Raw genomic sequence first — 60,948 nt, forward strand, 5'->3', positions numbered from 1 at the left:
TTATAAGCTTGTTAGCATCCTCAGAAAATGGAATTTATAGACTAAAACTTGGCTTATTCTCTCTAGAATTTTCTAGCCAAGAACCTAACTATTAATACTCATATTATTCTTGTTTTACACCTTATAAATCTTTCCCAAAAACTTACAACATGCCATGCATGAAAAACTCTTTCATTCTTATGCAATTCATGTCAATCCAGCACAAGATTTCCAAGATTTAATTTCTTTTACATGTGTTGAACAAATTATATAGAATTTTAGCTTGCAAAAATCCATTACAACTGTCTATAAAACCCACCACACTCAACTTAACACATGTAAGATATATTCAATCAACATTCAAGGATTCAAGACTACTAATCTTGAGCAAACCGGAAACTCTCTAAGAATCCAACTGCAAGAACCATTAAAATAGCCAAGAATTTATGCAAGAATTCACCAATTGCATCAAGGATGTTAGGCTAACAATTACAAGATTCCAAACATCCAAAAATTCTAGACAAGAACAAAAAATTTAAGAGAAGAAGTTCAACATACTTATCGAAATTTTCAACCACATTTCAACATACATAATAGGTTACTTGAGAATCAAAACACAATCTCCATCATTCAAAATAAAGGACAATGAATCTTCTACCAGCAATCTGAAAATCAAAGCGATCCGACATGAAATTGAGAGAACATGAAATCTACAATGGATACGCATTGAAAATCCAAGCACAACGTTTTTCTCTCATTTCTTCTTTCTAACTATCTTGGCTGTCAAATCTTCTCTCAAGGCTACCGGATTTCTCTTCATTTTAGTGGTTTTCTATCTCCTTAAATTCTCTTTTTTCTCATCTTTAATCAAGATGGAGGAAAAGGTCTTAATTCTTAGGTGGAAAAAGTCTTATATAGGTAACCTAGCTAACGTAACCTAATCCTAATTTAACTTGGACTCTTAATTTAGGTGAAGTCTTTAATAAATTTAAATAATTAAACCTTCATACTATGGATGGACTAATTATTAAGCCCAAACATGGTTTGATCCAAAAATAAAATTTTCTTAAAAAAACAATAATACCCCCAAAAGGTACTTACAATTATTACATTTCTCTCCCTCATTCTTAAATAAATTTCCTCTTTGAAATTCACTCAGAGAGTTATGAGAATCACTGACTCATGTCTTGCTCAACCTCTTATATGTCCTTCTCCATTCTATGTTTCCTTTAGAAGGTCTTGACTAGGAGAATCTACTTTTTTCTGAACTTTTTTACCTGTCTATCAAAAATCTATATCGGTTATTCCTTATAAGCTAAACTATCTTCAAGCTTAACATTCTCTAATCTTAACACATGGATCAAGTCACTTATGTACTTGTAAAACAATGACATATGGAACATGTTGAGAATACGATCAATGCTCACTAATAATGTAAGTTGGTAGACAACCTTACCCAATCGTTTCAAAACCTCAAATGGTCTCATCAACCTTGAGGCTAACTTTCCTTTTCTGCTAAACCTTATAACAATTCTTTAGGAGGCTACTTTCCCAAAGACCTTATTACTTACCTCAAACTTAAGATCTTGTCATATCTAATATGCATAACTCTTCTGATGGTCTTATACTTGTTTTACCTTTTCTCTAATTTATTTTACATCCACTATCATCCTTTAGGTCATCTCTAGCCCTAACACTTGAGTTAGGATATCTCTCTTGCCTACTGTATCCTAATGTAAATATGATTTGCAATTTCTACCATCAATGCCTTACTTGGAGCCATCTTAATGATTGTTTAATAACTGTTATTGTACATGAATCCCATTAGTGGTAATAACTCTATCCAGTTTGTTCCTTTATCTAGGCAACATGTCTTTAACATGCCCTCAATACTTGGTTGACCCTTTTAGTTTATCAATTTTTTTGGGGATGATAAGTCATACTGAAGGTTAAATTTGTACCTAAATGACTATGCAAACTCTACCAAAATACTGAGATGAACTTGGTGTCTTGATATAATATTACTGTCTAAGGTACTCCATGGAGTTTAACTATCTCTTTAGCATATATTTGGCCTAACTGATTTATGCCTATAGTGTCCTTCACTACTATGTAGTGTGTCAATTTGGTCAATTAATCAGCTATAACCCATAATGCATTATAGCCTTCTGTGACCTTTGATAAACCTACCACAAAGTCCATCGAGATGTGTTCCAATTTTAACTCTAGAATACTGAAAAGTTATAATAGACCTGATGGTCTCTTATGCTCCACCTTAACATGTTGGCAGACTAGACACTTAACCATAAATTCTGTTACATCTTTCTTCATACTTGACCACTAAAATGACTTCCTCAAGTCCTAATACATCTTTACATTCCTATTATGGCCAGTGTAAAGGGAATTGTACACCTTTACAAGGATCATATCTTTTAAACATTAGTCTTAGAAGGCACATACTCAACCTCTAAACCTCATAATCTTCTCTATTGCACTGTAATTTGCCTCAATAACCTAGGCAACTTTTTACGTCATCTGAATACATCAATTATCTAATGCTTGGGCCACACAAATATCATCCAAAAAAGTCAACTATAGTTATAAACTTGCCAACTTCCCTGAAATCATCTCAATTTGCTCTTTAACTATAACACCCACAAGTATGCCTATGATTATTTTTTTCATTTGACTTCTAATTATGTTTGAGTATGCTTGTTTAATTGAGTATATGTGATTTGGAGTGTGTACAGTCGCATAAAGAGATTACACGCTCGTGTGTGTGTTGGCAAGGGCAAAATGGTTTTTTCAGTAAAGTGCATGAAAAATGAAGAGTGCATGAAAATGGCTAAGTTTGGATGTGATGCCTTCTAATTTTGCATATGTATGGAGGATATACGACTATGTATCATGTGTAACTGCTAAAAATAAAAAAATTTCAAGAGCGTTTGGCTCATTTTTCTCTTGGAATTTTCCAAATCAAATAAAGTAAAAAGGATTTGAAGGTTTGGAAGCATAGGAACATAAGGTAATTTCTAAAGATCATTCTTTGTCATGCAAAGACTTGTTTTATCGACAGAAGTGAGGTAAGTAGTGTGACCTTCTTCTTCATAATTATGGTTTAATCAATGATGCAGATTTGTATGGTGATTTCAATTTATGGCATGTATTTTGAGCACTGAATCAATTGAATTATGATGATGGATATAGTAATAATTCATGAGGTTTGTAAATTAGAGATTTTGTATATACATATATTCATTAGTAAAGTTTTGGCTTGTGATATGAGTTGATTTTTGTTCTGAAGTATACTCATATGTTAGTTATGAAGTCGTATGTTCTCCTATTGATCCAAATATATATTTACATTATAATTTGATTAGGCTTTTAATTCATCTAGTTGTTAGGTTGTGCTAATTGATTTGTTTTATGCACTACGTTTTGTATTTGAGGCTATGAATTGTTATTGGTCACAATTACGGTGGTTGAAATATTGAAGAAACAAGTTAAAGTATTTGGAGACAAGGAAAGTTTAGTTTAATTGCATGGAGTTTGGTACTAAGGTTGAAAACAACATATATAGGTGAGGACAAAACTTGCAAATTAAGCAGTACACACCCGTGTAGGTTGGAAGCAAGGTCATGTATAATTAAGATTAAATCATTCCTGTGTTTAAAGAATTCACAGGTGTATAAATTTAGAGTTAAACACATACCAGTGTGGTATGGGGCATATAGTCATGTGTGCTACCCTAAGTTTCATGCTCATGTAAATAGGTTGCATGCTTATGTAGGTTGAAGGAATACACCCCCCTGTATAAAGGATACACCCTCATGTATATTTGGAGAAACTTGGAAGTAAACATACATGAAGTTAGTGATGCTTGTATGAAGTTGCAATGCTTGTATATTGTTATGAAAATAACTAGTTTACCCCTATGAGGGACGACTATAAGAAATAATAAGACCCTAACGATTCAAATATGGATACTAAGACCTTAACAAAGGCATATATGAATATTAAAGCCCTAACGAAGGTGAAATAAGATAGAAATCATTTTAATGTGTTAAAGTATGTGTTTGACAACACAAGGATATTTGGGAGTGTATGACTATTTAATGACACGGACCTTGACTAAAGTAATTTCAAGTCAAAAATTAAAAACGATGTAGTATTTTATTTTAGCTATCGAGTTATGTGTAGTGTGACTATAAAAGCATTAGGGCTAGTATGTGTAACTTTGATACCTTTTTTATGATTATACACCAACACTGGGTGTCTTAGCATTTGAGATGCTTGTGAATGAATTAACGTTAAGTGTCTTAGTATTTGGGATACTTGTGTGATATTGGGAGAGGTCTCTTCTTGTGATATGGTATCCGTAACCCAAAACTTGATTGACAAATGTATTTGGTGCACTATATTTATGACATCTAGGATATCTCATGCTTTTACCATGCATCAAAGATGTCGATATATATCGTTTGACATTAGTCATCTAGGAAGACAACACCATTGGAGATTGGGCACTGGACATCAAAATAATTCGGATGGACATTTAGAATGTTGGAAAAACATCTAAAATTATCATAATAAGATTGGATATAGAACACTATTATGATTATGGTTATATTTGAGGTTGTGTGTATGGTGTTGAGAAGTCATCTATTTGATGAGTGTGTACCACTCACCGTCTTCCTTTCATGGTTTTACAAATAGGTTTATGCATTAACAAGTCGATGGGGGAGCCAGCTAGTCAGCCTAGAATGGAGGAAAATTAGTAATTACAATGCATTTTTTATTTGTTACCTAAGAATAGAGGAAAAAGTTTTAAGTTGACATGTTTATTCGGGTATATAATCTGGGTAGGGTTATGTATTTAGAAAGGATATTACAATATCAAAGCATGGTTTGAGGAACCCAAAAAGGTGTTAAGTGTATGAATATTCATAAGTGTGTTAAGTAGCTTCTTATTCAATGTTGACTACTCTCATGCATCGACCTTTGTAAGTATTATTTAACCTACATTTACATTATGGTTTATCTACCTAAGGTTGAATATTGATTTCAGTATGAGAAGATCTAAAAGGCTAGTGAGTAATGATCAAGATTTCCTTACCTCATGAGGGAATTAAAAAAGACTAGGGGAAAGACCTTTGACACAATTGTAGTGCATAGATTATGAGCTCAATGATAAGGTAGATAGTTCAAGAGGTTCTCTAGAAGAACTATGAGGTGTCTGAAAGTATAAGACAACAAGTTAAAGTCCTTCCTATTGTTGAGTAGTCATTTATGGTCAATCAACCACCCCTACAAGAGAGAGTGGGTCAAAAGGTGTAGATGATTGTTGTTGTGGGTGGTAACAAAGGACAACTTTACCCTATTTATACTTTTACTGGCAGATACCAACTTTTAGAATTCAAAGATGGCTAAAAGGTTGAATTTGTTCTAACTAAGTAATGGCTAAAGTCATTAAGGATGTCGTTTGTTTGAGATTACGGAACCCGAAAAGGTTGAATATGCTAGTTTCTTGCTTAAAGGTGATGCCAAGATTTGGTGGCAGACATTGTGTTTTACCTGCCAAGCTAATAAGATGACATGGGTGGATTTTTTATGGGGTTTTGAGAAAGAAAATATGCTTACTGAGGTGCTATATATATGAGCTTAAGAGTATCAATTTGAGATAAAAGCAAATGATTATCAAAGAATACTCCATCAGATTATATGCAATTGCTCATTATGGCCCTGGTATGGCCAATATTGATAAGGGCAAGATAAAGATTTTTATTAATGGGTTGAGGTATGATATTGCTAAGGATGTGATGATGGAAGATAATCCTTCCAAGTTTTATTTAGAAGCTTCAAGTAAAAAACAAATATGGGAATAAAATTGATTACACTAAGAGAAAAGTTTGATTTTATTTGAATAATGGTGACGATTTCACTTTAAAAAAGGTCAAATCCTAAGTATAAGGATTAGGAGCGTGAAAGCGAGAAAATGTTAAATAAAAGATGTATGAGTTATATGGCGCATATGGTGAATAAGATTGATGAATCAATCACGAGTTTATAAAGTGCTCCCATTGTATGTGAGTTTCAAGATATGTTTATTGATAATTTGCAGGGTTGACACCTAAGAGGTATGTTAAGTTTAGTATTAAGTTAACTCTTGGGATGGAGCCTATTTCTAAAGCACTATACAAAATGGCCTTAGCTAAATTTCAAGAATTGAAAAAGTAGTTGTAAGAACTATTGGATAATGGTTTTATCAGGCCAAACCATTCATCTTAAGGCATAACAATCTTTTAAAAGAAAGATAGGTCGATATGCATGTGTATTGATTATAAAAAGTTGAACAAGGTAACAATCTAGAACAAGTACCCACTATCGAAGATTGATGATTTGTTTGATCAATTGAAAGGTGTCTTAGTATTTTATAAAAATTAACTTGAGATCTTACTATCATCAAGTCCAGGTGGCTAAGAAAGATATTCCTATGAATTTATGGTGTATCCTTTAGTTTGAGTAATGCTCCAATAATCTTCATAGATATGATGAATAAAGAGTATTCAAGGATTGCCTCAGCAAGTTCATCATGATGTTTATCAGTGACATATTAGAGTATTCCAAGACTTGAGAAGATCGTAAGCAACACTTGAGGTTTGTGCTAAAAAGATTGAGAGATAGGTAGTTATTTGTCAAGTTGTTCAAATGTGAGTTTCGATTGGATCATGTGGTATTCCTTGGGCATATGATATTAACTAATGGTATCATTTTTTAGTTGAGTAAGGTTGAGATTGTGTTAGAGTGACAATGGCCTAAGATAGCTAAAAAGGTTTACAGTTTTCTAAAATTAGTCTAGTACTATAGACAGTTTGTAAAAGGTTTTACCAAGTTAGCCCGATCATTGACTAAGTTGACCAGGAATAATAGTCCCTTTAGATGGTCTGATTCTTGTGAGATGAGTTTCCAAGAATTAAATAAGAGATTGACATTGGTTTTTGTTTGGGCATTGCCAACTGAAGATGAGAAGTATGATTTCTATGCAGATACTTCTCACCATGGTTTGGGAGTTATTTTTATGTAGAGAGGAAAGGTGATTGCATATATCTCTCGACAGCTCAAGAATTATAAGACTCGATACCCTATTCATGATTTGGAGTTTGCCACGGTTGTGTTTGCTTTGAAAATTTGGCAACACTATCTATAAGTTGTCAAGTGCAATGTGTAAATAGATCATAAGAATTTAAAGTATTTTTTACCTAAAAAGAGTTGAATAGAGACAAAGGAAGTCGTTGGAATTGGTAAAAGATCTTGATTGTGAAATCATATACCACCCAGGAAAGGCTAATGTTATGGCAAAAGTTTTAGGTAGAAAAGTGATTTTGTCTCATCTTACTACTTATTGGGAGTTATAATAGGAGTTAGAGAGGGAGCAAATAGAACTGGTTACTAGACTGATAGTCAGTTTGTAGATTCAATCTATATTATTAAATGAGATATGCGCAAGTTAGGCAATCAATGGTGGCATGTAAAGATAAGGCAAAGAGTTGTCGAGGGTTATAAGGTGGAGTTTAGTGTGACTAATGATGTGTTAAGGTTTCTAGGCCAGATTTGTATTCCCTATGCTAATAGCTTGAGGAATAAGATCCTCACAAATGCTTATAATTTTGTTTATACTGCTTACTTTAGGAGTGTAAAAATGTATCAAGATTAAAAAGGTAATTTTAGTGGTGTAGTATGAAAAAAAATGTAGCCAATTTTAATGCCAAGTGTTTAGTGTGTCAACAAGTTAAAGTTGGGCATCACAGACCATCTAGTTTATTATATCCTCTAAGTGGAAATGGGAACACATCCAGATGGATTTTGTGGTTGGTGTTTCAAAGGTTAAAGGTGGATTTAATGTTTTATAGATCATTATGAATCGTTTGACCAAGTTAGTGCATTCTATTATTGTTAAGGTTAGCACCAGGTTTAATCAATTACATCAAGTGTATGTCAAATAAATTAGGAGACTTTATAAGGTACCCAAGATAATTGTATCGAATAAAGACATGAGATTTGTTTAAACTTTTTAGTAGAGTTTGTAGAGGTCTCTAGGAACAAAGTTAGTATTCAACACTACCTATCATCCTCAAATTGATAGGTAGACTGAGAATGTGAGATAAATTATTAAACACATGTTTGAGGCAAGTTGGATTGGTATGGTGTCATTCATAGAATTTGCTTATATTAATAGTTATCAAACAACCACCCAGATAGCTCTTTTTGAGACACTTTATAAGAGAAAGTACATATCACCTCTTCATTAGGATAAGATAGGTGAAAATGATGCTCTGACACAGGCTTTAAGGCCAAAGATAACATAAAAAATTATTGAAAAGATAAGACTGATCAAGGAAAGAATGAAATAGACAAAGGATCATTAAAAGAATTATGTTAATCAGAGGAGCCAAGGCTTGGAATTTAAGGTGGGTGATAAAGTCTTTGTGAAAGTTGTCTCCTACTATCATGTGATGATGTTTGGATGGAAAGGTAAATTAGCTCTGAGGTTTGTAGGACCTTCAAAATTTTAGGGTGTGTAAGTAAAGTTACCTACCAGTTTGCATTGCTAACGAGCATGGATCTCATTCATAACGTGTTCCATTTATCATTACGTAAGTATATCGGTGATCCAACCAATGTGTTGAGAATAGAGGATATGGAACTTGAGGACAATTTGGTTTATGAGGAGTGTCTGGTTTAGATATTGGATAGACAGGTTATGTAGTTTTTAGTGGTTAAGGTTATTTGGAGGAACCATTAGGTTAAGGAGGCCACTTAGGAAATGGAATAAGATATAAAGCAAGGGTTCCTATAGTTGTTTTAGTAAATTTCAATGATGAAATTCTTTTAAAGGATGAGGAATGTAACACCAACATGTATGCCCAAGGTTATTTTCATCATTTGTCTTCTAAATTATGTTTTAGTATGCTTCTTTAATTGAGTATATGTGATTTGGGGTGTACACAATCATGTGAAGAGGTTGCATGCCCCTGCATGTGTTAGCAAGAGCAAAATGGTTTTTTTTTTTTTTTTTTAGCAAAGTGCATAAAAAATGGCTAAGTTTGGATGAGATACATGCTTATGTATGATGGATACACACCCATGCACGGTTAACAAGTTTAAATTTTAAGTAAGGAGTAGTTTCGTGGAGATTTTGAATAACTGTTATTAATGGATAACGACATATATGCACACCCGTGTATAGAGGATACACGACCATGTATTGTGTGTAACTGTTAAAAATAAAAAGAATTCCAAAAGCGTTTGGCTCATTTTCTCTTGTTATTTTCTAGATCAAACTACATAAAAAGAGAGGAAATTGAAAGGATTTGAAGGTTTGGAAGTCTAGAATGCAAGGAAACGTCTAAACATTCTTTGCCATACAAAGACTTGTTTTATCGAAGGAAGTGAAGTAAGTAGTGTGACCTTCTTCTTCATAATTATGGTTTGATCAATGATGCAAATTTGCGGGATTATTTCAGTTTGTGGCATGTATATTGAGCACTGAATTGATTGAATTATGATAATGGCTATGGTGATAATTCATTAGATTTGGCTTGTGATATCAATTGATTTTCGTTTTGAAGTATACTCATATGTTAGTTATGAAGTTGTGTGGATTCAAATATATATTTACATGATAATTAGACTAGGCTTTTAATTCATTTAGTTGTTACAGTGTGTTAATTGATTTGTTTTATGCACTAAGTTTTGTATTTAAGGCTGCAAATTGTTATTGGTCACAATTATGATGGTTGAAATATTGAAGAAGAAATCTAAAGTATTTGGAGATAAGGAAAGTTAAGTTTAATTGCATAGAGTTTGATATTGTGGCTGAAAACAACAGATATAGGCAAGGACAAAATCTGCAAATCGAGCGGTATACGCCCATATAGGATGGAAGCACGACCATGTATATTTAGGGTCATGATATAAGACACACGATTGTGTGTTCTACCCTAAGCTACATGTCCGTGTAGGTTGAGGGAACACACCCCAATGTATAAAGGATACACCCACATGTAAATTTGGGAAAATTTGGAAATAAACTTTCATGAAGTTAGTGATGCTCATATGAAGTTGCATTGCTGATATATAATTATGAAAATGACTAGTTTACTCCTATGAGGGACGAATATGAACAAAATAAATAATAAGACTTTAACGAAAGCAGATATTAATACTAAAGTAACCAGAAAAACTATAATGTTTCCTTTTCATCCTATAAATTTGAAAAATGCACTATTTAAGATAGTGGATTAGGTAAGAATCATCTTAAGATAGGTGAAGAGACTCTCAAAGAGATACAATTATCTTTCTTAGAGATTCTTTCAAAATTAATCCCTTTTAGGATAAGTCTCTTGTAAACACTCTTTTCAAGGTCTTCCAAAACACTTTTCTAGAGTCTTTAGTAATAAGATCATATACATAGACTTTCAAGCAACAAGCTAAATCACTTTAAAAACTTCCTAGTATCACACTTGTTCACACTTTTGTTCATTCTTTTATAATGGATATTAGGGTTACTTACTTAACTCTAATCACCACAATTCTAACCTATATTTTGTATAAGGCTTAAAATTATATATTTCAATCGGTGATAAGAGATCTCATCAATAAGACTTGACATTTGCAAACCTAACAATGGTAACCATAACTTCATTGAAACTCATTTTCTTGCTTATTTGAGTATTATTTTTCCTATATAAAGTTAAACTATACCATAAATGTTAGATACACCCTAGTAATTGTAAAACTATTTAAGACATATTAGAGATCTATTCATAAACTTTATTGAAAATTCCTTTAGAATCACTCTAATCTCGGCTTCGATAATTTGGTGAATTCAAATAATCTCTCTAGTTATTGAAAGTTTCACTTGTGCATTAGAATTACATTATTTAGCCCCTATTAGGCTATTCAAAAAATAATAAAAAAAAATTTGTCTCTTCTTTGAATTTCTCAAACTATTTCTATAGTAGTTTCCAAAAAAGAAAAGTAATTTGATAAAATTTTCTAGCTAATCTTATTAATATAAGGAATATTTTATCAGTTAAAACAACCATGGTGGCACCTAGAGGGTTAGAGGATGTAATAAGCCTTCTCCTTAAATAAAACTATGTAGATGTAATAAGCCTTGGCCCTCAAACAAGACTAAGTACATATAATAAAATAGAACAATGAAAATGCGTGTGAAGTACAATAATGAAAATAAGAACGTGAATTATATGCACGAAAAAATAAAGAGAAAAACTAAGAATTTGAGAGAAATAATACTATAGAAACCCTAAGCATCATCTATAAACTTTATTTTTTATTTTTGATATTTTACCATGGCAAATCCCACCATATCATTAAAAGTGGTGTAAGTAATTATTCGCTACTTGTTATTGTTGATAGACAACTATCCGTTATCCATTGTTGTTTCTAACGGACACTTATTCACTACTCTTCTTCTACCCAACTATTATTAACAAAATAGTATTTTGTTATTTTGCTATCCGTTGCAACCTACTACCTTGTTATCATCTATAACTTTTGATCATCATCTTCCTCTAAATAAAAAAGCCAATCTAGTAGTTTAGAATCATTAATCTTAATATCAATCTAGTAGTTGAAACCAATCCTTTGAAAGTACAACTTAAATTACTAAAATAATTGCTAAATACTCTAAAGACTTAATTATGAAATGTATAGAAAATGAATGGCTAGGTTACCTATTTCACATATGGGCATCTCTTAGAAACTTGCTTGTATAACATAAAAACCTCATTAGTTACCTTTTTTTTTTGTAACAAGAAATTCTTACTTGAGTCGGATCACTCCTTTGAGGCTAAACCAACCATATTAAAAAAGTAAAATTTTGGATCTAGTAATCAATCTTATAATTATAATACCAATAAGTTAGAAGTTTAATTTTAATATGTTGCCAACAAGTTATGAACCCATAAATCTTTGTTGCTTAGGGACCCTCACTTTTGCCACTCCGGCTATCCTTTAGGAGCACCTAGATACCAATTATCTTTTAATCTAGATGATAAAGTATAAATTTTTTTAATATGATTTTAATTGATCATAGTAATTTAAGTTAGAATGTCAGGTTTTATTTGGGGTTGTTGTAACTCCTTCCTTAATCACTTATGATACAGTTTTGCAAATATATTTTAACTTAATTTTAAGTATATTAAGACCACTTTTAATCATTTATGATTTGTTCTTATTCTTTTTATTTGTAAAGAAGAAAATATTTGTATTGTTGGAAATATTTGAATGTCTATAAATACTTGATTTGATCTAATCTTGTAGTTTAGTCTAAAATTATCGTTATTATTCTTAAGGTTAGATTGTGGCCCTTCTAGGAATATATTCTAGATTAATTATGTTCTCAGTCATTTAATCTCTGGGATTAAATTACTATTTGATCTACAAGGATGTCACCACAAAATATAGAATCCTAAAATATAACGAAGTGAGGCTATGCATGGGAAGACATTTTCTCAAGTAATGATCATCTAAATGCATGAAAAACTCACAATCATCTATTTCAAAAAGATATATATATATATATATATATATATATATATATATATATATATATATATATATATATATATATATACACATACACACACACACATATATACGTATGTATGTATATTATGAGCAAATACTATATGTACCACTTTGAGTACACAAATAAATACATAATTTATGTATCATCATATAATTGAGTATTATTTTATTCTTGATTCAAAATTATTCAATCATATGATTATATATTGAATATATATATGTTTATATACTCAAAATAAATACGTATAATTTTATTATTAAGCTTTCGCCTTCCCTTCTTTTAGTATTTTAGGTGAATGCAATTACCTTGTTATGACGATGTGGAAGTTACATAGCTTGAGTTATGAATTAGAGTGTTTTATATCGTTGTTTCATTTTAATGCAAGCCCTAGGTGACTGTCAAGAAACTAAAATAATGTGGAATGAAAGATAACTACATTGTCTTCCCCGTACTTATAGATAAGGCTAATTAGAAAGACTTAATTAATATTAATGGCAATTAATTCTCTTTCATGTGGTTTGATCTCTGATTTCAGCTTTGAATAAAACACATTAAAAAGGTCAAATCAATGCTGAAGTCGGAACCCAGAAATTAAGGATAAAATTCGTTGTTGTTAATCTTGGTCAAGGATTAATTATCAAATATTGGTACTAAGAAATATGCAAGACTAAGCATAAAAGCACGCAATATACACCAATATGGGATATTTACTTGGTTTGGGGCTAAAATCGAAACCCTATATCCAAAACAGAGAAAACCTCTAGTTTGATCCCCTAAAGAATCAAGATTATTAATTACAATTTACAATACCAAGACACTTCGATCTATACAACAAAAACATAAAAAGGCTTCAATATAGAGAACCATTGATTATACAACCCAAAAACTCAATGAATTTTGCTAAGGACCATTGAAAGACTATTGAGTTTTCTCTTAGCATGGTAAACCCAATAGAGAGCAAAAGAAAAGAAAATAGAAGGGTTGGAAACTAATCCTTGGTTTATATACCAAAGATTATTAAAATATTTATTATACAAAACGACTATTTTACTCATGCATTAGAATGACTCTTCTACCACTAATATTACATTTATAATTCAACCATCAGAAATGCAGTTTAAGACATGTAAACCCATGAACTCCATCTTGACTTAAACTAATATTGAATTTCAACTAGAGACTACCCAACAAACCCCATAATACACTAGACATGACCAACTTTGAGCAAATCTAAGGCTCCCTTATACTTACTCACAAACACCACCTTGGTTAATATATCAACTAGATTCATCTCAGATGAAATCTTCTCTACCTTGACTTGTCTATTGACCAAACTTCCCTTACAAAATAAAGTCTCACATCAATGTGTTTTGTTCTCTCATGGAGAAACATTATTCGTTCACAAATGAATAACACTCTATGAATCACTATAGATCATTGGGGTATTGTCATTGAGCCCCAGTTCAATTGTTATCCCTTTCAAACACAAGGCTTCTTTTACAACTTTTGTCAAGGCAATATACTCTACCTCAATTGTTAACGATGCAACAATGTGTTGTAGACTACTTTTCCAACTTATATCTTTCCAACCAAAGGTGAGAACATGACCTATTAAAGATCTTCTTTTACATAATATATTGCTAAATTAGAGTCACAATTACCTTTAACAAGAAGTTGGTTAGTAACATCAAAACAATATATAAAACAAAAGTCACAAGATCCTTTCAAATATTTTAGGAGCCATATAGTTGCATTCTATTGTTCTTTACAAGGTTACTCATGAATCTACTAACCAAAGTAATTATATATGTTATATCATGTCTAATACCAATCATTGCATAAACTAAATTGTCAACTACAACTAAGTATGAAATTCATTAAAAGAAAAAACATTTATAGTAGACCTTAGTTTGGAATGAGCCCCTATAAGAATGTTCAGAAATTTAAGATTAATTATATTATATAATTCTATGACTTTCTTAACATAACCACATGGTGACAAAATAAGTATGTCTTTACCTCTATTTCTAGTAATGTTCATTCCTAAAATTATCTTTTTTAGGCTTAAATCTTTCATTTCAAACTCAATTTTTAACATATGTTTCAAATCATGCAAAACATTCAAATCTTTAAAAGCAATGAACATGTTATCAACATATATCGATAGATAAACATAACAACCTTATTAAGATCTTTTAAAATACACACAGTGATCAAAATTACACCTGAAAAACCCAATAGATAGAACAATGTCATCAAACTCTTATATCATTGTCTAGAATACTTTTTTAAACCATATAGAGATTTATGCAACAAACAGACCTTACTTTTAGTACATGTTTTAATGATACCCTCAAGTTACTCTATAATGATATGTTCTTCACTTCAAGATTTCATGTAAAAACGCAATTATAACATCCATTTGTTTTAATTTCATATCAAACAAAACAACAAGTAACATAAGTCTAATAGATGAATGTTTTACAATAGGTGAGAACACTTCATGATAACCAATGCCTTTTATTTGTGCAAAACTTTTGGCAACTTTTATTGCTTTAAATCTAACTTGGATACTAGGTTTTTAAATTTTATTGAAAATACATTTACATCACATGAGTCATCATTGTCTATTAAGACTTTTCCACCATTATTATACTTAATGTCTATAAATTAGTCTACTCTAGATTTTATATGAAATATTTAGCCAAAATCCATAACTCATTCCTCACTAGACACTATCTCGGTTAATAGTAAAACTTCTACTATGTCACATCCATTTAAAAATTTATCAATTTCATGGTTTTCATAGTTAGCAGTATCCATTTTCTTTTTATCAAAACAATTCTTCTTCATATGATCCTCTTTATGACAATGCCAACCATTCTTTTTTTTTTTTTTCTAGATTTAGACTTACAGGATGTTTTGTCTTTTTGGTTATTATTTTTGTTGTCCTAACCCTAATAGTTTAGGAAAACACTTTATGGAAACCCTGATCTCTATTGATCATGTTAATTCCAAACTTAAACATCTTAAAAACAAATTAAACTATGTAGGGAAACAACAACTGCAAGATAGAAATGGTCAATATCTGTCTATTTTACACATGTTTTTTTAACAAACTTAGCTTGAATCCAACCCTATTAACTTGACTAATCACAAGCTTCCCATAGTACAAAGCAATTAACTATGAAACACGATTGGTGTATTCTCAATTGTATAATTAATAACTTATATATATTTTCATTCATACATTGCACTTGATGTGGTTCTTATTATTAACTCAAATACATTATGTTCAACATGCACAAAATGCATTCTTTATTCTTCTTAATACAATTATATTGTGACACTCAATTTTTTAGATAAAATTCCAAAACAAAAAAGGCATCTAAAAGAAAAGTCTTCTAAGTAATTTATTTCCATAAACAAGACTTAAAGAAACCCAAAATAATTTTATCAACTTGTGACAAACCAAAAGTCTCATAATGCTTCCAATAAGCTATCCAAATTTGTTACTTCTTTCTTTGTGATAATTTCAAACAGCTTTAAAACATTGGCCTTATTTGCTATAAAGAGAAATATCATAAAACCAATAAGTTGATAATAGATTTGTTTATCAAACTCTTGGCCTTAAAAAGGTAATCTTTCTTATACTTAGTACAAACCTTCTGCTTGCCTTTTGAGAGCTACAAGATTTTAGGTTATAATCTAGACAATATATTATGTCATGAAGTACACTAATCTTAAGAATTTTGCTCCCAATGGATAGTCTAAGTGGTAAAGAGTTGGGGTTCTAAGCATGAGAGTAAGAATTTAAATTTCCTCTAGTGACATTTCAAGATTAAAGTTTTAACTCACCTAATTAAGTAGTTGTGGTGTTCACCTACTTAGTGTAATCAGTTCAACATTAAAGGGCAGTCTGATTCGAGTCAGGTTTATTCGTTACCCATTACATAAGGTGGTATCCAAAGATAGTCTGATCAATGACAACTTAGTATCATTTAGCAATCAGATTTAACATTTGTAGAGGATATTTCAACTATTTTCCATTTTTATATGGTTTATCCATGTAAATCTTTGAGTTATTATTTACATGTAGCTCAACCATCAAGGTATTTGGACCCAATCAACATACTTAAAAATTAATTGGATTTGGTTTATCTAGTCCCTAACTTAGCTATAAAGTCATAGAAGGTACTTTCCTTTTGGAATCAATCAAAAGGCACTTTTCCTTTTGGAATAAATCAAAATTATCCTGAGACAACACACTGTCTTACTTCATGTGTGTGTCAGTTAAAGAAATAAATTTCCACTAAATTTGTGCCCCATCACATCCTTGAAAGAAATTTCTAAGAGAAGCATCAATATGTTTTGCAAACAAGTAGTGCAATGTTCTAACAGAAATATTGCATCCATTGTAGGAAATTCAAGATGAATAAACATTAAATGACAGAAACATAAATATACCGGGATCGTGTAATAAACATAAATAAATGATTTGGACAAAGTGTTGCTCATCCTCATCAGCCGCCTGATCCATGTCTTCTTCAATGTTTGTATTCTCAAAACGCCGCCAAACACCATTTTCAATTTCCTGGCAATCAGGGCATTGCAAAATCCCCAATACATTAAATTCAGAACCAATGCAATCTGGAAATAAAGCACAAGTTATAGAAGAACAATAAAGTTCAATTTAAAAGCTATAATAATTGATGCCATGAAAAAGACATAAAACAGCCGTCAAATTATCTGCATAATGAGCCTCACATGAACAAAACATAGATATAGTTTGACTTCTAATTGGGAATGAAACAACAGATATGTTAGCCCCCAAGTGCCCCCATAGAGGGCAAGGCTTGGCTTATTAGGAAGTCCGTAGATAGAGTTTCACCAATAGATTGTGAATACCCAATAAGCTTTCACTGATGCAGTTTTATATGAATACTACTACCTTCCACTTTCAAAGCACCCCTTTCATCAAATGCTTAGATTCACAAACTGAAAAAAATAGCATCCATTTTATAGTCAAAGTTCAATCACATCCGATCATTTTTCCTCAATATAATCAACAACTTCTTTGCATATACAAATTTTACACTTAATATAATAGTAAAAGATCAAAGTCAAGACAAAAATCCCACCAAGCAACATGGATTGAACATCCAATTAAAAAACATGAACAACAATTCACAAGAATTGATCTTTTCCTCCCCAATAATCTAAAAATCTCCTGGAGCCCAATCATAACTAAGTTTGAAACTAACTGCGGTTTTTCATCAAGTAGATGAGCGGTGGCTCTAAGGAGTGGAAACCTGAATTGTAGTAGCTGACCACAGGCACGAGTCTCGCTCAAAACATTTGACAACAAGCATACCCATAAGCTTTCATATGACTATTGGCAAATTATAATCGACACATTTCATTTTCAAGCCGTCACTTTGGTTCCTCAAGAGGGAGTCCTCAGATTAGCCCATGTTTTAAATCAATAACACAAGTTACAGATGAATCCTCAAACCAAACATGATTTCACTATACACGTGAACATAAATAACAAAAAAAAAAAAAGCAAACTTCAAATTACTGACCCTGATGGAACAATTGAGAGCACTGAAGCCTGACGATATAATTTTGATTTGAAATGGCTCAGGCAACTTCTGCATCAACTGTTTTTTGCTCAATTTGCTGGGATGAGGCATCTCACGCCTGCGGTCGCTCTATCGTTAGACTCCAGTACTCTCACTTGTTCCACCTGCATCAACTTGTTTTGCAGTTTTAATCCTCAGTTTGAGAGAGAGAAAGACATATAATTTTGATTAGAAATGGCTCAGGCACCTGCATCAACTGTTTTTTGCTCAATTTCCTGGAATGAGGAATATGACGCCTGTGGTTGCTCTGGTGAACATAACTAACAAAAATTAAAAATATGCAAACTTCAAATTACTGACCCAGATGGAACAAGTGAGAAACAAAACAATCAGAACAACTGACCACAGGCATCAGATGCCTCATCCCAGCAAACTGAGCAAGAAACAGTTGATGCAGAAGTGCTTTGAGCCATTTCAAATCAAAATTATATTTTTTCGCTCTCATACAGAAAATTGAAACTGTAAAAAAAGACTACAAACTTTTTTTTATTTGATAACGAGAAATTCTATTTAAATTAGATCATCACTTTCAGGACGGCAAGAGTACAAACATATTTTTATGGTGGCCCTGGATCTTAATTGATACATTAAAGGGCAAAATCAAATGCATGTGCATTTGGGTTGGCATTTCTTCCATAACTAGCAAGCTCTTGATTACTAAAAACAAGAATTGCATTTATGGTAGGTGAGTCAAACCAGTTGCGGGCTAGGCCAATACAGGTGCGAGTGAAATAGGTATTGGTAAAGAATGGATCGAGTTATATGGTAATAATTTCTAAAACTCACACCTGACCTAGTGGTTACGAATCGATTGGTGAGTTATCTACTAATATTAATTTTTCACTATTTCTCTTTTATTTTTATTATTTTGATATATTCAATTAGTAATTTTCAATATTTTTTCTATAAGTGGAGGAAGGAAAATTTAGTACAAATTATATAAATATTTTCTATAAATTTGAAGAATTTTAACATTGAACACAGAATGAAATTTATAACAAAGTATTTAGTGCTCATATTCATTAAATTTACTTTCAACACAACAAATTATTTAATTTTAAGGTGGATTTAAGTTCATTTCATGTCAATAGAAGGAAAAATATATGAAATTAGTGTTAAAAGTATTGTAAATTTGATGTTGAAGAGGAAGAAAAAGATGAATAAGAAATAAATAACGGGTGAGCTGCAAGTACCCAGTCTGCCACAAAAATTCATTACCCATAGATGCAAGTCTAAAACGAATACAAATCCAAAAATTTAAAATTTGTACCCATTTTTAAAAGGGTTACCCACAGGTCTTATGGGGGTAAATTGCTCGTTTTGTCAAATTTAATTTATGGTCATTGAGTTGGTTTGGACACATAACGCAAAGTTCCAATAGAGTAAAAAATTTAACCCAATGATATCTAAAAACATGGCTAAGGTGTATTGCTCATTTGACTGTTGAGCTAACTCCTTGAAAAACAAAACGAATCACCCGTGTTTTGTGGGGTATTATAGTAATTTTAAAAATTACTCAATTAAGTAAACACTTATTATAATTTTGATTCAATAATTTATTTTCTATTATTGATATTATCTTACTTGATATGTTATAATGATGTGACAGGTAGTATATTAAAATATTATCAAGATAATATTGATTTTGTTCCAATTCTATACTTATTAATTTGTGGCCAAAAGACTTATTCCCACCCAAGCTTTGGTGTATTTCTAAACTCTCACTCGTAAGATTTCAAAAACTCAAATATCCACATTCTATTAAATTTCTCTATTAAGGTTAATGGTAAAAACGTCATTTAGTTAAAAATATTTTTAAAAACAAATATTTTATCACATTTTCCCCCCTTAGTTTAAAAAACTAACAATTTTTCTCTACTCAAAGTTTGAAAAGTTACCTTTTCTCTTTAGGGTTTTTTCTCCTCCTCCTTGACCATCTTCGTTCCAGTCCTTGTCAGGCCTTCCCACCATCTTTTTCTCCCATCAATCTTCTCTCTTTGGTAGTCGTTTCCAATTGTAACTTTAGAAATTAAACAAAATTTCAGAGGCACATACAACTATAAAGCATAGCATGAGCATGATTAGAAGCCAACCAGGGTGTACGATTGGCACCATGCAAAGGTCACAGCTGGACAACAGATGTCTAGCCATGCACCAACACATAGTGCCATGGAGATGCCACCTGGCACCCACCATGCATGGTTGGGACCAAGTTGTGCATGGTAGTTTTTCCAACACTAATTTTTTGGGTTCTCCCAACAATGGAAAATCTAGAAAACTTCTTACTTTTTGGCAAGCCAATCATTGAGGTGAGGGAATACAACATGTAAATCATACTCACACTAGTGGTAACCCTCGAATCATGCAAACAACACAAGTTGAATGTGATTTTGTGCAACAATACGAAACCTATGGCATTCAACCAAAATTAACCTATATATATCAACAAAACTCAAAAAAAATTCAGGAAGCATCACTTAGTAATTTAACACAGTTTACATTGTACATGATACTCAATAAATTGTGCAATAACATGATTGCAAATTATCTTTACCATTTCAATCCTGATTAATTCCAATTACATGCAACCAACATATAAAATTAATCAAAAAAACTGTAGGTATCATTTTCATGAAAATTATTGTAAACATTGGTTCTAACACCATTGCAAGGTTTTTTAGGGCGTTGATAACCAACAACACTACAAAATTAAAATTTAAAAATCAAACAATCCTGAAAACCCCAACTAGGATACCCATTTTAAACATAAAATTCATGAAACATGCAAAAACACTCGTAGGGTATTTTAGATTATATACATGCATTGACAACTCCTTCAAACTTTATGTGGCTTAAAACAGGATGTTATCCAACCCTCACGAGGTGACATCTTAATATCCACATAGAGCACGAACATGAAAGAGAGAAAATCCAAATGAAAAAGTTGTTAGGGCTTTTTAGTTGGATAAGTGTGTTCATGGAAGAATGAGAGACAACAAAAAGTGGTTAAGGTTTCCATGTTTTTTCTATTGTTTTTAATTGCTAACTCACTCTTTTATTTATATGTGTAGGTGTCTGAGCACAGTTGGAATTTCAACCAAGCACGACACTCATCAACACACATGCAAGACTAGCATGTAAAAATACACAGTCGACATTTCACCAAACCATTTGCATGATTGATATCATATGTGTATACTAGTTAGCATAACCAAAAGCTTGCACAGTTGACAACACATGTGTGTGTCAATTGGCATATCTTTTAATCATGGTATCGGTCAATATCATGCATTTGCATGGTCAACACCATCCTACCAAGTGCATGGTTGGCATAATAAGGTGCATGGTTATACACTTGGTCAAAACATGGTCAATTGGATCCTCTCAACCCTAAACAGCAAACCCAGTTCATTCATAATCTTTCTTGACCCTAAACACAAGGATTGCCAATAAACAATCCTCACCTTTAAGTTTGATTCAATTTTTTTATACGTATGACTCATAACCTCTTTATAAGTTGGTAGTTTTTAGATCCAAATTAAATTTGAATATGGACCAAGATTGGTCTCTAGTAAAACATCATGATCATTTAGACGATAGAGTGTCAGCAGACATTTCTTAAGCTTTTACAATATCATAGTTACGTGCAATTCAATTCTTTCATCAACCAATATCTCTTGAGGTTGTGACATAGAAGTATGTCTATCTCAGTGGTTCCTTGATACAAACTGATACACATCAATGACTAACATGGATTAGGCTACGACTTTATCCCAATGTGGTCACGAATTCAAGCAATCATAGATGTCATTCAATATTCTTATATGAGATATTTTTTCTTGTGCTCAAAAGTGATATATCTTTTATTGATCAATTATAGTTTCCATGTATCCTACAATATGACCAATTACTACCTTTATAATTACCCTAATTACGGTGGCATGTTGGAAAGCATTAGACCATACTGATCCTTACACGAAACAATCTGGTGACCTCAAATCAAAGGATCACATGCACCTATGATATTTAGAGGATTTATTTCATAGATATTGAAGTAACCATACATATAGATATCCTATAGTAAGGTTAGTTTGGTAAACATATTTACAACGTGCACCAATGTATTGCACTATGTTGTCTATAACAGCTTCGATACATGAGAATTGTCACCATTTTTAGTAGGGTCGCTTAATACTATGATAATCCTATCATCGTTACATGTGTCGTCGTTCATTACAATGTCAAGATTATGAAATTTTCTAGAATGGTCACTTAATGAACACATAGGGTTCATATGATCAGTCATATGATCCCCTTATCACAGTTCTATCATTCTAAGGTTATGTTATTCGCACTATCATAAAATTAGTCACCTATAAATAAAATAACAATAAATCTATTTTATAAATGATTAATATAAAATTACATCCACAAATATCAAATGCGACTAGCTCTAAGGCACTTACTCTAATAGATGAATTCTTTATTAATTTACTATAGTCTTTATGTATCTCATGATATGGTCAATACTATCTTTATGGTTATCCTAATCATGGTGGCATATTGGATAATGTCAAAATATACCGATCTTTATACAAGACATTCTGGTGACCTTAAATCGAATGATCACATGCACTCGTGGTGTTAGAGGATATATTCCATAGACATTACAATAAACATTCATATAGAAATCCTCTAGACAAGTCAGTCCAATAAACACGTCTATAATGTGCACTCATGTATTACATCAAACTGTCGATGAACAACTTCAATACATGAGAATTGTCTCCACCTTTTGATAAGGTTGCTTAATATTGTAATAATTCAATCACCATTACAAGTGACATTGGCATAATAATGTTACAATTATGGATATTTCTAGAATTACCATTTAATGTGCACGTACAGCTCCCACTATCAATCGTTTGATCCTTTATCATAGTTTTACCATCCTAAAGGCATATTATTCATTCGATCATATTCAAGTGAAACATATATTAATTGAATAATAATAAATCACTTTTTATTAATAATTAATCATAAAATTACAATTATAAATGTCAAATTTGATGGTTCTAGAGCAGTTACTCTAACAAAGACTAGTGAGCAATCTTATATAGTCACTAGGAAAACATCAATTACACCATATCAAAGTGTACTATACTATATAAACCCTTCTATATTAACTAATAATATTTTAACATATAATTTATTATTAAACTTATATTTTATGTTAAATACGGATGAACCACACTAATAAAAATATTCTTACACATGAGGCTTGATTGTTTTATATTATTAGAATTTGTGAATGAAATTGCTAAAAAAAAAAAACTTTGTATTTGAACAAAAGTAACTAGAAAATATTGTGTGAGAGTTGTTTGTTCTATTTTGAGTTAGATTCACAATATACTAAACCAAATGAAGATTTCAATGAAGGTTGAAATGATATATTAATTGACGAATCTACGAAATTGGGTTTTTGAATGTTGGTTTATAAAAGAGTTGATCACATAACATCTAGTTAATGAAAATTTTCATTGTTTCTTCATATTAAGGTTGGTGAAGTCTTTTATTACCATAAAAGGGTTGATGTTCTCGATATCATCTCGAACAGTTTCCAGAAATGGCAAAACATGGTCTTGATTGAGTTTACATTTAATTGTTTACTTTTAATTTATCAGGATTTTATGTTAAATCTCTAGTAGTATTAGTGAACTTAGATTAAAAGGAACTGATTTTTCCCCATGGGTCAGGTTGCCCCGCAGCCTAGCTTGAAGTAAGGCGAGATAACACGACCCACTATTATAGTAGGTCGTGTCAGATTCATGGGTCTTCTAGGCCATGTCACTGGCCTAGCCTTTAGGCTCGCGAGCCAAGCTAGCCTAGTTTGGCTGGCCCAACACTGTATTTGACCATTAAAAATTTAAAAAAAATTAGAAAAATTATTTACAGTTTAAGTTATAGTTTAGGCGATTTTCAAACCATAAACCGTATTTTTTTTAAAAACATATTTAATAAAAAAAATTCAAGAACCAATTAGATGTATATTCACTTTATCATTTTCTTTACATGCTTATTGTATAAGTATTTTATATTTATTTTACACGTATATTTTATATTTGAAAAAACTATAATTCAAATATAATTTATTAAGTACAATATATTTAACATTGAATAACTTTTTATTGGTTTAACCCAGGTCAAATCATATTTTTTCAGTTTGATTTGATTTAATTTGAAATCTAAAATAATTTAATTTTTTTAATAAAATTTTTAAAATATGTTTTTTAATTTGGTTTGAAAAAATTTATAAACTGCACCAAACCAGACCAAAAATTTATAAATTTATATTAGACTATCACCAAACCAAAAATTAATATCAAAAATTTTATTTGTTTTATCTAAATTGTAAAAAGCATATTATCTCAAATATTTTTATGTGAATTTATTTTTTTCATAATTATTTTAAATTCTAAACCTATCTAATGCATTTTTTTTTATGTATTTATAATTTGTGTCAAAAATTGCAAAAACAATAACTTCTAAATGATTTTCACCACAAGAGGACCAAATGCCATTTAGAATGACCGGGGGGTGGATTCAACTCAGCTTGAACTAGTCAATTTCGCTTGGATTCTAGCTTAACAGTTTAGTTTAACGTTGATTTGATTGTTTATTTGTTAACATTATTCATCCTAATGGCAACATTATTCACCTCTCAAATAACCTTCTAGTGACATAATGCATCAACTCAAATAAGTTCAAGATCAATATTATAATTTTAATCAGAACTTATATCAACCCTAAGTTTGGCTTAGTTTGGCTTAGCTAGATCGAATCCAACCTTAAGAATGAGCAAACTTGGTTCCATAATTAGTAGGATTGATTTCTCTAAGTGATATACTATCAAAGTAAGTTTATTTTTATATTAAAATAATTCAAATTATTTATCTAATGATTAATTATACAAAATTGTTTTCAATAATATTTTTAATATTTATTTAAATAATTAACCGACCAATCACTAGTTAAACCAAACTAATTCTTTCTACAAGTTGATATTTGATCCATTCTAAAAACATAGCCTGTATTATAAAAAAAAAACCAAGTCGAGTTATTTTCTACAACACAATCAATGTCAAGCTTTAAAAATTCAATTGTCTGGGTTTAGCCCAAGTTGCCCAGCCCAGTGTTTGAATTATATAAGTTAATAATAATAAAACTATATATATCTAATTTTCAGTACTTAATTAAGTATTCAAATAATATATATAATTAAGTAATTTTGAATTGAAGTAAATATGATTTATTTTTCTTTTGAAAAATATTATCCATTTGAGTAACAAAATGTTATCCATTCAAGTTATTCACTTTTTCCATATGAAATGTTATTCATGCACTTTTTCCATATGAAATACATTGGAGGAAACTAATATATGAATTTCTTAAACTGAAATATTTGTGGATGATTATGGAGGATGCCAAATGAATTTGAAATTGCCAAGTGGCAAGACTCTTGATTAGCTCTTTAATAAGGTACTCTAACTCGGTCTAATAACTAACGGTTCAGGAATGATCAACCAAAGCCTGATCTGTGTAACTAAATCTCAACAAACCCAGTCAAATGGCCATAAAAACTTCAAGGCAGTTGCGACCTATTCAGCATAAAACCCTTTTTCTTTTTTTAAGTATTTTGGTTTGCTTGTTGCTTTAGTTTTATCAAGGAAGAAGACAGGAGATTGAGAGTTGAAAAGAAAGTTGGGAGTATGGGGGATACAGCGAAACCATTGATGATGGTGGCGGTAGACAACAGCAACCATAGCTTCTATGCATTAGAGTGGGCTCTTGATAATTTCTTTGCTAAAGTTGGTTCCAATCATCTCTTCAGGCTCATTGTTATTCATGCTCGACCCTCTCCCAATGCTCTTTTTGGATTCGGAGGACCCGGAACCAGTAATAAATAATGCATCCATCTTTCTTCAGGCTTTTAGTTCTTGATAATGTATCTCAATGTCACGTACTGTGTATTAAAATTCTGATTTTTCGTGCAAAACGCAGCCTCTACTGATGTTATATCCCTGATGGATGCTGATGCGAAGAAAGCAGCACAAAAGGTCATTGAAAGGGTCAAGGACGCATGCGGCAGGCGATCGGTAAGCTGAACCAAGACTTATATTTCTCAGAATTTGAGAATTATGCGATCAGATCTTTATGTATATCCATTGATTGTTGATAGGTTAGTAATGTGCCAGTACAATCAATGGAGGGTGATCCTAGAGATGTTATCACTGAAGCCGTAGATAAACACCATGCAGATATTTTGGTCCTTGGAAGCCACGGCTATGGCGCTGTCAAAAGGTAAAGATAATCGAAGATAACTTTGTCCACTATTGTTATTTACGTTTATTTATCTGCTCTCTGCCGCAGGGCTGTTCTGGGCAGCGTAAGTGACTACTGTGCTCACCATTGTAGCTGCTCAATAATGATTGTGAAAAAGCCCAAGTCCTAAGCCGAAGCCACTCTGTTTTCGTTTTAATAATGGCTTACTATTTCATTTCAAATTCAATTCAATGTTACTTAGCTCCGTTTTACGTTCCGGGGATGGATCGTTCAGTTACTGAGTTTATAATTTCTAGGTAATCTGATTAGATGAATAATGAAGATTGTTTCTGATTTTTCCCTATTCCACAAATCAATAACACTTAATTATTCATAATCATGCACACTTACGCTTCTTGGTTCGTCCTTATTAAATTTTATATATACACTTTTAATAAATAATTAGATATATAAATAATATATCATTATTTAATAAATAATATTTTGTATATTTATTTTAGATACATAAATATATACATATTTATGTATATTATCATATGATTAAGTGTTATTTTATTTTTAATTCAAAATTATATAATTGTGTAATAACATATATAAATTTATATATATTTATGTACCTAAAGTAGATATATATAATATTATTATTATTTGATTAAATAATTTTAAATTAAGTATAAAATAAAAACTTATATAAATATACTATGCATTATAGTACCCTCAGAGATCTAGAACATAAGATCTCCATATTTCGATAGAACATGAGAACTAAAAGCTTGAAGGAAGATGGAAGCATCATTGCTTAGAGCAAAAAAAAAAGATGGATGTATTATTTATTATTGGTTCCGGGTCCTCCGAATCCAAAAAGTGCATTGGGAGAGGGTCGAGCATGAATAACAATGAGCCTGAAGAGATGATTGGAACCAACTTTAGCAAAGAAATTATCAAGAGCCCACTCTAATGCATAGAAGCTATGGTTGCTATTGTCTACAGCCACCATCATCAATGGTTTCGCCGTATCCCCATACTCCTAACTTTCTTTTCAACTCTCAATCTCCTGCTTTCTTCCTTGATAAAACTAAAGCAACAAGCAAACCAAAATACCTTTTCAAAAAAAAAAAAAAAAATTAGGGATTAGAATATTTCAGTGAATCTGCTTACTATCTGGGGACTGACTGAAATGTGTCGAATGGAGCCATGCCCTGGTGGCAACTGCCGTGAAGTTTTTACAGCCATTTGACTTTCTTTGTGAAACGGACGGTTGAGATTTAGTTGCATAGATCAGGCTATGGTGGATCGTTGCTGAACTGTTAGTTAGTAGACCAAGTTAGATTACTTTAAGGGTGCGTTTGGTTGACGGTTTTTAAGTTTACCTTGGTAATCTATCTTTTATTTCTTTATTTGTTTTATCAGTAATAAAATATTACAATAATCTTCTATTACCAATATTGACGTGATAGGTAATATAAGTGGTAATCTGATTACCACTTTTATCTTAGGTATTTAAAGATTACTAGGGTAATCTTGAGTTTATTATAGAAAAATTATTATTTATTAATTTTTTGAGATAAAAATAAATTTATTTTTAATTAATATGACAAATAATATAAAAAATATTTAAAAATAATTATATTTAAAGGCATCTAAGCAAAATATTTACTAGTAATTTTTTATTACCTTTAACCAAACACAATAATTATTTATACCTATCAAATTTTATCAAACATAGTAATCATTTATACCCAGTAATCTTCTAAGTAATCTATCTTCAAGATAATCTTTTTTATTTTAGTAATCAAATATTACCCAAACCAAACACCCCCTAAGACTAATCAAGAGTGTTGTCATGCCAATTGGCAATTTGAAATTCAATTTGGCTGATAAATTATCAATTTTTTAGCAGTCAGGGCTACTCGGGATTTAACATCTACATTGATTAATATATTTATAATTTTCGAAAATTATTAAAAATTATCCTATTAAAGGATTTTTATTTTTAAGGAATTGTAGAAGGCTATATGAAACAAAATTATAAATAAGAAGAGGAAATTGAGGGATTTTGATTTAAAAAATGAATAGATAACCGTTGGATCTCACCCTCACAGCCTTCAAGTTAAAGCAAGACGTAATACAAGAAAAGTGTACCGAAAGATATGATTGGTTAACTTAGCCACATTGAAAAGTGGCACACTTTCACATCCGCCAACATCATTCTCCCTCACATGGCCCACTGTGACCCCTACATTACAACAACAGAAACACTTTTTTAACCTTAAACTAAGATGCTTTTGGGTTTTTTTTTTTAATATTTTTTTCTTCTGCCGCCAACGAAATTTTTAAACAAATAAATAAGTTTCAATATTTATCCTTAAAAAAATAAAATAAAAGTAATACTTGTTTGAGTTCATTAGAAAGATAGTACTAATAATCCCATCAACACTATTTTTGACATTAAAGATGTTTATTCGGTGATTACAAAAAAAAATATTTAAAAATTTAATTTAATACGAAACTAAAACATTTGTGTATAAAACAATGAATCGACAAATTTAATTTTAGGGAAAAGGAATATATTTCACCCTAATTTTTGTCTAATCTTAAAATCATATTTACGATAGATAAAAAATCTAAACACTCTTTTATAAATTAATTACTATGCAAATTTTTAATTAAAAGCAGAGATAAAATCATCATTTTACCTATAAACCTTAAAACTTTAAAATTTATATCATTTCCTCATTTCCCTCGAAATTTTAAAAACTAATACTTCAACCCATTCTTAAAGTTTGAAAAATTTAGATTTTACTTTTAAGATTTGTTTCTTTCTCTGACCATTATCATTTCAATCGATGATCGATGTTTTCCACCTATCTTCCAGATTTAGCTACGAAAGACAATTGTCCAAATATGACGATGAAGCGTCGTCCTTTGTTATCGAGTCTTCCTAATCTGGATAACACTTTATCGTTCAAATTTAGACGACGAACAGTCATCCTTCATCAAAGAAGACATTCGTTTTTTCTTGATTGTCGATCGGTTTCCTAAGCCACCAGAGATGAAACCTAAAAAGGGAGAAAAGTCAATTTTTCAAAATTTAATTATGGGGATTAAATGTGAGTTTTCTAAACTAAGGAAGAGAAATAATATAAATTTTTTAAGTTTTTCGGTTTATGGGTAAAATGATAAATTTACTCCTGTTTCTAACTGAAAATTTAGACAACAATTAACTCATGAGTGAATATTTGAATTTTTCATCTGTTATAAATATGATTTTGAATTTAGACTAAAACTTAGTTGAAAAATTGTCCTTAATTTTATTAAGAGTATAAAACAATTTTTTCTATTTATTGTAACTGATTATAACTTGCATTTATTCCAACCTTGTCAATGTGCCCACGTGAAGTTTGGAGACCATATAGGTAATTTCCAGTGTAATCAAATTCAAAACAAACATTTTCCACAATTTTGTGTATAAAGACAAGGCTACTTCTGTCATTGAAAATCTTATAGAGTTCAGAATCTGTAACATGGCAAGGACAAAATGGTCATTCTACAAAATCAACATAGCCGTTCAATAATTTTGAAAATACAACATACCGAGTATATTATAAATGAATCTGGCTATCATCATCGTCGTCTCCTACTCTTACAGAGTTTATAAAATAAAATTAAAAAAAATATCAAAATTAGGGTTTTACTTTTGCTTTTAATTTATCTTTTCAGATCTGATCATTACGTTAATGTCGCCCCATTTTTAATCTCAGATCTCATTCTACTGTCTCAATTCGGTAATTTTCTCTCCATTGCACGTCGATCATTGAAATGTTGAAACTGTTTACGAATTTGTTCCGATTTGTGTTTTAGATTGATACAACAATTCGTTGATTTCAACGCTTTCATGCTTGTCTTTGAATTCGGATTCTCTCCTCCTTGTAAGTATTGGTGAAATTGTAACCGTTCAATTTGACAAGGATGATGATCTTGTTGTTGGTGTTTTTTTTTTTTAATTTTCTTTTTTTTGGATATGGATGAAGTGTTGTCGTTTAAAAGATCTTGAAAGTTGGCTCCGCAAAGGCGCTCGCAGCGCCACATGGGTGGCCAGATGCAGCAGAGCAATGCTGCAGCGGCGACGGCGCTGTATGATCACGCAGGTGGCGCGGTCGGTGGGTCCATTCATAATAATGCGGGTTCTACAAGCGATGCTGGTGATGCTGTCATGGCACGGTGGCTTCAGTCGGCAGGACTGCAGCATCTGGCCTCTCCCTTGGCTTCAACGGGCATCGATCAGCGCCTACTCCCCAGTCTCCTCATTCAGGTTCCGACTGTTCTTCACATAGCTATATCTTTGCTTGTTATTATTGCCTGTATCGTTTGATGGGAGTTGAATTTTGGATTTTGGTTGAAATGAGACTTTATTATACTTGGGGTGAATTTAGACGAAGATTTTGTATAATTTATTTAGTTTAGTTTACAGTTTAGAGTGAATCCAGATATGGATTATAACATATATAACGAGAAATCCAGATTGTTAGTTGAACGATGTCTTTAAGTGATTGATTGTTCGTGAGATTGTTAGTCTCATCATTTCACATGTACTGCATTGGAATGTGATTTTTTATGCTTCTTGTGTTTTATATTTTTTAAAGGACTGTTGATAGCTAAGATGCTTTTACAATTGTTGTATATGTATTTGTATGGTTTTGATCTTTGACATGACAAGGTGTTCTGTGTCTAAGGGTTATGGAGCGCAATCTGCTGAAGAGAAACAGAGACTTTTCAAGTTAATGAGAAATCTCAATTTTAAAGGGGAATCTGGGTCTGAGCCTTACACACCAACTGCACAAACTTCAGGAGTAACTGTATCAGATGGATTCTATTCTCCAGAGTTTAGGGGGGATTTTGGAGCTGGACTCTTGGATCTTCATGCTATGGATGATACAGAACTTCTATCTGAGGTAGATTCTTTACAGGGCACTCCATCTAAGCTGCTGAAGTTTTTAGACTGTTTTTTTGTATTAATTGTACTATGATGCTAGAATGGCTGCAGTAGTCAGTTTCTGTCGTGGTGTTACTTCAAATAGAATAAAATGGATTAGTTTTACATGACAATAGGTTATATAAATTTAAATTGCCTTCTCTTCCCTCCATTGTTGCCTTTGAGTAAGATGAGTTGTTTTTGCTCCCATTGCAGCATGTTATTTCAGAACCGTTCAAGCCATCCCCAATTATGCCTGGTGTTAGCAAAGGGTTTGAAAATGACTTCAATCTGACAACAGGCCAGCAGCAAAAGGAGCACATTGATGCATATGTCTCAGCTCCAATTCTCACAAATGAAAAAGAGAACAATGCAAGGGAAACTAATGTTGCTAAGATCAAAGTTGTGGTATGTCAGTTGTATTATCAGTGAGCTTCTGTAAAACACAGTATTTTCCTATGTGTATGTATAGACTCATTCTACTGTGTCTAGGTTCGTAAAAGACCATTAAACAAGAAGGAGCTCTCACGGAAGGAGGATGATATCGTTTCTGTGTCTGACAATGGTCTTACTGTCCATGAACCCAAGCTAAAGGTTTGCTTCCCAACTATATCAGAACCTTCATTTAACATCACTCAGATAAATACGTTGGATTTACTTGATACTAGCCTCATAGGGTCCTTTTTTCTGTTTTCTTTTGTATATCTAGTTAAAGAACTAACTTTGGTTTTAATGTGAAAGGTGGACTTGACTGCATATGTGGAGAAGCATGAGTTTTGTTTTGATGCTGTTCTGGATCAGAATGTCAGTAATGATGAGGTAAACCTTTTTTACCTTTATTTATTTTTTGGTATTTGATAGTGGATTTCTAAATGCCATCCAGATTTAGCATGTCAATAGATTGCTGCCCTGGTATACAAATCTTCAGTGCTTCTCATTTTTTTTAATTTTCAGTTCCCAGGTGTGTCATTTGTTCAGAAGTGTGTAAATGAGACTATCATTTAAGTTATTCTTATTAGCCACTTATTTTATCAATGGCATGATTGCCTTGCATGTTTGCGTAACCAGGTATATCGGGTCACTGTAGAGCCAATTATTCCAGCCATTTTTCAACGAACAAAAGCTACTTGTTTTGCATATGGACAAACAGGTGTGTGCAGATGCTGTTTTTCCTTCCCAACACTAATGATATTAGCATCTTTATAAATGCTTGAAGCTTTATACCACTAAAAGAAAGAAGTGCTTGCTAGTTGTTCCTGAAGCTTGGAGCATATTTATGTTTTGGAAAAATGAAATACTATATTTTTTAATTTCAGGAAGTGGCAAGACTTATACAATGCAACCCTTACCTCTGCGAGCGGCAGAAGACCTTGTTAGATATTTGCATCAGCCTGTGTATCAAAGTCAGCGGTTCAAATTGTGGCTTAGTTATTTCGAGATATATGGTGGAAAACTTTTTGATCTTCTCAGTGATAGAAAGTAAGATCTGCTATTTGATTTACCCTCTCTCTCTTCCTGCATGTGCCTTACAAATAAAATGATTTCTGTTTGATCTTAATAATGGGTGGAGAAAATGACTTTGAAATGTATACATCATGTGTTCTCTGTCTAGCTTGTGTTGTGATTCTTATGAGTACCTAGGTATTCATTTCTATGTCTTACTATGTATGTGCATTTGATGTATTTGCTTGTACAATTACCTGTTTTTGCTTTGCAATGCTGATGGTGGTGCAATCTTTTTTGGCTGTGTTCACCAGACAGATAGAAATTGCTGAATGACTTCATTTATTTTTCTCAAATAGGAAACTTTGTATGAGAGAAGATGGGCGACAACAAGTTTGCATTGTTGGACTACAAGAATTTGAAGTTTCTGATGTGCAAATTGTAAAGGAATACATTGAGAGGGGCAATGCTACAAGAAGTACAGGATCTACTGGTGCCAATGAGGAATCTTCTAGGTCTCATGCTATTTTACAACTCGTTGTCAAGAAGCACAGTGAGGTTAAAGAATCTAAGCGGAACAATGATGCAAATGAATCTAGAGGAGGGAAGGTTGTTGGAAAAATTTCTTTCATTGATCTTGCTGGTAGTGAAAGAGGTGCAGACACCACTGATAATGACCGTCAAACTAGGTGAGCTTTAAGCTTTAAGGTGTTCAGCTATGGTTTTGTGTGGGAGTTATATTCGAGTATTATGTTTGATGATATAAATTGTGTGGAGATCGAACCATTTTCTTTTCTTTGTTTATTCAATGTTTATTGCTTGTTTCTTGAGACTGAAAGTGATAGGGAAACTAGTAAACATTCATTTTTAGCATCTTTAAAGATAAATTTCATCAGATTTACTCTGTATATTGCATGATTGTGAGCAGATGGGACTAATTTCATAATATTTGCTTTTAAGGAGGTCTTTGTTGACAAAATGTGGCATTGTGTGCCTAAGTGTTTGGTAGCTAATACCCTTGGTTGCAAAAGCTAGTGTGAAAATCCTAGGAACAAGAGTGAAATTAATTCAAAGTGAAAAGTTACAATTCAAATCATGTCATTCTGCTAGTCATTGGTTTGGTAGATGTGACAAGGTTAAGACGATCAAACTCAAAATTGTAACTGGCTCGGTTGGCTACTTGGTAGTACTTTTAAATATTTTTGTTTCTCAAGGGTTGTTGACTTATTTCCTTGTTTCAGTAAGGTTGTTATTATTTTTTAAATTATTGTTAATAATATTATTATTAGAAAAACGTTAATTTTAGAACAGTCAAATAGTAGACAGTCTGCTCAAAGCTTGGGAACTAATCAAGCCTTTGTTTTTTAAACCTGGTTGATTTAGATCACACTGATGCTTTATGCATGAGTTGGGTCCCTGTGAATGTTTTAGAAACATCAGCTTCATGTATTTATGGTTGGCACTTTTTTCATGATCCTTTGTCATCACCGTTCGAATTAATGTTGTTATTGGCAGGTGTAATCTAGATATTGTGATTAATGTTGTTTCTTCGGTAGGACTGGTGTTACATTTCCTGATACTAGTGGTATGGCTCATTGTCAGGATTGAGGGTGCAGAAATCAATAAGAGTCTTTTGGCTCTTAAGGAATGCATTCGTGCTCTGGACAACGACCAGACTCATATCCCATTTCGAGGGAGCAAACTTACAGAAGTTCTTCGTGATTCCTTTGTTGGCAACTCAAGAACTGTTATGATCTCTTGCATATCTCCGAATGCTGGATCATGTGAGCATACCCTCAATACATTGAGATACGCAGATAGGTAATGCTTGTTCGTATTTTGACCTTATGCAAAATATATTAGTAGTAGCATTGATTTAATTGTTTATAGTTCTTGACGAAGGACTTTCCACATAAATGAGCAGGGTTAAAAGTCTCTCAAAAAGTGGGAATGTAAAAAAGGATTCAGTCGTAAATTCAATACCAGCACTCAGCAAAGATGCTTCATCAGCAGCTTCTGTGCCAGTTACTGTCGAAATGGAGGATGATTTTGAGCCACAAGAAGTTAAGGTAGTTGATATAGGTAGAAGAGTTGTTGAAAAAGAAACTTTTTCTAATCCTACTGTTGATTTCGACAAACAACAATCAAGCTATTATTCTAATCTTCCCTTCAATGGAAGAGAGGAAAGCGAGGTGGCATCTGGCTCAATGGACAAGGAGAAGTTTGAAGTTAATTCTTATGGAGGTTCTACCAGTCAAAAGATGCACCCATCACATTCCCAAACTAACATTGATACGGAAGAGAAAGTGCAAAAGGTATCACCACCTCGAAGAAAAGCATCTAGGGATACTGAAAAATCAGAAAAGTTGGGGAATTGGCTCAAAAAGGATAGTGGTGGATCAGATTTCTCAACCACTAATGCCAGGCAGCAGAATACAGGAAGTTTCAACACAAATAATGTTGGACCTAGACAATCTGAACCCGAACGTCCAACAGATGGCAATATCAATGCATTACTGGAGGTTGGTGATCTATGTGGAATTGTTCATTACTTGCAACTGTTTAATTATATTAGGATCTTTATACATATGTTGCTTTAAGCATTTGAACTCTTGTAGGAAGAAGCTGCACTAATCACAGCTCATAGAAAAGAAATTGAGGATACTATGGAGATCGTTCGTGAAGTAAGTGACGACTTCATCTTTTTGTACTCTGACCTAGAGAAAGTACATATCAAGTTGAATTGGTTTTGAGTATTGGATTTTCAGTTATTTTGATTGCTTTCCAATGTCTTGTAGTGAAACCTTATTTATGTTCTACAGCATGGAAGTGCATATGGTGTGTTTCTTATATTATGTTTTATGTTTTGGTTTGAATATCAGGAAATGAAACTTCTGGCAGAAGTGGACCAACCAGGCAGCCTCATTGACAACTATGTGACCCAGTTGAGTTTTGTGCTTTCACGCAAAGCAGCAGGTCTAGTTAGCCTTCAAGCTCGACTTGCCAGGTTTCAGCATCGCCTCAAAGAACAGGAAATACTCAGCCGAAAGAGAGTTCCTCGTTAGGGCGACACTTGACTGCCTACTATCTTGTAATTCTTCTCTCTTGTATTATATTACTATATGATTTTCTCATTATTGAACTATTTTTGTTTATTATGCTGTAAATGGCTCCATGGTTGAGGTCAAAATTGTACTTATGCTAAATAATGTCTTTTTTCAAAATTTACGCTGGTTCTAGCAGTGAAAACAGAGGTAGCAGTGTATAAGAATATATTATGTGTGAGGAAAAGAGATATTGCAGGGCCAGGCATAATGTTGGCTATCACATCCAGAATTGTGGGTTTATATGTATGACAGTGGTGAAGCTGTCTGTTTGTTGGTGAGGGGTGGATTGTAAATTGTGTTATTATGTAGATGTATGCTTTCTGAGTTTTTTTTTTTCTTTTTTGGGATTTGTGACCGTGGGATGTTGGTGACGGGGGAATCTTTACTGAAGAATATTTTCTAGGTAACGAAAGAAGGGTGATAATAGATAAAATTCTCTGGATATTCATTTTTGTTAATCTAAAAAGTCACTATTGGCGTTGGTTTACTTTGGAATAGAGGCTTGGCTTGAGCATCGCCAACTTGATTGTTAGAGACCACTGCAAGATCCACCGACCAATATGTACAAAATAATAAGAATATTATTAGTTATTTTATATTTACATCTTTATGAGAACTAGCATTATTTGGATGGCATGACTAATATGAGACAAATGATTGAGTAATATTATATATACCTATTTTAGATATATTTATGTGTGTTATTATGTAATTGAATGTTATTTTATCTTTAATTCAAAATTATTCAATCACATGATAATATATATAAATGGATATATACATTTGTTGCAAATAAGAAGTATAAATTTGTTAATTTAATTATAAATTACTAATTAACCCTTTTTTAACAATTATGTATACATTCATACAGAAAACCAAAATTTGATGGTATGCCATTTAGAAAGCTGATTTTTTTTACTTGTCTCCCCAAAGTTTAGAAACATTACCCCTGCACCCTTGTCTTCCAACATTTTCATAACAAACTCTAGCAACTTCTCCCTCCCTTCATCTCCAATTGATAAAAAAAACCAAAGAACAATGGCTCGATCTTGTTGACTACAAAAAACCGACATTGTCAACAAAAAAACCAAGAAACTGAGCTGACAACAAACCCAAGAATTGAGTCAATGTCTTTATGTGTAAATCTGAAGAGGGAGAGGGTGGAGGAATCAACCCTTTCATTCCTCTTCGGCGCAGCGTCATCAACCATTGAAGAAGAGGGCCCATGATACTACAAAAATAAGGAAGGATCGACTTTCTTTCTCATTTTTAGTTGGAAATCATGATAAAAGCGATAGAAATACCATCAAGAAGAGAAAATGTGTTAACAAGATGATTAACAATGCAACAAAATAAATGCATTTTATGAGAATATAACTGTAATATTTTGAAATTTAAGATTGTAATAATTGATAAAATGATAAAACCCTATAAGGGAGAAGGGGGGGTAAGGGAAAATAAGTTTTTAAAATTAACTTATGAGAAAATTGTTATTTTTTAAAACTAAACTTAAAAAATAGATAAATTTTTTTCAATAAATTTAAATAACAGATAAATATTTGAATTTTCGAAAGTTAACAGGTATAACTTAACAATAGTAATAATATATATATATATTTTTGTACATATACAATTAATATATTATCATAAAATTAAATGATTTTAAATTTAAATATAAAACAATATTCAATCTAATAATATAGCATTGCTCATAATAAATATATTGAACAAGGCATATGGTGAAAATCTATGAATTGTCCTTAAAACCCCATAGATTCCCTTCAGAACTACCAAGTAAATTGCAGATAAATATCAAAACTGATGGCCCTCCCATGGTCGTCAGTAAACACAAGCGAAATCAAACAAATTCCACACTGCCAAGAAAGTAAATTATCCTTAAATTTTCAATTTCGGATCAACTTGGATAGCAAAAGAATGGATCCAAATGCAAAGAAAGAGAAACCAAGATGCAAGTAAAAACTAAACATAAAATCCTAACATTTCGACATCAAAAATCTATGCCACCCCCCATGCTTGCATATACAGATTATATAACACTTACAGCTCCTATGTTATTGACTAAATGGCACTATATCTTACTCATCTTACCAGGATAATCTCAACCAATCTAAAAGCCAAAACTTTTAGTGTAGCCATCACTTAAAACACCACCTCCACAAAAAAGGCGAACGATTCCTAACTCAGAACATCTGCTACTTCATTAAGGGAGAATTCTATGGCATCCCACCTCACGCTCTTAAATCAGCAGAATCCACAACTATCTCCCTGTGCGAAGATCTGCAATCTGCTAAATGGTCAAATAATTATAATAGGGTGCTGCAGTATGTTACAAATAGCAGATTCACACATTCCATCACTCAGCTCTCAATCTCAGGATCTCTTTTGCTGTCCTCACACGAAAATAGGGCATGTGACTCTGCAAGGAGAAAGAAATGCTAGTTAAGAGTTGAAATATGGCATGCAAGCTTTTTTTGACAATGTAATCAGGATAGGCAAATATTTAGCAAATATGTCATTTGGATGCCCACACCAGTAGATTTTTCATTGCACTTAAGACCCAAAAAAAAAGACATTCTTTGACCCTAATAATATATATGGCATTTGGATGCATTTAACAAAAATTCCATATCTACAATGGTGTGGAGTTAAATCCACATGTTTCAACATGAAAAAAGCTATAAAAAATATTAACAAAAAATTACAAAATGCAGAGTTGTGCAGGAGAGCCAAGTTCCTTGCATTTTACCTGGCCAAAACAAAGCCCTAGACCTCTGCTATAAAAGTCAACATATTTGAGCATAAACATACCACAGTCAAACCTGTTGGGATGAAAAATGCAAACAGAAAGCTGTCAATAATTAGACAGAAGCACACAAAAACATTATGAAGCTAGTCTTTGGCACTAGAAGATGTCCAACTCTATGGGGGAAAACAACATTGAAATAGAATAATCTAGAGATGTATGGTTGATCACCTGAACTTAAAGAAGTGAAAAAAAAAGGCTATATTGAGTATGACAAAATTTTCAAAACTATGCTACAATCAAAATATTACATTTAAACTTATTTCCTGACACTCAATTTTTAAGCTCCCTGTGATCATATTAATTTATTTTTAATCCAAAACCAGGTCATGATATCTATAGAAGAATAGCATCTTAGCATGTATGTCTTTCCTATTTGAACAATCTTCAAGTATGTAACTACTGATTACTGCCAAATAGCATAAGTATAAATAATACACACCCATTCTCCTGTTCCGGAAGCTCCTCAACAAATTCTTGCTCCCACGCACTTACATCTATGTCTTTTCCACACTTGTCCTTCACTTCATCCACGTAATATCTAGCCTGGCACACAGAAATTACCATCATCAACAAACTTTGCAACAATTGGACAACCCAAATGCAGATCTTCTCTATAAGGAAACAAACAGTTCAATTTTCCAATATATACAATTTCTATCAGTGATAAACAAGATATGCAATGCAGTAATAAAAAGATGCACATCTAAGCAGTTGAACAAACATGCTGATCTTCATCAGAGAGTAACTTTATAAAAAGACAAAAACTACTGTACAAGCTGTGAATTATGAAATCCTGGAATCAATTAATTGTAAGAATCTTACAGTATGCACTCTAATAATTACAAGAGTAAGATTACTAAAACATGCCAGGGCATTCAGCACTTTCATATCCTTTCCTCTCAGTGAATCAAGATACTGAAATTTCTTATCCTTCTTATTAATAACAGCCAAGCACCAATGTATCTCCTGGTGGATAGGGACAAATATCTGAGCCCAAAAGAAGAACCAAGTCAGAGATAAGTGCATATTCAATAAAGCAAATATAAGAAGTAAAAGAAATGGGTGATGCACAAGAACTTTACTTTGTCACACTCAAGAAGAGTGTATCCCAACTTCTTGATGGATGTCCATCTTTTCACAGCTTTAAAATCATAGCCCTTGTTGCCGCTCACTAACTGAAAATTAGTAAAGTATGAGAAAAGAAGCATAAATACTCACCAAGAGAGGAGAACATTACAAAAGCACTAGAGACATAAAAGAAGAATGTAGATCAGATGTGAAAGCTTAATTAGAGTTGGAAACATAAGAAAGAACTTTCTTTAGGTTCTAGAAACAGACCCTGAGCTTGTCTTAGATAAAGAAAGTAAAATAACAAAAGTGAGCACCACTGAGATAGTTTCTTTTTTCAAGTTTTTTTGGTAATTACCACTCAGTTACTAATAAAGAAATGTGTGGAGTGATTTGTAAAGAAGAAAATCAGCATACCATTCATTATCTTTTATTATCACCAGCATACTAAATCCCATAAATAAAAGTCCATACTTGAGAGGTAGAAGGAGCCATGAAATCAATTGTTTTCTTGCTGATATTAATTTCATACAATGACCAACAGAATGGAAAAACAAAGACAGAGATCTGGCAAATGATGTCTTAGGCTCCTCTGGCAATTAATTACATTGCAACGTGCAAAAACCATAATTGGATTCTTTTCACTTGTCAGAAAAAAATGAAGATTAGAAATGAACAAAGCATGTGTCCGAGGACTATTCAGTGTTCACATAGACTAACTTTTAAGGAGTTTAATGAAATCTTTGAGGGAAAAAAATCACTAACCTTCTTGTAAAAAAATGTGTTGAAGAAATGGCATTTCAGAAACTTCTGTGGATCCCTCCTTTCCCTGTCTTTCAGCAACCCCAGATACACATTTATGACCTACAAATGAGAAAATGCATACACATTAGAAATAAATGACTATCCACTATCATCCAGTAAATCCCTAACAATTATAAGGATGACAACAAACTAAAAACTCTCTTATACAAAAATTAAGCAAAAAAAAACCTTCCAATGATACCTCATCATTCAACCATGCACCTGGTCTAAGGCACTGCAGTATATGTCCAGTAATGTCAATATCTGTCCCTGAATCACTGACTAAGACCTTGCTCCTCCTGAGTAAAAGTCCCAGTTGTTTGTATTAGCATTTGAGCATGTCTCAGTTATGTTGTAGAACAAACAAGGACCATTAACTGCCCAAAAAATACCAATAAGATCATTTGGTGATACCTATTAGAAGCAAATGCACCATCAACCTCAGCTTCTTCCTTCTCTGTCAGAGGGACAAAGGGTTCGCAAGGTAATTCCTGAAATGAATTATCAACAGTTCTCAGTGTCATATAATGAATAGGGCACTCCTAATTTATTAAGGTCCTAAAAATAGTTACCTTAATGTTACAACAATTCTATCACTTAATCTCAAAAGCAAGTATATCATCAACAGTTCCACTAGACTTATAAACATACCTCTACCAGTTTTTCCTCTGGTTGCTTCACGGGCTGCAACTGCCTGAGAGAATCGCGGCGCTTCTCATACAACTCAATCTCAAACCCTATTGACTTCAACTTAGAGCCCCTCCTCTGTGCACTCTCCAACAACTTCTTATACACCTGAACATCCTGCAAACCAATCACCCCTTGATATAAAGACAATGAATCCAATATCTTCTCCGCACTCTCCATCCTCAAGATATCACCATCCACACCACCATTATTCAAATCCGTAGAAACCACCGAAGACGATGATGGCTGGAAATTATTATGATGTCTCTGCTCCACATCTTTCCCGCTAATTTCCTTAATAGGAACCTCATATTTCTCATTCTCGATAACCTCAACTCCTTCAAAACTTGAATCATTAGAAACTATTTCATTCTTATCATCATGTTCATTATCAACTTCAATCACATCTTTATTTTTACAATATCGAGAAGTGCACGAATCCTGTTTTAGCTTGTCGCAGAATCCAAATTTGAGAATTCTATATGGGGCATGAACTTGTCTTTTCAGAGGGGGTTTGGCTTCTGGGTACCTGGAGACTCTCGAAACCGTGTAATTAGATGAAACAAAATCTTGGTTTGGGGTATGCTGCATGAAAGAAAACCTGGGCCGCTTTGAAATATGAGAGTTCTGGTATGGACTTTGAAGATGATTCAATGATAAGTACTCGTCGCCACGTTTACGATTGACCGTTAAAGCACCCATTCGTGTTGAAATTGAATTTTGTAAAACCCTAAAAACTTGGAAACCTATTTAGAAAACCCCATCTCACAGACAAAACAAGAGATAACCCTAGATGCAATAATGCAACCGAACAACTTATCTCTTGAGCAAATACAACTCAATTCAAAAGAAAAAGAAGGAGCTATAAAATCGAGCTCGGACAGGAGAACTGAAACCCTAATATTTCACGGATTAAGGGTATAACTGAAATTAAAAGGAAAGAAAAAGGAGTGAAAATTGGAATTCAAAGCAAAACAAAGACAGATATTGAGATTTTGTACGAGAAAATTTGAGTTCGGTTGAACTGGTTTCAGATCTAAAGAGGTTCATGTGGTATTTATTTTCTATGGTACGGCAAAAAAATTTTCGCGGCACTGGACACAATAAAAATTAAAATAAAAAAAGAATTAAAAAACTATCCAATACGATTAAATGTCATTATAATACTGATAATAGGAAATCTGTCACACGCCACATTCTGTGAAGTTTTAGCCACATTGCATGGCCCACTATATTAGCCACACCATTAAAAGATAAAAAAGCAAAAGGTCAAATGAGCATTTTTCACACAAGGTTTTATGGGTATTCAATTTTTTATTTATTAATTATCAAAAATTTAAATACTCATCTATTTATTAAATTTTATTATTATTATTATTATTAAGAATAAAATTATTATTTAAAAATTATATTTAAACTCATTTTTAGTATTATCTCTAAATTTTCAAATTTTTATTTTTATCTCTCTAAACTCATATTTTTCATATTTGAGTATTGACTCCCCCCCCCCCCCCCTCACCCTAAGTCTAGAATTACAAAACTCTATTTTTTTGCTATTGATAGCATTCGATCTTCCTTTCTCTCTAATAACAATTCATCACCATTGGTTATCGGTCTCTCTCTTCCCTCTCCAATTGTCTTTGTTGAAAACAAAGATAAAGGGTTTTTATTGATAAAGGCTCCTCGTTGGAGTCTTCATCTTCGACAAAGGTAGCCAGAGAGAGATGGAAGATTAACGATAGGTGGCAGCAAATTGTCGCCAAAGAGAAAGAGAAAGGAAGACTAAGGTGTAACTGAAATTTTTTAAAATCTGAAGGGCTGCTATATATAACAAAAAGATAGAGTTTTACAACCCTAAACTTGGAGGGGGGGAAAATCAATTTTTAAATCTGAAAAATATAAATTTAGAGGATGAAAACTTACGTTAATCTTAAAATATAAATTTAAATAGAATTTTTAAATGACGATTTTATTCTTGACAGTCATAATAAAATTTAACAGACGGATGAATATTTAAAATTTTAATTATTAATAAATAAAAAATTGAGTTTACGTCAAACCATGGGTGAAAAATAGTCATTTGGCCTTCAAAAATATTGAAATTTAAAATAATTTTACATTAATAATCAAAAGAGGAAATTTTCCAATGATTTATTATAATAATAAATTTAAATAATATTAATTTTTAAATATTAGTAAGTCATTTATCTATACAATCTAAGGAGCCATAAGAATTACTTCTAAATAGTAATTGCCCCTAGTCCCTTCATATAATATTTAGAAGCCTGTTAAATTCAGAATGGTTTTTACTATTAAAAACGAGAAATTCACCTCAAATTTTATATTATTATTATATTTAATAAAATTTAATATATATAATAATTATTATATCTATTTAATATTAATAAAAAATATTTATGATAGTATTTTATTTAAATATATTTAAAAATTATTAAATATAAATTATTTAATATTATATCTGATATATTAAACATGTTTTATGTTAAATATATATTTTCTATATTTTTAAAATATTTTTTTTCTTTTAATAATATATTAAAATTGTATTCATTATTAAATTATGATATTAATTAATTAAATTAATTTTTTCGTGTTGTTATTTTTTGTCAATATATTTATTAAAAATATTTATTAAATTATTTATTATTTTAATTAAAAATAAGAATATTGTTATTATAAAAATTTGATATTTTGTTTTGTTTATTTATTTAGAAATAACATTAATTAGGAAAATAAATAAATAAATAAATAATCCCACATCATGTTTTTCTGTTATGCGGAATTTACCTCACCGTGTCGTGAGGATTTGAGTTTGGTGGACGGCCAGGGGAAAGCCTGGTCAAAATGTGAACCACAGTCGAGGCAGAACGTCAATATCAATAAGAGGCGTTCAGTCTTGAAACTTGATGAGCTTCGAGGAAAGTGGTCAGGCCGAAACCTGCTAAAATTTATTCCATTTCTGATTTTTTTTTATTTTTTATTTTTTCATAATTAGTAACTCACTCCGCATTCATGTTTCTTTTGTTTGTTAATATTTGGTGGGTGCGAATCGAGTGAATCCAAGAACACGACATTCACGCCGGTGACGGAGTTTTCATCTAACCCACCAATCACGTCCCTCCACCTCACGCCTTCCTTCGCTTTTTTTCCTTACCACGTGTCCCGTCTTTCACCGATCGGTCAACCTTAACCTAAAAACCAATAGCCTCACAATCCGTCTTCACTTTCTTTACTTGTTTTCCTAAATCAGATCTGGTATTATTTTTCCGGTTCACAGGAACCCTAACTGGATCCGATGGAAGAAGACGATGAGATGCACTCACATCCGTCGCCACCGGCCACCGGATCTCCGTCTCCGTTATCTCAGTCACCGCCAAACGAACGGATATCTGTGACAGTTGCGGCGGCTGCACCACCAACTCAGCAGCAGCAACAGCATAACAGTATAATAGTGGCTCCTCCGCCGCCGCAGAGAAACGGCGGTGGTGGAGGGAGGGAAGACTGTTGGAGCGAAGGAGCCACTGCGGTGTTGATAGACGCGTGGGGAGAACGGTACTTGGAGCTAAGTAGAGGGAACTTGAAGCAGAAACATTGGAAAGAAGTTGCTGATATTGTGAGTAGTCGAGAGGACTACACGAAGACTCCAAAGACTGATATTCAGTGCAAGAATCGAATAGATACGGTAAAGAAAAAGTATAAATTAGAAAAAGCTAAAATTATGTCAGGTGGAGGAGCTAGTAAGTGGGTTTTCTTTGACAAACTCGATCAGTTGATCGGACCCACTGCGAAAATTCCGGTACCTTTAGCAGCGTCACCAGCAATAGCACCACCAGCTGCAGGTAGTTCAAGAGTACCAATGGGAATACCTGTTGGAATAAGAACTCCGACGGTGGCTGCGGTCAAGAATCAGCATCAGATACATTTGAGGAAAAGGAGTGGCGGTGGTTCTGGCATGGCGGCAGCTGTGGACACAGAGTCGGATGAATCGGAGGAAGAATCCCGAGATTCAATGGATAGTTTTCCTCCAGCAAAGAGGATAAGAGTGGCGGTCGATTTAGGGAAAGGGAAGAAAGAGAAGGGTGGTTGGGGTGAATCAGTAAGGATGTTGACACAAGCTGTATTGAAGTTTGGGGAAGCTTATGAGCAGGCTGAGAGTGCCAAGTTACAACAGGTTGTGGAGATGGAGAGGCAGAGGATGAAGTTTGCTAAAGAGCTGGAGTTGCAGAGGATGCAGTTTTTTATGAAGACCCAGTTGGAGATTTCACAGTTGAAGCATGGAAGGAGAACTGGGAATGTAAGTAATCATAACAGGAATAATAGCAGCAATAACAATAATGACAACAATAGTGATTGTAGTATCTAATTTATATGAAGACGATTATGTTTGGCTTAAGATGCCTAGTTCTAGATTGAAATTTTTAGATTTAGATTTAGATTTAATTTAGATTTCTTCCTTTCTTGTTGTCTGTTGATGAAGACCTCATTGATGATATAAAATGTTGTACTGGAATTGTTGCCTTAATGTAATGTAAACTGAAACTAATTGAAAGCCTGTGAGATTGTGCCATTGCCATGGTTGTTCATTTCTCATTAATTTCCAAACGAAAAGGAAAAAGAACAAGATGGTAATAACAAATATGTTCAATTTCTCAACTTTGCTTCACATATATTGACAGTTCAAAAAAAGATGAAAGATACACAAGATCACTAAAGATTAGCATAAAAGAGAGGTTGCCCAGTTGTAAGTTCATCGTTGCACTGGCAAAGCACCTTGGCTGGGGCAGATAGAGAAAAATATGGCTGGGTCTACATCTGAAGCAGCCAAAAAGAAGAAACGATTTACGTTTGCATGAATTTTTTTTCATATTTATTTCAAACAGCCACGGCTCAAGGTTCCATTTTGTAGAAGATCGGCTAGCTTATCAAACAACAGAGCTGTACGCCAACCCCAACCCTTCGGAGCTTTTGGCAAAAGAGTGCCCCTTTGTTTGAAGCTTCCAAACACCATGACTTCTCTCCTTGATGGGCATATCAACTAATAACATCGACAAGATATAGTCTAAACAAATACCTTTTTGTGATATTAAGTAGCAATGTAGTTGGTATGAAAACAGACGGCTGCTTGTTCATTTATATTTGCAGAGGAGACGTGGATATCACCTGATATCAAGCAGTAACTTTTTCATGAGAAACCACCTACATATGAATCTGAAAACAGGAAGTTCATACAGGCAGCCATGGAAGAGATGATCAATTACTTAAGAAGCAAAATTGGGTATAAAAAGGACAGCACACCAACAAAGGGACAAATAATTCTGCTTTGATGTACCAAGTTAAGGCTAAACCTTTCTTAGAGAATCAGTAATCTCTGCCTTCCACCAGTGAAGAAACAATCCCAAAATAAACATTAATCTATTGTGATTCTGGGGATCACATGTAAATTGTTTCTAAGGAAAATATTTCTATGATAAACAACATTACCAAGAGCTCGGCATCCTTGAGGATCTTCATCAAGCATGAACACTAACCTGTAAGTTAAATTAACGCATATGAATAAAATCTCAACAAGACAACAACAACAAAGAAGAGGCCCCACAAACATTTTAATTTTATCACACAAAGGAAAACCTTCCACAAGGAGCCTGCATAAAAATATTCTGGAGTGTACTTAACTTGCCCATCATTGAGCATGTGCACATCCTAAAATTCAACCCTGCAGAACCAGCAGACTGTTTACAATATAAAACTATCAAGTAGAATATGCATTACTGGCTATGCAAAGTAAGAAAAATTACCCAAAACGGAAAGGAGGAAAGTGACTCAGAGGTGTTTTCATATCCAATGACAACGAAGAGCCACCTGCATTCTCCCACTCAATTCCAATAGCATGTTCTGCTAACTCTAGCATTTGCATGGACCTACCACTAGTACTTGGCCCTGAAATGGAAGCTCCTGACAATCTGCTTTGCAGATCTGTCTCATATCCCCTCTCTCTTTGTTCAATGTAGATATTAGTGGAGTTGCTCCCTCCTTCGCTTAACCCAACTATAGCTGTAAATCCATCGCCAGATAGGTCTGCATTGTGGTCAGTTCTAGCCTCTTTGTCATAATTAGCAGGGGATTGTTGACAATGCCTATTGCAACCCAATGGCACCTGGGAAAAGACAAAACGTGCTGGAGACCAAGCAGATGCTGGCACAAATGTAGTTCCATGTCCTATACCTGCAAGCCCATCAATATGCCCCCTAACATGAATTCTTACAGGCCTACAGAGGCCATTTCCTTCTCCTTCAGAAGAATCAACAAGATATATGTTCCCAGTCTTTCCATTTGAATTATTCTGATCATGCTCGTGCATATAATAACCAGTAGCAATAACTTCCCAAAGGTTGCCTGCAAGTGCAAGCCATACTAGTGATGCAGCAAGTGCAATTTTTGCAAGTCTCAGCAACAATTTCTTGCACCCTCAGTGTTGAGAGCATCTACATAAAAACCATAAAAATGAAAAAAAATTAAATATCCTTGTATAAACTGGAAGTAAAAGAAATAGTTTGTACAAAGATATAGGCTCTGTAACAGGATGAAAATCAATGTCTAAACCTCCAATGGAAGAGAGGAAAAGGAGAGTTTTGAAGCCATTCTCTCCAGGATCCCTCCTTAATGGTTATCTTCAAACAGCTGTAATGCATTTTGGTCCAACAGTGATGTGATATATAATTATTTTTGGATAAAAGGAATCGATGACTTAAGATTTAACAAAAATCCTGGTAGTGAACAACGTGTTTAAGTGCAAGCACAGAGGAGTAAGCGAACGTATGGCAGTTTTCTCGTGCTCACCTTCCAGAGGAATTCTTTGTACGTAGCAATTGACATATATGATGTAATAATAACAGATTTTAATGACAAACCTGCAGCCAAAGGCCATCATTTACAGCTTTGCAAGGAGTTCTCTAACGTTTAAAAGAGCCTCAAAAGACCTGTTGCAGTATAAAAGAGAACCACCTTCAAGTCTACTGGCAAAAGTATCATATTCCTCACCATGAACCACACAATTTCCTTTAGCATAACCTTTAACCTGTCTTCTAACCACAACCCAGCAACCCCATGAAAGACCAGGCATGCCACATCTTCCCCAATCATTCATCATAATCCCATAACACAAAGAGTCCACTGAAGAAGAATGTTTTGATTGGTCACTTGCAAGCCAACTATTGTTATTCAAATGGTAGCATGAGCCTTTTTCAGATAATCCCTCCATACTTGCACCACTGACCCCAAGCCCACTGGTTCCAACTCTAATTGGCATTTCAACATAAGAACATGAAGTCCTATTTCTATCAGTACCTGAATATGAACTACTGAAAGATAAAGACTGATTCATATTGGTGGGATATACTGGTTCCAACTTTGGCTGAGTGTATACGACTTGTTGCATCTGTTGCTTGGAATCAGAAACTCCTGTCTGTAGGTCAACTACACAGTCTGCAAGCTCAACCAGAAGTTTATGAGCCATATCATTTCTCTCTACATGATCTGCTAAATTTAAGCATCCTAGTTCAGATTCTAACCCCTTATTCAAGCAGCTATTGGTCAAATTTGTTCCCTTTTCTTTACAAGAATCAGAATGGATACCTGTTCCCATATCAGAACTCGAATTTCATTGCTCAAAAATGTTCTGCCTTACAAAAAGCACTTTTCGCATGGAACGCACATGAAGCCAGTTCAAAACTTTATTTTAAATGGTACAAAAAGAAGAGTCATTTAAGAGTTCAGACCTTAACCGCAAAACCATCTAGTCCCTATAGCTCTTCCTGATTAGGTATCCACAACTCATCTGAGGTCAGCAATGCATGCAAACTTTGAGAGGAAAGTTTTGGAAGAACTTATTCGTGATTGAAAGAAACAATAAAAGAAATGATGAAAGATGAAAAATCAAATTTCAAAAACAAAATGTAAATTATCAAGTAAAATCTTCAAAAATGGAGGCAGGAAGTTGCAACTGAAAACATACTAGAAGGCTTATGTACATAAGAAGCTACAGGGGGGTATGATGGACAGTATGGAGTTGTATGGTTGCACTGAAAAGGGCCAAGTCCGTTGACTAAACGAGCAACATATTTGACAAGGTTATCAAAAACAAATAGCAGTGCAGCAAAATTTGTTATCAGATTTAGTAGCAGAGTATACAATAAAAGGTATGATTCTTTATTTTTTTTCGTTTTCTTTTGGTCTTTTTTTTTTAGGTTCTCCAGAAAACCGTAAAATCATGGGATTCATTTAAAAATGTAAAAGATAAAACAATTCTTTCATCTAATTTTCCGTGTTTTGTCTTTTGTCCCTTTTTTTTTTTTGTGCATTGTACAGATAACTAAAGCACCACGTTTACTAATAAAGTTTGTTTGTGCCATGAAAAATATTACAAGTGCTCTATAATAGAGCCAGTACTAAAAAACGAAAGAAAGAAGGATAAAATTAAAAAGTGAAACAAATTTCAGATTATAAACTCTTAAAAGTGAGAATATAAAACAAAAGAGCAATTCACCAAAATTCGATCATATTCACTTAATATCTAATATTAGATCCTAACTACAAGGATTATCAGAAAAATAATTGACAAATGTGGTAAAAACAAAATAACTGCTTGATGTTTCAATCTTATTACGCTTAAAAAACTATAATCTAACAGACAAAACTATATTTCCGAGCTTCACTTCATATTCTTACTTTCACATTTAGTAATTGCAAGCAGGAACACTTAGTCTTTCAATTCCACTGCACCACTTTGACAAAAGAAGCCCCAACAAGCATTCTTTACACGTTCTCCATGTATGCAATGATCTCGACTCTCTGTAAAAACCTGAAATTACAAGTAGACACATTTTCAGCAACTAAAGAAATGAGAATGATACCGAAAGTATGGAAAATTAGAGCATTTTTAACCTGATAAGCTGAGAAATTCGAAGTCCACAACTCGGATATAATGAAATCCATGCATATTGTAAACAAATCCTGTAACAACGAGAACATTAATTGCAAGCATCAGCACAATCTAAATAAAAGCATACTATTTACCTGAAGGTCAAGAAATGAGGCAGCAGCCAGGACACGAAAAATGTTAGTACTATTAAGCTTAGGTTGATGACCTTATAAATAAGCCAAAGCCATAGCAATTGCTTCACTGTTCACATTCTTATCACCACTAGAGCAGTCGCCTCTTTCCAGGGATCATGTAGCATGTTTCTAAACATTACATTTATTTTATGAGTAACATCTGAAACAAAATTTTCAAATATGAACACCTAAATTATGAGCTTCAATAGAAAATTAAGCAATGGAAGTGATAGGTTGATGCAAGATGAACTAAAGGCTAAACTGAGTTAATGGAATAAACAAAAATTGAAGCAGAGAAGATGGCATGAAGGAATTACAAACAGAGTTAGTGAAACAAAAGGGAAGCCCGGTATAAAGACGTTAAGAGCACAACGTTATTTTGGATTATGTAGTGCATGAATTAGTTTGCTTATGGTATCGTTGGAATTACATACATTGTATATTAGGTGTAATCGTTCTGGTATTGTTTTATACATGTAATACTCTGCTTTTGGCTTGTATAAATAAAAGAATGAAGGCGGGAAAAGAGAGCAAGCGGTTATTGATTCTTGAATTTTGTTATTATTTTGGTTCTATTTTCCTTTCTGAAATTTATTCTATCTCTTGTATCTTGCATCCTGTTCTTGATCTCTAATAATCTAAACCATCGACATCAGTGGTATCAAAGCTATTCGCCATGGCTGAGACACGAAACCAAGAGCTGCGGTAGGAGATGACGTAGATGATTGCACAAGTAGTGGCAAAGGCTAAAGGTAGGCAGCAAACTCGACTTCAAGAAACTCAAGATTGCATGCAGTAGTCCATGGATGACCTTAAGAAGTTGATAAGTGGGATTAGTCTTAAACAAGCAGAGGTGGTAACACAAGTGGCTGCAAGAAGAGAAGAAGAAAGGTTGAAACTTGTCCAGGAGCCTCGAAAACAAATGGAACACCAAAGTCGACTCTAATTTCCTCGTTTTTATGGGGATGAATTTGACATTTGGATTCTACACCTGAAAGGGATTGCAGTAAGATAATGGCTCTTCATTTAGAAGGGAGAGTTATCCAATGGCACCAAAGTTTTATTAAATCTAGGCCAGGAGTGAGATTCATCTAGAGTGAATATGTGATGACGATAAGGACAAGATTGGGTAACTATGGGTATGATGATCCACTAGTTAATTTGAGGAACTTGAAGCAAACAGATTCGTTTTAGAAGTACATGGATGCATTTGAGGAAGTCTACTCGAGAGTTGGCATTCGAGAAGATCAGGCCCTGAGCTTCTTTATGTTAGGGTTGGTGGATTCTCTTCAGATGCTTGTTAGGATGTTTCGACCTAAATCTTTGATAGAGGCATAAGCGTTGGCAAAGCTACAAGAAATCACCATAACTACCATCAAAGATCAGCCCAAACCTGTAATGAAGACTCCACAAATTCCTTGGAATTCCAAGCTTGTAACGCAAATTATTGTGAGTAGTAATACACTGCTTAAATCTAACAGCTCTTCCGAATTATTGCCAACCCCGAACATTCCTAAAATACAACCTATACTACCTTCCAAGGCAACCACAAGTAAGGTTTTTGATGAAAAAAGGGCTAAGGGCTTTGTTTTTACTGTGATGAGAGGTACACACCAAGCTACAAATGTAGAAGGAAGCAAGCGTATATCATTCAATTACATGTGAAGACTAACAATAATGAGAATGTACAAGAGAATATTGAAGTGGGGGAGTTGGTAGGGGTAGTTGATGAGCATGGATTGATGCAATTGTCCTTGCAAGCATTGCATGGATAGATGTTGATGAGCATTGCATTGATGAGAGGCACACACCAGGCCACAAATGTAGAAGGAAGCAAGCGTATATCATTCAATTACATGCAAAGACTAATGATAATAAGAATGTACAAGAGAATATTTAAGTGGGGAGTTGGCAAGGGTAGTTGATGAGCATGGATTAATGCAATTGTCCTTGCAAGCATTGCATGGATTGGTAGGGGCCAAAACTATAAGGTTGAAGGGAATATGTAAGAAGAAAATAATGTATATTTTGATAGACTCTAGCAACACTCATAATTTTTTGAGTGAGCACACAACTAGTAAATTAGGCTACTAGATGCACAAGGTTGAAGGGGTTAAGGTAACATTAGACAATGGAAAGAAGCTATAATGTAAGAATTTGTGTAGAGGGTTGGAAATTCAAGTACAGGGCCACATTTTGTTAATCAATGCTTACACTTTACCTTTAGATAATTATGAGTTAATTCTAGGTAACTAATGGTTGACAAAGTCAGGGGATATTATTTGGAATTTTGGAGACTTGACAATGAAATTCTGCCACAAGGGCAACTATATTTTCTCCAAGGAGACAAACTTGGAGGGGTTAGCGTGATTTAGGAGCATCAATTATGCAAACTCCTCCTCAAGCAACAACTATTGGCCTTCATTCAGATAATATGGCCTGAGGTATCTAATGCAAATAGTCAACTATATAAATTGCAAGTTTCAAAGGTTGTAGAGGAGGAGAAGTGGCAGCAGCTGAAGGAATTATTGTAAGGGTATTTGAACTTCCTAAAGGGTTGCCTCCATCAGGATTCCAAGACCATTAAATTATGCTCAAAGAAGGTGTTCAACCTGTGAATTTAAGGTCATATAGATATGGTGGTTTACAAAAAGATGTCATTGAAAAAATGATTAAAGAAATGTTAAAAGAGAGCATTCAAAATAGTTTTAGTCCATATGCAAGTTCGGTAGTTTTGGTTAAGCAGAAGGATGGTACATTATTAGAATATGCTCTAAAAACCAATCGTTTTAATTGATTTTAAGGGTTGTATATCTTGCATATACATTATTAATAAAAGAAGAGTTATGTCATACTTCACATGTTTTCTATGTCACTTTTATATCTATGTTGTAATTGTATATTATATCCATATTAGCTACATGCATACGACATGTGAAAGGTCCCGATGAATTTTAATAAACGTCATCAAATCGTTTCCTGCATAGGCAATCTGTTTGGGCAATAGTATTGCATAGTGGGTGTGTGTTATATCATCATAGTATATCAATAGATGATATTAGACATGGTAGATATACACATGGGTAAACAATGGAACCATTTGATGGTTAGAGAACTGATCAAAGATTATTATATTATATTATTTATCGAACGTGACCGTTGAACGATGATCACATAGGCATTAATATGTAGTCAATGATACATCGTAAATCATACTAGTGTATAGATCCTTTGACTTGAGATATCACAGTTGTGCTTTGTTCTAGAACGTATGGTTCATATGGTATATATCACGAGGCTAATCATGTCCCATTCAGAAGTCGTTTTGATCATATGTTGCTTGAGCGAAAGGACAAGTGATGATCATATAGGGATCCGTCAGCTCAACTGCTCTCGAGTTCCCATACAAATATTGAGAAATATGAAAATCTAAGACATTGGCCAGTGTAAATAAAAGACCGCATGAAGAGAGTTTCGATATGGCACGTTATGATGTATGACTTGATATTTGAAAATATTAAATATTGGATTTTGACATTCCATGAATCCAAGTTCAATCGAGATGTAATGACGAAAGGATTGGACTACATGGTAAGTGTGAGTAAGAAAGATTCATTTGACATTATGTGAAGTTTGTACTTCATTGTGATGTAGGGGTCATGGGACATTGCTAGATGACACCACCTGATCAGTGGGAGCTTTGTTTTGTAACAGAAAACAAAGTATATTGGTTAACGACAGTTTTGAGTTATATAATAATATAATGAAACGTATCGTCCGATATGGGACCCATGACTATGTCACTATGAACCTTGAAGGTCACACCTATATTTCAAAGAAGAAAATGGTGTTATGAAGCTAAAAATATTTATTCATGATTGGCTAACACTTTTCGAGGATAAAAAATTATGTTTTTTGAATAAGATTCAGAAAATGGGCAAAATTGTCATTTTACACCTTTTAAATTGTTTAGAAAGTTAGAATGAATAATTTTGGGCACAAATTATTCAACATGTGTCAAATTCTAATTTCTCTTAATTATCAACCAATGAGAATTGAACACACACTTTAACTTGATAAATATCAAGTTTTAGTTTAATAAAAAAGAGAAAAATGTAGAAAACTATTACATTTTCTCTTCTTCTTCTTCTTTTGCCTGGAAAAACACCATTTTTCTTCCATTTTCTTCCTTGAAGGGTGCAAGTCAAGATATCACTTATTTTAGTGATTCAAGCTTCCAAACTTCAAATTAACTTATAAGATACAAGGTAGTTTACATGTTTCTATGTTTTATTTCTTGAAACAACATGTAAATTTTATATTACCATTGTTACATATGATGTGAACATGATCTAAAAATTCTAATTTTCTTGCCAAAATCCTTCATACATGACATATGTGCATAAATCATCATGCCCTTAATCAAATTACGGTGAAGGATTGGTATCTCATTCCATTGATAGAAGAGTTATTGGATAAGCTTGTACGTGCCACTGTCAACTCTAAAATTGACCTTTGGTCTAGTTATTGGCCAATACGTATGTTCCTTTCGTCGATAGATAAAACGACTTTTAAAACACATAAGTGCCACTACGAATTTTTGGTCATGCCCTTCGGTGTCACGAATGCTCCTGCAACCTTCCAAAATATCATGAATTGTGTGTTTAAGCCACATCTAATGAAGTTCATAGTGGTTTTTTTTTTTATGACATCCTTTTGTATAACAAGGATAAGGAAGATCATTTACATCATTTTAAAGTTGATGTTAAAGCTATTACAGGGCCATCAGTTATATGCCAAGTGCATAAAATGTATTTTTAGAGCTTCTAAGGTTGAATATCTTGGCTACATTATAAGTCAAGATAGAGTAACTACTGATCTAAACAAAGTCAAGGCTATCTAGAATTGGCCTCCTCCAAAAATGTTGAAGTAGCTTTGTGGGTTCTTAGGTTTGTCGAGTTATTACTGTCAATTTATTAGGCAATATGGACAAATTGCAAGACCTTTGACTAAGTTGTTAAAGAAGGATGCTTTTAGTTAGTCCACAAAAGCGTATGATGCCTTTGATACATTGAAGCACAGGTTGTATTCAACTCTAGTTCTTGCTTTACCAAATCCATATGAACAATTTACTATAGAAACAAATGCTTCCAGTGGAGGAATTAGTGTTGTCCTGATGCAAAAGAGTCATCCAATTACTTATATTAGTAAAGTATTGTCTCTTAGAAATCAACTGCTTTCGGTTTATGAAAGGGAGATGTTAGCCATATTATTTGCCTTGCGAAAGTGGGATCATTACCTTAGGAATCAGACCTTTATGATCAAAACTGATCATCAAAGTCTTAAGTACTTATTGGATTAGAAAACCTTCACACCAGCTCAGCAATCTTGGGTTACAAAGCTGTTGCAATATGATTACACCATTAGTTACAAAAAAAGGCAAAAAAATGCAACTACAGATGTTTTGTCTTAGGCAGCCATCCCAGAGCTTCTTCATATCAGTGTTATGGTCTTGCCTAGGGAATTGATGCAACAATTGCAACAAGGATGGTAACATGATTAGCACTTACAAAATATTATTGAAGCTAAACAATAGGATTCCATTATTTATCCTCACTTTGAATAATCTAACAACCAATTGAGAAGAAGAAACAAGTTAGTGGTACCAAAGGATGTTAAACTGCAAAAACATTTGTTGAAACTCTTCCATGACTCAGCTGTTGGTGGCCATTTTAGTGTTACAGCCACTATGAAAAGGCTAATAGTTTTGGTGTATTGGAAAAGGATGTGAAAAGATGTTCAAAATTATATTCGAGGATGTATGGTTTGCCAACACTATAAACCTGAGCATATAGCATCCCTTGGTCTCTTACAACCCTTACTTATACCTTCGGGAGTCTTTATCAGAACTTATTATGGATTTAATTAAGAGCCTTTTGAAGTCGAATGGGAAATTTATCATTTTGGTTGTTATTGACAAACTCACAGAATATGACCACTTTATGGTTTTAGCTCATCCATTTTCCATTCATGTTGTAGCTCAACTTTTTGTTGAAAATGTTTACAAATTACATGGAAACCCTCATAACATTGTGAGTGATCGAGGCTTTACCTTTCTCAGCAAATTTTGGAAGGAATTCTTCATATTGCAAGAGGTTGAATTGAATTACTCTACTGCATACCATCCATAAACAGATGGCCAATCGAAAGTAGTTAATTGGTGCTTGAAGGGATATTTATGCCATATGGCTGGAGAACTGTTTAACGTGTAGGTTTAGTGGCTACCTTTAGCGGAGTTTTGGTACAATACTTCTCGTCATTCCAACATTCAAATGTCACCGTTTGAGGCTCTCTATAGGTATCATCCACCCTTAAATATGTCTTACTTTTCTCATGATTCAGTGGATACTGCAATAAACACAATTTAGCAATTTAGCAAAAATGCAACGTCGTATAAAGAACTAGCAAATAAGCGCAGATTAGTTCACCAGTTTAATATTAAGGAACTTATATATGTGAAACTATAGCCTTATAAGCAAATTACTATGCATTCAAGAATTCAAAAATTTTAGGTCAAATATTTTGGTCCCTATCCTCTTGTAGATGTAATTGGCAAAACTGCCTATTAGCTCTAGCTTCCACCAGATGTATTGATTCACGATATCTTTTATGTATCCTTATTTAGGCCTGTGTATGCACGAGTAGTTGCAACCCTTATATTACCACCTCAATTCCAACTCTAGAGGACATCTTATGCAATTTTAGATCGCAAGCTTGTTTGATGTGGTCGAGCCCTAGCTACGAAACTTCTCATTCAGTAGCAACATAAGCCTCTTATAGTCGTAACGTGGAAATTCACAAATAGCATTTGGCACTAGTTACCTTTATTCTCCCTCAAGGGCAAGGAAGTTAAGGAGGGGGTAGTTGATGCAAGATGAACTAAAGGCTACACTGAGTTAACAGAATAAACAGAAATTGAAGCAAAGAAGATGGCATGAAGGAATTACAAACAGAGTTAGTGAAACGCAAAAGAAGGCCTGGTATAAGGACATTAAGAGCACAACATCGTTTTGGATTATATAGTGCATGAATTAGTTACTTATGGTATTATTGGAATTACGTATATTGTACATTAGGTGTAATCGATCTAGTGTCATTTTATACATGTAATACTCTACCTTTTGGCTTATATTAATAAAAGAATGAGGGCGAGAAAAAAAAGTAGACGGTTATTAATTCTTGAGTTTGTTATTGTTCCAGTTCTGTTTTCCTTTTTGAAACTTATTTTATCTTTTGTATCTTACATCTTGTTCTTGACCTCTAATGATCTAAACCATCGGCATCATAGGTGGACCCATGGCGTGAACGACGATATTGAAGAGAGAATCGAAATTGAAGCCTTTCATTTGTATGTGATCACATAGAGTTGATAAATTACAGTCGAGTGCTACTGTTGTCGCCATCGGAGAGCTATGAGAATGGACTTGTCAGTTAGATTTACGAGTAGGGCCCATATAATCAAGGCTTAGAGTACTATTGTTCCATAATAAAAAACATTTGGAGATTTGAGAGGTTTTAGAAATTATTTGTGTTTTGTTATATATGAAGAGGAAAGATGACTGTTATAGTCATTTCGAGGGCTAACACCTGACAAAGTTGTAATACCCTCAGGTATGTTCCAGGGGCATTTACGTCTTTTAACCTTGTTTTTCGATACTTCCAATGTTTTAAATATATATATATATGTTATGTATGGGGGCATTTATATAAATATACATATGTAAATAAATACAAAAAGAAAACAAAAAAAAAAAAGAAAGAGAAAGAGAAAAAGGGAGATAAAGCTTAGATAAAGGGAGAGTAAAGTCAACAAAGACAGCTCATCCCATTTGTTTTCTATCATCTTCTTCTCCCGTAAAGCTCCAGCAGCCACCATTCTTCATGTTTTTCCTTTGCTTTCTTGAAGAAAAAGGAAGGATTTGAGGGAGTTGGAAGATAAGAAAAGAAAAGAAAAGAAAAGAAAAGAAAAGAAAAGGAAGCACTTGAAAGCTTTGGTAACCAAAGATCTCCTTCCTTCTCCTTTCATCTATGTTTATATGCATGTTATATGAATATGTTAGTGTGTTTTGGTATTGATTTAAAGTGATCTTGGTGATAAAGGAAGCAAAACAAAGAGGAGGAAGCCAACTTTCAAAGATTTGGCTTGAAACAAGGTAAGGGGTTTCCTCCTTGATATGTCACATGTTTTAGGCTTTTGGTTCCTTAGATCTATGTTATAAATGTTGATTTTGATGTTGAGGAATATTGTTTTGCCATTTGGGATGTCTATGTATGTGATTTTGTTCATGGCAGAAAGTTGCAGAATATTTACAGTTTTTGCCACTGAGTTCGTCCCATGTTTTGGCTGCCTGATTTGATGAATTATGAGTGCTATTATATCTTGTTGGAAAGCTCTTTGAATTATCTTTCCAATGATATATAGCTTGTATGAATTAGAGATCATTTGGACTGTTAAAGATTGTATAAACCGAAAGGACTGCTTTATCAAATAAACAGAGGAGGCAGTTTTTGCCCTGACTTTATCTGCTGTTTTGACTGCCTGATTGAATGAATTATGAGTGTTATTATAGCTCGTTGGAAAGATCTTTGAATCCTCTTTTCAACGATATATAGCTTGTATGAATTAGAAACCATTTGGGCTGTTAAATTGTATGAAAAGAATGCTGCCTGCTAAATGTATGTTCTGTGAACAGTATTTCGTAATTTTATCACTGAGTTTAGCTCACGTTTTGACTGCCTTATCTATTGAATTATGAGTGCTATTATAGCTCGTTGGAAAGATCTTTGAATCCTCTTTTCAACGATATATAGCTTGTATGAATTAGAAACTGTTTGGGATGTTAAATTGTATGAAAAAGAAGGCTGCCCTGTTAAATGACTGTTTTGTGAACAGTGTTTCATAATTCTGGGCAAGAAAGAAAGAAGGAAAGAAAGAAAGAAAGAAAAGGAAGAAGAAAGGAAAGAAAGGAAGGGAAAGGAAAGGAAAGGAAAGAAAAGAAGAAAAGAAAAAGAAAGAAAAACAAGAAAAAGAATTTGGGGCTCAAGATTTAGGGGTCGTCCCAAGAGTAATGTCTGGTGCATTATGAATAAATTTAAATGGAAGCAAAATTAGTAAGATATAAGACCCGCATGCATGCTATAAACTATGAGGGGGCACTTTACACTACACCGCCCGCAGTAGGGCACGTCCGCAGTAGGACACGTCCGTAGTAGGACATAGACCCCTAGTAGGGTCCGCTCGCAATAGAGCATGCTCGCAGTAGAGCTCAATTCAGATTCAGAAATAGTGTAGTGAAAGAAAAAGAGTTTGAGCTTAGAAAAGTGCCAAATCCCTATAGTTAGCTTCCAGAAAGTATTAAATAAACACCAAATGGGACAAAGTATGACCCAAATAGTAAAGAGTGAACTAAATTATCCCCTCAATCTCTTATAGAGGTTAAGATGTGAGGTTGAGTCCCAAAAGTGAGTTAGAACAGGAAAAAAAAAAGGATAGTTTACTTGATTCTTTCCCCTTACTGAGTGTTCTTATCACTCACTCCATTTTCTTTCCTGATTGCAGGTACAGGTGATCGAGGTAGCTGCGAGGCAGGGTCAGGTCAGCGTAGGTAGATCCAGCTGGAGCAGGTTATCTCTGGTTTATATTACATGCATACAGTGGCATGTTTTTATCGACTTTTGACTTTTTGAGATTATGGTACAGTTACATATGATTACTCCCTGTTTTCAGATACTTTCAGATGAGTCTTCATATGAGTATATACATCTTTTGTTCGCTTCCAGATTTTTAGTTTTCTTGGAATACTTCCTAAACACTTTTAATGATGCGTTTATTGTAAAGTATTTTTAAAAAGAAAAAAAAATAGACGCTACGAATATTAATTCGTAACATTTCTCCTTCGGTGGGTAGTACTACTAGGGAGGGATGTTACATCTTCACTGGACAAAAATGCGTTTTTACAATCTCGTCATTTTTTTTAACTTGATAAGGAGAGTTACTAATAAAACCCCTCAAAGAAATCTTCTTAAGTTTTTTATATCAGTTATAATGGAAATACATAAATGTCTAATTACATTGTTTCTCAACATGGATATATAGGTTTTTTATTTATAATCTAAAATTTTGTCATCTTTGAAGAAGAGCCAATAATTTTGATCCATTAAGTGATGTTAATAAATGAAAATCCCCAATGATCATTTTTGGGTCATACTAGTGACCTTTGTGAGACTTCTTGTGATGACTAATAAGATAAGTTTTACTGATTTCG

At 33.2% G+C, this 60,948-nt stretch overlaps 4 protein-coding genes, 1 long non-coding RNA gene and 1 pseudogene across 14 annotated transcripts; 3 read left to right on the forward strand and 3 right to left on the reverse strand.

Annotated features, from left to right (window-relative positions):
* Window positions 1-16,928: 16,928 nt before the first annotated feature.
* Window positions 16,929-18,840, reverse strand: LOC123212219. 2 transcript variants are annotated; one of them, XR_006501510.1, is made up of 2 exons: window positions 18,181-18,840; window positions 16,929-17,189 (listed from the first exon to the last, which is right to left on the reverse strand). It is a non-coding gene; the product is annotated as an uncharacterized LOC123212219 (long non-coding RNA). The 2 variants fall into 2 exon arrangements; XR_006501509.1 differs by having other exon boundaries at window positions 16,929-17,245.
* Window positions 18,841-25,952: 7,112 nt separating this feature from the next.
* On the forward strand, window positions 25,953-26,923 carry LOC123209996 (universal stress protein PHOS34-like). Its single transcript, XM_044628133.1, has 4 exons — window positions 25,953-26,196; window positions 26,302-26,396; window positions 26,480-26,601; window positions 26,671-26,923. Exons 1-4 carry the CDS (start codon window positions 26,010-26,012, stop codon window positions 26,750-26,752), a joined length of 486 nt encoding a protein of 161 aa, XP_044484068.1. The 5' UTR covers window positions 25,953-26,009; the 3' UTR covers window positions 26,753-26,923.
* A 3,285-nt stretch (window positions 26,924-30,208) lies between these two features.
* On the forward strand, window positions 30,209-36,383 carry LOC123211894 (kinesin-like protein KIN-13A). Of its 2 annotated transcripts, XM_044630859.1 has the most exons (14): window positions 30,209-30,368; window positions 30,445-30,512; window positions 30,615-30,895; window positions 31,317-31,535; window positions 31,772-31,963; window positions 32,048-32,149; window positions 32,297-32,374; window positions 32,624-32,705; window positions 32,872-33,034; window positions 33,358-33,687; window positions 34,601-34,819; window positions 34,923-35,520; window positions 35,617-35,682; window positions 35,881-36,383. In XM_044630859.1, the coding sequence occupies exons 3-14, from the start codon at window positions 30,671-30,673 to the stop codon at window positions 36,061-36,063; spliced, it is 2,457 nt and encodes an 818-aa protein (XP_044486794.1). In that variant the 5' UTR covers window positions 30,209-30,368; window positions 30,445-30,512; window positions 30,615-30,670; the 3' UTR covers window positions 36,064-36,383. The 2 variants fall into 2 exon arrangements, with proteins under 2 accessions (XP_044486794.1, XP_044486795.1); XM_044630860.1 differs by lacking the exon at window positions 30,209-30,368 and having other exon boundaries at window positions 30,375-30,512.
* A 592-nt stretch (window positions 36,384-36,975) lies between these two features.
* Window positions 36,976-42,599, reverse strand: LOC123211890 (ubiquitin-like-specific protease ESD4). 8 transcript variants are annotated; one of them, XR_006501486.1, is made up of 10 exons: window positions 41,456-42,597; window positions 41,219-41,295; window positions 41,007-41,103; window positions 40,766-40,864; window positions 40,015-40,107; window positions 39,755-39,919; window positions 39,372-39,475; window positions 38,873-38,945; window positions 38,215-38,542; window positions 36,976-37,336 (listed from the first exon to the last, which is right to left on the reverse strand). XR_006501486.1 is itself a non-coding variant. In XM_044630852.1 (9 exons), exons 1-9 carry the CDS (start codon window positions 42,191-42,193, stop codon window positions 38,480-38,482), a joined length of 1,506 nt encoding a protein of 501 aa, XP_044486787.1. In that variant the 5' UTR covers window positions 42,194-42,599; the 3' UTR covers window positions 37,988-38,479. The 8 variants fall into 8 exon arrangements, 6 of the variants coding, with proteins under 6 accessions (XP_044486787.1, XP_044486789.1, XP_044486786.1 ...); XR_006501485.1 differs by lacking the exon at window positions 36,976-37,336 and adding an exon at window positions 37,791-37,979; XM_044630852.1 differs by lacking the exon at window positions 36,976-37,336 and having other exon boundaries at window positions 37,988-38,542; window positions 41,007-41,100; window positions 41,456-42,599.
* Window positions 42,600-44,296: 1,697 nt separating this feature from the next.
* LOC123212412 (trihelix transcription factor ASIL2-like) lies at window positions 44,297-46,079 on the forward strand. The gene has a single exon (XM_044631536.1). The coding sequence runs from the start codon at window positions 44,808-44,810 to the stop codon at window positions 45,873-45,875; it is 1,068 nt and encodes a 355-aa protein (XP_044487471.1). The 5' UTR covers window positions 44,297-44,807; the 3' UTR covers window positions 45,876-46,079.
* A 62-nt stretch (window positions 46,080-46,141) lies between these two features.
* Window positions 46,142-57,373, reverse strand: LOC123211599 (annotated as a pseudogene).
* Window positions 57,374-60,948: the final 3,575 nt, after the last annotated feature.

This window comes from Mangifera indica, chromosome 3, assembly GCF_011075055.1.
Source record: "Mangifera indica cultivar Alphonso chromosome 3, CATAS_Mindica_2.1, whole genome shotgun sequence".
In the NCBI taxonomy this organism is placed as follows: Eukaryota; Viridiplantae; Streptophyta; class Magnoliopsida; order Sapindales; family Anacardiaceae; genus Mangifera; species Mangifera indica.

Bases quoted from the DNA above. Each gene is read 5' to 3' on its own strand.
- LOC123209996 (XM_044628133.1), top strand. From the start codon at position 26,010: ATGGGGGATACAGCGAAACCATTGATGATGGTGGCGGTAGACAACAGC. The intron at 26,197-26,301 runs GTAATAAATAAT...TGCAAAACGCAG, and splicing joins ATTCGGAGGACCCGGAACCA to CCTCTACTGATGTTATATCC. The intron at 26,397-26,479 runs GTAAGCTGAACC...GATTGTTGATAG, and splicing joins ACGCATGCGGCAGGCGATCG to GTTAGTAATGTGCCAGTACA.
- LOC123211894 (XM_044630859.1), top strand. From the start codon at position 30,671: ATGGGTGGCCAGATGCAGCAGAGCAATGCTGCAGCGGCGACGGCGCTG. The intron at 31,964-32,047 runs GTATGTCAGTTG...TACTGTGTCTAG, and splicing joins TTGCTAAGATCAAAGTTGTG to GTTCGTAAAAGACCATTAAA. The intron at 32,706-32,871 runs GTGTGTGCAGAT...TTTTAATTTCAG, and splicing joins TTTTGCATATGGACAAACAG to GAAGTGGCAAGACTTATACA.
- LOC123211890 (XM_044630851.1), bottom strand. From the start codon at position 42,193: ATGGGTGCTTTAACGGTCAATCGTAAACGTGGCGACGAGTACTTATCA. The intron at 41,104-41,218 runs GTATCACCAAAT...ACTTTTACTCAG, and splicing joins GGTGCATTTGCTTCTAATAG to GAGGAGCAAGGTCTTAGTCA. The intron at 39,920-40,014 runs GTAAAGTTCTTG...TTTTGGGCTCAG, and splicing joins CTCTTCTTGAGTGTGACAAA to ATATTTGTCCCTATCCACCA.
- LOC123212412 (XM_044631536.1), top strand. From the start codon at position 44,808: ATGGAAGAAGACGATGAGATGCACTCACATCCGTCGCCACCGGCCACC.